Source organism: Nomascus leucogenys, chromosome 13 (assembly GCF_006542625.1).
Source record: "Nomascus leucogenys isolate Asia chromosome 13, Asia_NLE_v1, whole genome shotgun sequence".
Taxonomy (NCBI): domain Eukaryota; kingdom Metazoa; phylum Chordata; class Mammalia; order Primates; family Hylobatidae; genus Nomascus; species Nomascus leucogenys.
In genome coordinates, this window is record NC_044393.1 from 62,120,556 (window position 1) to 62,192,644 (window position 72,089).

At 36.9% G+C, this 72,089-nt stretch overlaps 4 protein-coding genes across 6 annotated transcripts; all 4 read right to left on the reverse strand.

Moving 5' to 3' along the window:
• Positions 1–23,382: 23,382 nt before the first annotated feature.
• GPR85 (G protein-coupled receptor 85) lies at positions 23,383–31,305 on the reverse strand. Of its 3 annotated transcripts, none has more exons than XM_003261208.3 (3): positions 31,130–31,305; positions 30,826–30,943; positions 23,383–29,724 (listed from the first exon to the last, which is right to left on the reverse strand). In XM_003261208.3, the coding sequence occupies exon 3, from the start codon at positions 29,552–29,554 to the stop codon at positions 28,442–28,444; it is 1,113 nt and encodes a 370-aa protein (XP_003261256.1). In that variant the 5' UTR covers positions 29,555–29,724; positions 30,826–30,943; positions 31,130–31,305; the 3' UTR covers positions 23,383–28,441. The 3 variants fall into 3 exon arrangements, with proteins under 3 accessions (XP_003261256.1, XP_012367753.1, XP_004090245.1); XM_012512299.2 differs by having other exon boundaries at positions 30,826–30,940; positions 31,130–31,222; XM_004090197.3 differs by lacking the exon at positions 30,826–30,943 and having other exon boundaries at positions 31,130–31,217.
• Positions 31,238–35,056, reverse strand: LOC105740730 (probable methyltransferase PMT11). Its single transcript, XM_012512035.2, is given in 3 exon segments — positions 31,238–31,567; positions 31,570–31,726; positions 34,973–35,056. Coding segments are annotated over 3 exon segments (543 nt in total). The 3' UTR covers positions 31,238–31,265.
• A 14,967-nt stretch (positions 35,057–50,023) lies between these two features.
• Positions 50,024–51,079, reverse strand: LOC100591180 (histone H3.3-like). The gene has a single exon (XM_012512300.2). The coding sequence runs from the start codon at positions 50,958–50,960 to the stop codon at positions 50,550–50,552; it is 411 nt and encodes a 136-aa protein (XP_012367754.1). The 5' UTR covers positions 50,961–51,079; the 3' UTR covers positions 50,024–50,549.
• Positions 51,080–61,787: 10,708 nt separating this feature from the next.
• SMIM30 (small integral membrane protein 30) lies at positions 61,788–63,649 on the reverse strand. The gene is made up of 3 exons (XM_030825831.1): positions 63,607–63,649; positions 63,146–63,239; positions 61,788–62,688 (listed from the first exon to the last, which is right to left on the reverse strand). Exon 3 carries the CDS (start codon positions 62,657–62,659, stop codon positions 62,480–62,482), a length of 180 nt encoding a protein of 59 aa, XP_030681691.1. The 5' UTR covers positions 62,660–62,688; positions 63,146–63,239; positions 63,607–63,649; the 3' UTR covers positions 61,788–62,479.
• Between the last annotated feature and the right edge of the window lie 8,440 nt (positions 63,650–72,089).

Sequence of the window (72,089 nt, forward strand, 5' to 3'; positions counted from 1 at the left end):
TACAAAATGGGGAAATTTGGACACACACACACACACACACACAGAGAGAGAACACCATGTGAAGATGAAGGCAGAGGCAGAGATGGGGTAATGCTTTTACAGGACAAAGAATGCCAAAGATTGCCAATAGACCACCAGAAGCTAGGCAAGAAGTGTGGAACAGCTTTTCCTTCACAGTTTTTAGAAGGAACCAACCTGGCCAACACCTTGATCTCTCAGACTTATATGCTCTAGACCAATGAGATAATACCTTGCTTTTATTTAAGCCACTCAGTTTGTGATCCTTTGTTATATGACCTAATTTCAATGACCCCCACTTCAGTTGGTCCACCAGGACTAATCAAGTCTCCAAACCTCTTAATTAAGAAAAATTCACCCACATAACAGCTCCCTGATTGGAATTTTCAGCTTCTCTCTTGCCTGTGACACTCAGTACCTCCTCCTCCTCTTATGGTACCTGTATTTATTCCACTTCAGCTCTTTCCACACCTGCTCTATCCTACTACTTCTCCTTCTTGTCCTCTGCAGGTTTCTACATTATGCTTTGCAAAAGCCCTTCAGTCTTCTCTGAGTATTTCTTCTGCTTTTTCCGCTTTAAATAAATACTGATGTTTTTATCCTCACTATTGGAATACATATATTTTGAAATCCATTAGCATGAAATAATGTTCTGTGGGTCTGGAGGGTCTTTCTCCACTTTCTTCTTTTCCCTCATGCCTACTGCTTCTGTTCCTCCCTTTCATGATCTCCAAGTCATAGACCCCACTATTCTTTAGGCCATCCATGTGACTTGTGGAATGTGACTTTGTGCATTCACTTGCATTCTTAACCATGCCAGACTTCTTGGTATGTCTCCTCAATATTTTTTGTGGCATCCTAAAATTCTTTGCAGTCTTGACTTTGTGACATGTTTTAATTAATGATAACTTTAATCACATTGCCTATTTCTCTGTTCCAACTTTGTTAAATAAAGTGACAAAATGGCACCCTTGGGTCCCATATCCTCTCATGTTATCAATCTCAGTTGGGCCCTTGATATTGCAGAGCTGTTATGGTATTTCTATTCAGTTCTATTTTCCTGTCTACCAAATATGACTTAGGTCCTGGTAGATTATTTTTTCTTCTGGACTGGTGAAGTTGAGCCTACATGACATATTACCCTTAGTGTCTAAAGATGGAAATCATTGCATTCCTTCCACAACAACAACAACAATAAACCCCACCTCTACTCTTTGTATTCCTCATAATTATCTATGCAGTCAGCCCTTGCAAGCATTCAAATTTGAACCCAAATTTACTTTTCTGAGAATAGTTTCAACATACATATTGGACTACAATTTAAGTAGAATATACACCATACCCCAAATATGCTTTAAATTTTCCCAGCTTCATGCCTCTACTATTTCATTCTTCTGAATGCTGCTATTTTTTACTCCAAATTTTGCCTATGTCAAATAATTTCCTAGACCCAACTCAAATGCTACTTTTCCATCAAGCTACCCCAATCTCCCGGCTGGTTGTAATTTTTTTTCCCATTTATGACATAATTCCTATAAGTACTATAACAATTATATTATTATTATAATGTACACATTCACCTTTGCTATGTTAATTGATTCTAAGCTTCTTTGTGGAAGGCATACAATCTTATTATTCTTTCCATCTCCTATTCTTCTATGTTCCCTACATATAATAATATAAAATAAATGGGCTAAATAAATAAATAATTTAGAATGACTTTTGAGTAATTATAGCCAAGTAAGTATGTGCATACTTAATTTTTCATTCAGATATCTGGAGATATTTAAGCATAGTAATCTCAGCATTGAAATGTCATTTTTTTAAAAAAGAGATGATAGAATAATCTTTTAAAACAAAGCAAAACCCAAACGCAAACCAAGTAAACACAAAAACACGATGGAATCTAACACATGCAGCTCAACATTTTGTAACTATTGTGCTTTAGTTTTCCATACTGTAAAGGATTTCCTAATTCAAAGGAAAATTTTGAGGATAAATGAGAAAACAGGTCTGTGTCTTTCTCTGTATGTAGGTGAGTAAAGGTGCACAAATCTGCCGAAAGTGTGTACTCTTTTGGTGTGTTTTTCTAGGATACATTTTGTAGATTTACTCTGAATACTATTTATTGTTTCCCAGATGATTTTCAGTGTAGGCATTCTTTGCCTTTATTCTGTCTGTATCTAGATGCACTGCCATAATTCTGAAAAATGCAAATACAAAGCCAGGAGTATAAATTCTGTACTTCTCTGTTCTGTAAGCTCAAAAAAGCAACAATGCATAAAATGCTGTCACTTGGGAACACAAAAAGAGATTCATGCTTAGCGTTCTGTTCTACTTTTTTTTTTTAAAACACAGCAATGGCTGCTGTATCTAGTGCTTTATATATCTTTTCTGAGGTAGGCCTGAGAATTGCTAGTGTACCTCTCTCCACTTCATCCTAGCTCTCTTTATGTCTTTTAATCCTTCTGCTTATAACTTCTCTCTTATTCTTGCTGCCTAATTGGGTTGAAAGATGGAATTAGAGGACCTATGAAGAAGTTTGTTTGGGTTGTAATACTTTTTATTTTTTTGTAATCTTCGAGCTATACATTGTTGACATGATAAAGACTTCTGTTGTTAATGAATACAGCATGTGCTTTTTGAATTCCAGAAACCTAAATTTGAATTCCAGTTCCACCATTTATCCCCAGTGACTTTGAGCAAATTGATTAACCTCTCTCAACTTCAATTTTCTTATCTTTAAAAAGGAGACAGTAACATTTGTTTTACAGGGGTGTTGTTGGGAGTTTTAGATAAAATTGTGTATGTAAAGCACACAGCACAGTGCCTGGAACATAGTTGGTGCTTAATAATTGGTGGATATTATTCTGCTTCTATGTAGGGAACATATGATAACAATTTTCATTTAAATACTGCAATTTTAATTGACCATAAAGTCTGTTTTCATAATAGCAATGGTTCATAACTATGAACCAAGCTTACCCCTTGTCTCCTCCACCACTTTGCCCTCCAACTCCAACTTACTTTTGGAAGATGCTTTCTTTGGGAAGATGGGGACATGCTTTTGAGTTTCACAGCCACTGCAAGTAGAGTGGGGAGGGGACAAAAATCTTTCTGTTCTAAGCAGTTCTTACACAACTTGCCAATTTTCCACTGTCTTTTTGTCTGCTATCTGCCCAGGATATTACTGCTGAGAAAAAACTAACTTTAGTGCCACACACAGAAACAGCATCAACTATAAAGTTCTGGACAAAGAAAAATGTAATTTCTCCCACACCAAAGCCTTGGTTCCACTCAGGATTGGGCATCATCATAGATTTACCTCCTTGGAGGAGGAGTAGAGCTACTTAGTAACTCTCTTGAGAAAAATCTCAGGTACCCCAATCTGTTTTATGAGGGGATTGACTCTATAAAATTTTCAGGAGAAGATTTTCTTTTTCATTTGTTAGAAATAATGTTTTTGCAGGACAACTGTGCTTCAAATCACTTAAGGGGGCACTATAGAGTTTTATACAGATTAAAAGTCAGAATCTGAAGGCCAAAAGAAGTCTCAGCCTGGTAAAAGTTTTTGTGATTCAAGACACAGAGGAATTGAGAATAAAATTTGAAGGATTTGGGGGTAAGGGGTATAGTTTCAAACTACCCAGCATGGGGGTAAACCAAATTAAAAATACCTTTGTTCTCTTCTGGGCCTTCTAGTCACACCTGCTGTACCTGCCATGGTTTGAACATATCTCAAGTAGATATGATTTTGGAACGGAATTTCAAAAACCCAGCTTTCCAGTAGAACTTCCCATCACATTTTATAGGAGTAACATGTGGCCACCAAACCTCAACTCATTATCCAAGGAATGTGACAAGCAAGGTTGGGCTCCAAGTCCTTACCAAGCACTGGATAAATATTATAAAATACATTAAAATTATCAGATTGTTGTGTTATGTTAATTTAAATGGCAGATCTTTTTAAAAATCACTGTTTCAATCTATGTATAATTAATTACTTAAAAAATACTATCCATATATATTCTTATATATGTACAGAAAATATTTGAAAGGTAACCAAGAAACTGTTAAGAATGATTTCCATTGGGGTTTGGCTAAAAAAGATAATTTTATTTTTTATTTTATACTCTTGTATTGTTTGAATTCTTACTCTGTCCCTGAATATATACACATACACGTATACATTAGTTTATGAAAATTATGTACGTAATTTGGTCTGTAGTATGAATAAATTCAAAGCAAACATCATATATATTATGTTTATATTCAAAGTTATATTCCCTGTTATTCGAAGTCTTCACTTACCCTACCCTGTGGGATATTTCAGACTATATAATGCTTTTGCTGCACATGTCACTCTGGTTTCTTTCTCTCTCTCTTTCTTTGTGGCTCATTCACTTTTGTTTACAAAATTTCTTTTTTGCCCCTTAATGTAGAGCAGTTTACCTTTCTCTCTCTCCCTTTCTCTGTTTGAGTAGGATTGACCCAACTTCAGATCTCATCTTCTTTAAGTGGCTTATTAAGTATTTTCTTAAACAATAGATAAGTATTACCTCTAATAGTAAAAATATATTTTTAAATAGAAAGGTTATGAATAGTTTTGTGGAAAGTGAAGCATAAGAAGAGGCTTCTGGGCAGGATGCAGTGGCTCACGCCTGTAATCCTGGCACATTGGGAGGCTGAGGTGGGTAGATTACCTGAAGTAGGGAGTTTGAGACCAGCCTGACCAACACGGTGAAACCTCATCTCTACTAAAAAATACCAAAAGTTAGCCAGATGTGGTGGTGGGGGCCTGTAATCCCAACTACTCAGGAGGCTGAGGCAGGAGAATCACTTTAACACGGGAGGCAGAGGTTGCAGTGAGCCCAGATCACACCATTGCACTCCAGCCTGGGCAACAAGAGTGAAACTCCATCTCAAAAAAAAAAAAAAAAAAAAAAAAGAAAGAAAGAAAAAAAGGCTTCTGGAATATCAGAAGTTTTGTTGCAGCTGTGTTGGAGTCCAGGTTTGATGGTGCTAACTAGAGAAGAGAAGAACCTCATCTTAGAAGAGCTGCGTTACTGGACAGAATATTAAAACAGGAACTCTAGCCCACAGGATAAGGCATACAACTAGTTACTGCAGCTAGAGTACAAGTGGGTACAATTAGTCTTTAGAAATTTTCAGAAACCCAGTTACTGATGCAAATATAAATTTGCAAATTATCAGGGTAAAAATTTTGTGATCAGAATCAGGAGCTAGCTCCTGTGTTTCCCAATCTTGGATGCAAATTGGAATCACGTGGGAAGCTTTGACACCCATGAGTTCAGATTCCCACCCCAGATTCAGATTTAATCTGTCTGGGGTGTAAGCTGGGTGTGGGGCTTACCTAGAAGTCTCTATTATTCAGCCAACATTTAGAACCACTGTGCTGGGATGAATTGTGCCAAATCACCTAAGTGAGATGAATCTCAGAAGCTGAGACTGCAGATGAGTGTCCAGTGAGCTCAGCAGTGAGGAGGAGAGAGCTGGGGAGGTGAATGGGTAAGAGAGCCAGATACATTATTGAAACTGGGGGTAAGAGGGTCCAAATGTCTTCAACAGATTTTGAGCCTCATTAGAGGTGAACTGGAGTTAAGGCTAGAACCCAGACCACATGTTCTCCCTCATTTTACCTCATCCTCTGTCAGTGCATCATACCATTTAGTTTCAACAATCTCAACTCTCTCCAAATCTCTATCACGTTCTTATAGCTACTGGTTGATCATCCTTTCTCCTGTTTTGCTGTATTACCCTCATTTAGTTATATAAAGTGCTTCAAGAGTTCATATGTAACAGAGTGGAAATTAAGCTCAAGCAAGTGGTCAGAGTGAAGTATGGTAACACTTTTTCTTGGCTTTGACAGTTCTTACAAGATTAGGAAGAATAAATGCAAAAATTGCCATTAAAGCGTCTTGTCCTTGGCTAAGGAATATGACACACCTTTATGGTCTTTGCATAATTATGTATCCTAAAATGATAATGTACATAAACTAGAAAGAAAAACAGCAGAAGACCAGAATTTACTTTTGTCCAATTGGCCAACTCTTCAGTTTTTACCTTTATATATTTATAACTTAGGCATCAAAAGATTTAGTGACTTATTTCACTTTTACTTTCCAGCAAAATATTATGGAAAAGAGCCAAAATGGATATTTGATATTTTCATAACAAGCAGAAGTTTCATTAGACCGTTAGGTTGATTATGCATATGAGATGTCTTCACAAAGTTCATAGAAAATGCATGTTATGAAAAAACAAGGCACATATTTCATTTTCTTGCATCAAAATAAACTCTTATAATGTATTATAGCATATATGAACAGAATCGAGTTTGAGGCACTAAGATAAAAAAGACATCAGTTTGAAAAGAGCCCCTATCAGAGCAACATTATTCTGCTAAAATTGAGGCAAGAACAAACATTACATTTATGGTGAAGCTTGGATGTAAAAATGGCAAAATCATTGATACTTTACAAAAATTTTGTGAGAGCAATGCCCCAATGAAGTCAGCAGTTTACAAATGGATAACTTATTTTAGGAAGAGATGAGATGACGTTAAAGATGGAGCCCGTAGTGGCTGATCATCCACATCAATTTGGGAAGAGAAAATGAATCTAATTTGTGTCCAGTTTGAAGCAGACTGATGATTAACAGCACAAACAACAGTCAACACCGTAGACATCTCATTTGGTTCAGCTTACACAATCCTGACTGCAAAATTACAGTTGAGCAAACTTTCCATTTGATGGGTGCCAAGGCCATGGTGCCTAGATCAGCTGCAGACAAGAGCAGAGCTTTCCAGGGAAATTTCAAACAAGTGGCATCAAGAGCCTGAAGCCTTTCTTCAAAGAATTGTAACAGGAAATGAAACATGGCTTTACCAGTATGATTCTGAAGACAGAGCACAATCAAAGCAATGGCTACCAAGAGGTGAACGTGGTCCAGGAAAAGCAAAAGCAGGCTGGTCAAGAGCAAAGGTAATGACAACAGTTTTTTGGGGGATACTCAAGGCATTTTGCTGGTTGACTTTCTGGAGGGATAAAGAATGATATTATCTGCTTATTATGAGAATGTGTGACAAAGCTAAAATTTTAGCAGATAAATACCCAGTAAAGCTTTGCTAGGAAGTTTCCACCTCCAACAATGCTCCTGCTCATTCTTCTCATCAAATAAGGACAATTTCACAAGAGTTTCAATCGTTAGCATCCACCTTACCATCCTGATATGGCTCCTTCTGACTTCCTTTTGTTTTCTAATACTAAAAAATCTTTAAAGGACACCCATTTTTTTCAGTTAATAATGTAAAAAAGACTTTATTGACATGATTAACTTCCCAGGACCCACAGTTCTTTCAAAATGGACTACATGGCTGATATCATCACTTATAAGGTCTTAAACATGATGGAGCTTATGTTGAGAAGTAAAGCTTATATTCTTATTTTTGTGTTTTAATTCAATTTTTCCACAAACTTTTTGAAGTCCCCTCATACTTATGGTACTATTTTTATTGGAATGAATGTGCAGTGTTTTCCTGTTTCCTTATTGCCTCTTTAATTGCAAACTTTCCCAAGGTTGTGTAAATAGCTCAGTCAGTTTTTATTTTAAAAAGATTAATAGCCATTATTTTATAGAATTCTATTTATGTGCATCCAATTAAATGATAATTTCCATTTTTGTTATTGAATACTTATCTATTATTTTCTGTCATTTAATGTGACCTTAGATTTCAAATTATTGGTTATTTTAAAATAAACTCTATGCACTGTTGGAATTGTCTTATCTTCTCCAAAAATTTAAATTGCTTTCTTAAATCTGTTTTGAAGCACATAGAGCAAAACTGGTTACATGAAATTTGTGGTTTGCTTATTGGAATTAAATGCAGCTAACTAGTTATAGCACAATCTGCTGATTCCGTTCATGCTGGGTCTATGAATAGGAAGTATAAAATTTGTATTAGGTAAGAGTCAGTGGATTTAGTACCCATGAATGAAGCCAGGTTGGCAACCTTTGAATGATGCCAGATGGACATAGGAGATTTTATTTTTTATTTTAATGGACAGAATAGAGAAGCAGGTGCTACAGGACTACTCTCAGGGTGCTGCAGGGAATTTGGCTCCCGTTTCCATTCTAGACTTATTTTTTTGTTTGGAAACAGCTAAGGACTAGGGGTTGAAGGAAGAGGGGTGAATGACCACCAGATGGGAATTCCTGTGATATGAATTACTACTATTAACTGTTACTGTCATGTTGCTAGGCTCACCATCAGGATTTTAATACTCAGCTACTTAAACTACTAGAGCTGTTAGAATCAATTCACTTAGCATCACTATATCTTAGAATAGAAAGGGATCTTAACAACCCTGTATCCCAATACCTTGTTTTTACAAATGAGACAAAAGAAGCCTACAGAAGGGAAATTTGCCTAAAGCTGTGAGGCTAATTAGTGGGACATGTACAACCTGACTCCAGATTCTTGACTTTATCACTGGTGCCATCACAATGTATTGTCAGACTCTTAACAAATATCATCTGTTAACATATCATTTGTTAACTACCCACCACCTCCATGTATGAACTTGTAAAACAAACAAACAAAGAAATTCGCTGCTGTTGGCACTTTTGCATCTAAAGCAGCTCTTCCTTATTTGGTAGATCCTCTACTTGGGTTTCTACATAGACTTTCTTCTTTGGCAATTAGCATATTAGAAAGGAAAAATATTTGCAGCCTAATTTAAATATTCTAATTAACAGTCATTATTATTTTTAATATAATTCAATTGCATTACAAACGTTGGAGAAACCAATTAAGGCAAACTGAGAGAAAGAAAAAAATCTGTCACAGTTATCACACTGCTGATCTTTTCTAGATCACTCCATATTGTGGCTACTTGCCTGGACTGAAAAAAGACATTCCTCTAGTTTCCTCATTTAGGTGGTATGGTAGCATATACAGCAGTGTCTCTATAACCTAAAAGAAATGCTCTATATTAAATGATTAGAGCAGTGAAAATTCTGTCTCATCACAACATTGCAGAATAACCAAACTATAGGATGTAAAATGAACAGAAAGGGAAATATGCATAAGTATGGAAATGTGTCTTGGTTTATAACCAGAGCTTTTGCTAAACAAATTTTAAGTGGTTAATATAAGTTTGTTATCCCTGCTTTCCCCTGAATTATTTCTATCAACAGCCACTTTCTTGGCTTGATATCTTAGCCAGACTTGTTCTCAATTCTGCGTTGTTGGAACCATTTGGTCCTCTGGACAGGCTCTGTCCAGATTGCCTCAACTTCCTGTCCTTTCTCTTCCTAGGCCTCTCCCTCATGCCTTCATCACTTATCCCAACCTGACTGGGTTATATTAAGATCCATCATGGTCAGAGCTGTCTCCAGGCAGGATTCAAGTCCTTTTCTTCTATCTCAGTATTGGCAGACTCTAGCCCCAGTTGACCCTGACTAATCATGTGGCCCTAACCAAAGACCCCTCTTTAAATAAAAATTAATTTTTCAAAACAGAGGTAACAATCCAGAGGATATGCATTTGGGTTTTGGAGACAGGCAGATCTAGGTTTAAAATCCAGCTTCAATTCTTATTATCTACCTGACAGGAGGCAAAATACTTTTCCTTTCTAAGTCTCAGTTTATGTATCTTAGAGTAGGGAGTGGATAAATTAGGTAATTAATGCAACTAATTTGGCAGAGAGTAAGCACCAAGATATGATGTTTATTATGGGGTGAGGCAGGACAGCACGGTGAGCAGGAGCTTGGGCTTATCAGGCAGGCAGACATAGATTTGAATCCTGACACCATCTATCATTAATGAGTTATTTTCTTCTCAGAGCCTTGATGTCTTCCTCTGCAAAATGAGATTAATAATAGTGTTTTCTTCACAGAGGATTTAGTGAGATAATAGCTTTAACTCACTTGGAACTTTTTGGTATATCTGGAAAGAGGAAGGAAGAAGGCAAGTTCACACTGTACTATATTGCCTCCCTCTGGATTCTTCACTGCCATGGTTGGCTCTTCCAGCAGAACTTGTGAACCTCCCAGAAGCCAAGTGCGCTATTGGAGAATTGGAGGAAATCTACACTCATTCATCCATCAACTTATTTATTATATATAAAATAAATATATATTTTTATATAATAAATAATAAAGAAATATTTTATATATAATAATATATTTTTATATATAATTCTGCACTCATTCATCCATCAACTATTATATATTATTATGTATAATAAATTATTTATTATATATTATTATATATAATAAATTATTTATTATATATTATTATATATAATAAATTATTATATATTATTATCTATAATAAGCTCATGATTAGCTCATAATAAGCTCATGTTATATAATAACAAGCTCAGGAGCTCAGTGGCCTTAGGATATGACACCAGTAACCATAACAGGACAGGGAAGACTGAAAATTTCTGGGACTTTAAGCTTGCTCAATGAGAGCCAGGAGTCTTTGAAGACAGGCTTGACTGTCAGCTCTGAGAATCCAACACACCAAAGTCAAGGAAAGGATGACAACAGCTAACTACATATGTGTGTGTGTGTGTGTGTGTGTGTGTGTATAGCTATATATATATATGTCTGCACTCATTCATCCATCAACTTATTTATTATATATGAAATAAATATATATTATTATATATAATAAATTATTTATTATATATATTATTTATTATATATAATAAATTATTATATATTATTTATTATATATTATTATATATAATAAATTATTTATTATATATAATAATATGTATTTATTTCATATATAATAAATAAGTTGATGGATGAATGAGTGCAGATATATATATATCTAACCATATACATATATATATCTAGCTATACACACACACACACACACACACACACATATGTAGTTAGCTGTTGTCATCCTTTCCTTGACTTCGGTGTGTTGGATTCTCAGAGCTGACAGTCAAGCCTGTCTTCAAAGACTCCTGGCTCTCATTGAGCAAGCTTAAAGTTCCAGAAATTTTCAGTCTTCCCTGTCCTGTTATGGTTACTGGTGTCATATCCTAAGGCCACTGAGCTCCTGAGTTTGTCCTCTCCACTTGTACCTAATTCACTAATTTTAGTGCAGAACATTTTGCCTTTAAACTAACACTCAACCCCATCTTCCAAACCTATTTCTCCCCTATTTTCTTCTTTCAAGTCCAAGTTCCTATGCCAACCAACATGACAATGAAAGTGTTCTAAATGGATGGGAAAATGCTAGAGAATATTTATCCAACCAGTGTATTCTGAGGACCTACCAGTTGCCAGGCACTGTAACAGGTTTTGTGAAAATCAGTGATGAATGAGATGGATGCGGCATTTGTCTCCAGAGGCCTTACAGTGAAGAGGAGAAGATGTAGACTAACGAAGTACTATATGTTAATAATTTCTATGGCAGGGAAAGAACACAGGATGTGCACCAGAATCCAGAATTGAGGGGTTAGGAATGGCTTCCTGGAAGAGCTATGTCTTAACCTAGAGAAACAGGTGGTTGGAAGTCAGTCTTCCAGACCAAAGCAAGTACAAAAGCTCTCAGTGAGGGAAGGGCATCACTTGTTCATGGTAATGGGAAACATTTAGCATGGCTGGAGAATGGAGTACAAACAGGGATTGAAAATAGATTAGGTGACAGAGGTACACAGCGCCCAGGTTACAAGTAGTTTTATAAGCAATATCAAGGAGTTTAGATTTTATCCTAAGAACATTAGAAAGCCATTCAACTTTTTTTTGTTTTGTTTTGTTTTGTTTTTGAGACTGAGTCTCACTCTGTTGCCCAGGCTGGAGTACAGTGGAGCGATCTTGGCTCACTGCAACCTCTGCCTCCTGAGTTCAAGCAATTCTCATGCCTCAGCCTTCCAAGTAACTGGGATTACAGGTGCCTGCTACCACGCCCAGCTAATTTTTCATATTTTTAGTAGAGATGGGGTTTCACCATGTTGGCCAGCCTGGTCTCGAACTCCTGACCTTAGTTGATCCACCCACCTTGGCCTCCCAAAGTGCTGGGATTACAGGCATGAGGCACTGCACCCAGCCAATTCAAGGGTTTTTAATTGGGCAGAAACATCAAGTTCGGTTTCAGAAAGCTCATTTGGAGGAAGTACAGAAAACAGTTTGGAAGGAGGGCAATAGCAGACACAGTCCTTCCAGTTAGAAGGCTTCTTCAGTGATTCAAGTGAGCAATGAAATGGCATGAGCCAGAGAAGGGGAGGAAATCTGCAATCATTCGTGTATTCATTTATTCATTTGTTCAACAAATACGAATGGACTCTGTGCCAGGCACTGTGCTGGATTTTAGGGATTATATGGTGAATGGCAAAGACAGGGCCCAGCCTATCCCCCAGATTAGAAGGATATATTTTTTTCAAGTGCTTATGGGTAAAAGTATACATTAAATTCTTATATTAGTAAAGAAGAAAGGTCACAATCAGTTATGTAAACCTCTACCTAAAGAAAATTTAGAAAAGAAGAACAAATTAAACCCAAAGTAAGCAGAAGTAATGAACTAATAAAGATAGGAGTAGGAATCAATGAAGTAGGAAACGGAAGAACAATAAAGAAAGCCAATGAAACTGAAAGCTGGTTCTTTGAAAAGACCAGTATCATTGATAAACCTCTAATCAAACTGAACACAGAGAGACAGGGAGGGAGAAAGGAAGAAAGTGAGCACACAAATTCACATTTTCAGGAAAGAAAGGAGGAGGCCTGGCACAGTGGCTCACACCTGTAATCCCGGCACTTTGGGAGGTCAATGTGGGTGGATCATCTGACGTCAGGAGTTCAAGACTAGTCTGGCCAACATGGTGAAACCCCATCTCTACTAAAAATATGAAAAATTAGTTGGGTGTGGTAGTGGGTGCCTGTAATCCCAGCTACTCGGGAAGCTGAAGCAGGAGAATCGCTTGAATCCAGGAGGTGGAGGTTGCCGTGAGCCGACATCGTGCCATTGCACTCCAGCCTGGGCAACAAGAGTGAAACTCCATCTCAAAAAAGAGAAGTGTCATTAGATTTACCAGCCCTGATATTCTTGGTGACCTTAGGAATAGAAGTGGTGAAGGAAACAGGGCTTCCATGGATGGAAGAGTGACTAGAAGATGATGCTTGATTGGGAAGAGGTGAGAAGGCCTTACAGCTGGAGGGAGATGTAGGATTGAGGAGTTTTTCATCGTTTATTTGAGGCAAGAGAATCATGAACATGTTCAAATGCCAAATACAAGAAAGCAAAAGCCAGCAGAAGAGGAGAGGTTCAACTTCCAGGAGTGGGGTGGGGACAATTGATAGGACAAGGTCTCTTTGTAGTTTGAAAGAGGATGAGTTGGGAAGTGGGACCTTCTCAAATCGGTGATGTTACACATATACGATTTCACAGTGTCCTTCTGGAGGTTACTTCTCTTGCTGGACAGGAATTTCAGGCCATATAGGAGGTAATATATATTTTAGGAGAAAGAATTTTGTGGTCCCTGAAGTAATACACTCAGGTGGTCATCTACTCTTTTTAAGGTTAGCCTTAACTAGCAGTTGTCCATATTACAAGCTGACCCCTTACCTGTAATGGTTCTACTTTCTATGCCTAGATCAAGAATATACCTTTTTGCTAGAGATGGTAGGTTTTGAGGTGCAAGTCTTATAAAGCTGTAATTATTTCTATATTATCAAAGTTTTCCCTGCTTTTATTGTATGCTGTTAGCTTTTAGTTTCCGTCTCTATAGGTATTTGGTTCCTATAACCAGAAATAAAACAATACGTGGCTTCTTCTTCCGAAGTCCCCATTGGATCTGAATCTGGAAGCACCACATGTTCCATCCATCTAATTTGTTATTTCAGTCATTCTTTACCTCTCTTAAAATAATTACATGATTCATTATTTTTCTTCCCAATTAAAAAAATTTCTCTTTAATCATTTTATGGCTTGTATAGCTTTCAGGATATATGAACACATATAAATACACACACACACACACACACACACTTGTTTAAAGTCGCTTCCCATACAATGAAGGCTTTCTGTGCATAAAGTAGGTCCTTTATACACATTTAGAACCTCTGTAACTTTATTCAGACCATTTTTTCAAACTATTAATGGAAGCAGGGATTATTGTTATTATATGGGTCCATTAAAAATCTAGTTAAAAGAAATTGTGCAGTGAATATAAATGAAAATTTCATTATATTAATCTTAGATTTAAAAGGCGTAGTTGAAACAATGAAGGCTGAGGATGAGAGCAGAGTTTTTCTCAGAGGTTGTTTTGGGAATAATGAAACTGAGGTCCCAAAAGATTAGCTGACATTGGCAGGGTCACTCAGTGAGTTAGCAGCAGCATCAGAATTAGAATTCAGGTCTTCTGGCTCTTGGATAGAACTGTATTCTTTGTCCTGTTATGATATGTGAAAAGACATATTTCTAAAATATGCCAGTTGTATTAGTCCGTTTTCATGCTGCTGCTAAGATATACCTGAGACTGGGTAATTTATAAAGGAAAGAGGTTAATTGTACTTACAGTTCCACATGGCTGGAGAAGCCTCACAATCATGGTGGAAGGCAAGGAGGAGCAAGCAAGTCCTGTCTTACATGGATGGCAGCAGGAAAAGAGAGAGAGCTTGTGCACGGGAACTCCTCTTTATAAAACCATCAGACCTCAGGAGACTTATTTGCTATCACGAGAACAGCACAGGAAAGACCTGCCCCTATGATTCAATTACGTCTCACTAGGTCCCTCCCACAGTATGTGGGCATTCAAAATGAGATTTGTATGGGGACACAGCCAAACCATATCACTGGTGTAATCCATTTAAAAGTAAAAATATAAATAATACACATACATTTTTGGACACACAAAACCTATGAAGAGTTTAAATAACATTTTTTTCCTCATGGAACTTATTTGTTCCATGCTAATAAACAAACCAAAGTGACCCACTAATTAGCAACATATTGAAACTGGGTGACGTAAATACTTTCAGAGAAGGCTTTCAGGATGGCCAGGAAAACAATACTTGTGTGCTCCTGAAATTTCACTCTATGTAATGACTTTGTAATTCCTTTTATTTTACTGAACCAATGTGATGTTCTATATTAAGAATTCAATCTGTTGTGATATTATTGCATAGGAATATTCATCAGATTCATAAGCTTAGACACGATTAAGTCCATTCTCTTCAAAGCCTTTCAGACTCCATTTTCCTATTAACTCATCCCTATTGTGGCATTTATACCTTAGAAATTACTTTTTATTTTGATAGACTTAAAAGAGCTGTTTTTATTATTCTTCCCATGGTGCCATTTATTTCATCAACAAGAATCATAGCCTTCGTTTTGTGTTTTCTCTTCTGTTACTTTGGTTGATGTGTGAGACCTAGTCATTGAGTTCCTGAGGGCCATGTGGGGTGGGTGGCCTTGCTTTTGTGGCCACTGATGTGACCTTCTGTGGGCTTCCATTCACACATGGATTTATCTAAATCCCTTATGCCACAGTAGCCTGGAAAAATCTTAATTTTATGGTAAATTCTTTACCAAGAAGAGGCACCTAACAATTTCAAGTCTGTATAATGGTGACAAAGAAAAAGAAATGGGAAATTGTATTTTTTCAAGGTGCCTTCTTCAAAAGTGAATGCAGTGTAATTGGATCTGAATTTCTTAAAAAAAGATATTCATGGAAAGTTTTGAAATACAGAAATTCAAAGTAAAAGCAGTATCAATTTGTGCAAAACAGAAGAATAAAGTAAATTCAGTAGAGAAATGGTTATATTGGCAGTGTCCATTCAAAACAGCCATTTGAATCTCTTGACCTAAAAAACAATTGCTGATATGTTTGGCAGTGACATGATGGAGGTAGGCTGATATTAGCCTTTAGCCCTTTTATAGAAGGAAGGCAGGTGAATTGCGGTCTGGAGAGATAGAAGTAGCCCCAGAGAAATAAAAGGTGTTCATAAATTTCTTCTGCTTTCTAATGAGCCCAATCTGTCTCTCATCTTACCTCTACTTCAGTGTCAGCTTGTTAAAGTTGCAAAACTTAAAAGTTACTTGACTATTGAAGGGGATTGATGCTACCAGTGGGTCACTCTCAGTCCTCCTGGATCCACCGTGTTGTACTATGCTCAGTGACCAGCACAAGAATCCAGTCCAGCCACAAGTCTGCTCTTCTCATATGCTTCTCCAGCACTGACTCTATTTATTGAAAATGTGGCTTTGGCTTCAGGGTAGGTATCCCTAAGCTAAAAAATAAATCCCTGCTGTCCATTTTTTGGCACCTTTCCTTGTGATTTAAAAACCAATGCAAATCAAATCAATAATAATTCATTTTCTTTTTACCAAATTTGGAATATACCAAATAACACAATCCTAATAGATGAATATTCTTGCTATGTTGCTGAAACTTGACTTCTATCTGGAAGCTTGGGGAGCTGGCCAGCCAAATCACTTCATTGCATCACTGTGCAAAACCACATCCCCATGTGGTTGGGAACCGCTGTAGGCTTAGAAGCCAAAAGTCTTGTTCCCCTATTTACATTTTTCTGTAAAATGCACTTTTATGATATAACTGGTCTTTTGCTTAAGTTAAGATGCCCAGAATCCAATCATTTTTAATAGAATAGAGCACTTGCTTTCCTGATTTGAGAAACAAGGTATTTCAGGTATGAATATGTAGGATGATTTTTATCTTCTTTAATGATTAAAATCTAAAAGTGAGAGTTGGAACATTAGTTACAAAAATACTTTTTAAAAAGGTAAAATTGTTTTTGGAGTTGAGATGATCAGCTGTCCAGATTAATATGTATAATATAAGATACATATGTAGGTGGTGCATAAATATTTGTTGAATGAATGAATGAAAAGTGATTTACAACAATTGAAAAATCTTCTTTATGATCCCTTCTTCAGTATTCCAAACCACAGCCAAGTTCAGCTAACTGAATAGAGAAAGACATTGAGTTTATAACCCTTTAACAAAATAAAAGGTTATAATTATTTGTCCCTGGCTCTAACAAATATTTAATTCTCTGAAGAAATTTTAAACTGAAGGTTTTAGTATAAAAAAGGCATTAGCTTTAAAAATGGGCGTATGTTCACCTAGAACTTAGAACATTTGCTTTTAAAAAAAATAATTGTGAAATCAAGAAACCCAAATATCCAGTTTTATCACTGATAAATACCCAGGGTGTTCATGTCTCAGATAAACTAAGATTATAAGCCTTTCTTACTCTTATGTCCAACTGACACCCAAATTGTCCCCATTTATTATGACTTAAAATAACTATGATCATGATACCAATAATTCAATAAAAATAACAAGTGCCATTATACACCAAACTCAGCAGCATTTATGTTAACAGCCTGTAATCTATTTGAAATGAAACAAAATTATTCTAAAGTATGCTTAGATACATATTAAAAATTCAGTTGCTATTAGGTTAATATTCTTAGCACATGAAATGGAATATGAAATTATGGGCTCATATTCTTAATGATGTTTCAGAGGGATTTTTCAATCACTCTATTTGAAACATCTGATAAAAATTGGGTTATTCTATAATACATTTTACAAATTTATTTCAATTATTGGGAACATACGTGGATCTTAAGGCAGTATTTTATACTTGATAAGCATTAACTCTTGTTCTTGATCTTGTTCTCAGTAATCTAAATGTGCTAGTGTGGTTTAAAAAATTCTACTACAGCTTGACTGATTTCTAAATGATGACATTTTTGAAGTTGCAATGAATTATCTATTAAACAGAGTCTAATTTAGGTCCTTATTGAAGCATAGATTAAAAGATATCCTTGATTAATAAAATGTGCCCCATCTGTGAGTATCATTCAATGTGAAAAATGTTCTAAAATAAAAATACGTCTTTTAAAAGTTGAACATATTGCTTCAATATTGCTTAGTGTGTTTATATGAAAATTGTAGCTATAAAGAAAATGTCACGTAGCCTTTCTGATTCTGTAGGCCATTTGTCTGAAACCAGTCATAAGGGAGTGAGGTGACAAAGTATGAATAGTTCAGAATTCATCATCATTAAGGAAAACTTTAAAGTTAATTTTTCCTTAAAATATTATAGTATATTCATTTATAAAGGGGAGAGGGGAGGCTTATGTAGATTGTAATTACAGATTTTTTCTCTTTCTCTCTCCTCCCTTACTGACCTCACCTGTTCTGGACATAATATTTGAATTAGCATCCCAACTGGGACAAGGACAAAGACAGTGCTAGTAAAAGAGATAGAAAGATAGGACAGTTTTTTGAATTAATATTTTTTTCTCTTCTATCATATGTAAATAATATTTCTCCTTATTAAACATGTACTTATTGGTTAGTATTAAGCTAGTATACTTTGTGGGAATAGAAAATAGGTAGAAGACAAGGCCCATGAGCTTGCAATCTTACTAGAGAAATCTGAAGCAATTAGAGAACTCCATCTCATCATGTAAAACCACATACAGATTACATATAATTTTGGCATGCAAAAAATTGAGAAATTGATTTGTGGGTCAAAGTGATTAAAGAAGAATGGGCCTATAGATTGAGTTGGATAGCTTGGGAGAGAAGGAGAAGTGTGTATTTGTGTGCTGGTAGAGGGGTATGTGTGTGTGTGTGTGTGTGTGTAATTATGGAATGGTGATAAAGAATGGAAAACAGAAAAGAATGAGAGAATGATCTGGATAGATGAAAATAAAGCTGTATCATAAAGGATCTTACTAATGGGCCTTGAATTTGGTCCCAGATATATAATAGATATTGAAGGTTCTTAAACAGTGGGGTCAAATTCTAAACCACTTAAAAAATTGGCCTCATCCTTTGTTAAAAATTGCTTTCAAACTTTTCAAACTCTCCTACTCATAATTTTTTTTCAAGTGTCACTGGTTCCTACCATTCTCTTATTTCTTTATGTAGCTTCTCTTTGGTGATTATGTATGTGGTACATCCTGGTTTCTGCTGCTAATGGTGAAATATGTTTAACTATGTTTTTCTGCCTTCTGCCATGGAGAAGCATCTAAGGCAAGAAGCTGGGTCTCCTATTTCCTTTATTATATTTCTCCTCATCCTTATGATGAACAAATTATAATTGATCATGATTATCAATATAAGTATAGTTTTAGTTGGTTTAAAATAGAATGTTTCTCAGCTGAATATTTATGAGAATCTATTTTTTCATGTACATACAATTTAAATTGGTTTTAAAATTAGGGAGAAAATCTTTCTCAAGTAAGACTCAATACAGTAGAAAATGTGTTTTTCTCTTCTTTTTTTTTTCTTTCTGAAAAATGACAGTTTTTTATGCCCATGATGGAAACACAAAGCACTGGAGCTCATGCACTACAGAAAATGCTCAAGACCTTCCAGGCGTAACAAATAATAGCATCACAGAGAAGAATACAAGTTCTTTCTGCATTGAGAAACTCGGTTGCATTTTATCTAGAAGCATTGATGGCAATAATTGTTCCAAATTTCCAGTGTTCTGTGGGTGTATCAGGACCATCTAAAAATAGGAACACTTGTTTCTTTGAATTATAAATTCTAGGATGCATGACTATTTTCTCTACTATATTACCAACTTCCTTATTTTTAATAGTAGCTAAAAAGTTACTACCATGATAAGACTATCTTTTCTAGTTAAAAGTCAACAAGCCACTAGATTCAAAATATAAAAAGAATGTTTCATAATAAATCATTTTTAAATATAAATCAGAAAGTATCAATAAAAATGTACCATTAATTATAGACATTTAAATCTAAACCTTGTGTGTAATTAAAAATAGTATACACTTTTGCACTGGGTTAAATTTAAAAGCCATTTTTAATGTATGTTAGGCATAGCAAAAAAATCTATAAAAATAAAACTAGATTTATGTTCAGTTTGCAAGTCTCTAAGAGTAAAACCCAAGCCAGTAGCAGGTTTGATCAAATGATTTATTAACAACCCTGTAGAACTCCTTGTATATAGTAGGTGCTTAGTGAGTATCCATTCAAAAATAGGTCCTTCTGTAATCGAAAACTGTGGTGATATTAAAACATATTCCTAAATTTTATGGTTTGTGTGTTTGAAACAGAATCTTGAAACAGGTCTGATACCCTCTAAAAGAAATCCATGAACTATTTATAACATATTTATAATTGGAGATAGAACGTAAAAAATACAAGGAATAGAATACAAAGAAATAATGGGGCACAAATATCCATAATTTAGTCATCTGAAATGGAAGCAGAGCATCAAGTCTGTCTTATTAAAATTAAAAGCTCTATTATGAAGTTGGCACATGAATAAAGCAGAGTACCAGTGAAAGAATATTTTAATGTGCTGCAGATATTCTCCAGTGCTGATATCAACAAGCAGGGATCACTTTGGGCCTACAACTGCTTGGGTAGAAACCTAGTTAGCTGGAGTACTATGCATAGGAAGTGGCTTTCAGTGGACGAGTGTCAGCTGTGGGAAGCTATGTTGATTCAGAATAGCCATGTCACTTATAACCGGGGAATATCAGTGACCCAGATGGGCAAATCATAGATTTTTTTCAAGCCAGTGGAATTTTAGAGCTCAACCCCTTCATTATACAGTTGAAGGGACTAAGAGGTCAAGTGAATTGACCTTGCCCTGTAGCTGATCAGCAGCTCACTGCCTAACATCCGGGCTGACATGCTTTTCTTGACTGCGTAAGGTAATTAAATAGAAGCCATGTTTACTGAGACCACAGACAGCACCAAGCTGGCATAGGAGGAAGATAGTAGCTATTATGTTAGAAGTTGGAACTACCTTGACACAAGAGTTCCTTTAAGACTTATCTCACATATCTTCTTTATAGCACTTATCACATTGTCTCATAATTTATGTCTCTGTTGCTAGATGGTGAACTGTGAGAGGGCCAACCCACATACACAGTAAAAAATAAAATTTATTTAAGATGCCAGCAAGAGGTAAAGCAAGAGGTCAAATAAAAAGAAGGAAGTCCAGCCCAAGTGGAATGAGAGCAAGAGGTTCAAATGGCCAAAACAACAGCCTACAAAAATGCGGTGACGAATGACCAGGTGTGTTAACAGCTGACCACGAGTCAAGAGTTAGAAAAGTGGGGAGACCATGTGATGTGCAAATACCAAGCAAACAGTACTTATGGGGTAATTCTGCCATTGTATTATCCATGAATTATCCCTTTACTATGTATAGCTACAAACACTAGTATTATAGGAGGCTGTAGAGCAATTTCAGAGTAGGGAAAGAAGTGTAATTAGTTGGGACATGGACTGGGAATAACGGTCCTGGAAGGTTGGATCTTTAAAGGGAGACTTGACAGACCTCAAGAAAAGACTGTACCCAGCCTGTGATAATCATCAACTTTAAATTTCCACTTTACATAGAACGTGAGAAAATGGATTTAGTACTGCAGAATATGAGCCAGATGTAGGTAAAACTCCCCTCCTGGTGTGAACTGTGTAACCCATTTTTAAAATCTAAGCAATGTTCTTCTAAAAAGTTATTTGAAAAATCAAATAGATTCTCCTGTTTCTGCAGTAATACAATCCTATATGAAAGCAGAGAGGGATATTAGAACTACTATTCTTTGCTTCCTTCAGATTCTCCGTGGGAAAGGAGAGAGAGAGCAGCAAGGTGGGGCTGAATTCTGAAGGCTGGGAGCTCTGTTTCTGCTCAGTCACTTCTGCTCCCATTAGTCTCTAACCTTGGTCAGCTATTTAAAAAGAACAAAAGAAAACAAAACAAAAAAACAAAACAAAACCAGCAGTAGCAGCAGTAATAACAATAACAATAGCCAGAATTTACTGAAGTTCACAACGTGCTGGTTACCGTACTAAGTGATTTACAGCTATTCTTTGCCAACTTGTGCAAGTTACTTAACTTCTCTGTGCTTTAGTTTCTTCATTTGCGAAGTATAGATAATAATAGCATCTAATTACTGTGATAATCAACTGAGTTGATATATGAAAAGTGTTCAGAACAGAGCTCGATACATAGTAAGTACTTAATAATAGTTATATTTTTATCTCATTTAATCTTCGAAGCAAATCTTAAAATGTCGCTACTACTTATTCCTCAATTTACAGATAAGCAAATTGAGACTCAAAGAGTTTAACTGATTTGTTTAAGACCACAGGGCTAGTAAGGGCCAGAATAAGGACTTAAACCTCCAAATGTCCTGCTTTTTAACCTCTGCACCATGCCGGCCTTCCCAGTTCAGTACCTAAATCCCAGCCACACCACATAAACTTCTCTGATTAGTGAATCCCTATGTTGAACACATCATGAGCCTTCAAATCTCTTTGCCTTTTGCTCACCTTGTTATTCCCTCTATCTGAAATGACGTTCTCAACTTTGTCAAACAGATTAAATTAAAATTATCCTTCAAAACTGAGTTCAAGTGTCACCTTTTCTATCTCACCTTCCTGCTCCCACTTTCACAGAATTACTTGCTTGTTTGTGTTCCTTTAACACTTATCTCACATATCTTCTTTACAGCACTTATCACATCATCTCATAATTTGTTGATGTCTCTGCCGCTAGACGGTGAACTATTAGAGGGCCAGCCCCTCATACGCAGTAAAAAATAAAATTTATTTAAGATGTCAGACTCTGCTAAGGGCTTCACAAGGATGCACACTCCCTGAATCCTCTCAAATACCCTAGGACATATGTACCATTGCAGTCCACTTTTTATTGATGAGGAATAGAAAGGTTAAATAACTTGCCCAAAATCACACATGCAGTAGATGCACAATAAATGATTGTTGTACTGAATTATGTCTAAGTAAAAATGCTTAAGAAAAATGTTCAATAATTCCCTTTTTCACAGAAGAAAATGATCTCTTAACTTTTAAATTTTGGGATGAAAAAGAACAAACTCTTTTTTCATCTATTTAGTCAGATTTTTCCCCCTGAAAGCTATGAAAAGAAACAGCTAGTTCAAGCTCAAGTGTCAATTCAGCTTTAAAAATTATAATCACTTTTCCTTATATTGTAGGATTATAGTCATCTTCCTTATATTGTGGGATAATGAATGACTTGCTTCCTTATCCCATAATCTTGAATACCCTTATAAGTTAAATGTTACTTTATTGTCTGTCAAAACCACACAAACCAGGAAATGCATTACAGTATCAGTTTTAATATTTGTGTCAATAATCTATTATTTTCCAAACACAGAAGAAAAAGGAATTACTTTCTGCCTCCAAGCTGAACTTGGAACCTAGGTCTTTCTGACCACGATGTTGTCCTATGTCCCCAGAAGGAGCCAAGGAGGCAGCTGTGAATGTCAGGTGTGAATAATTCCAAACCCCAAACCACCTGTGGCTTTGAGGCCTTTTTTTTTTTTTTTTTTTTTTTTTCATTTACTCAGAGGGAAACAGTCTCCTTGCTTTCCTCTGGGGACCTTTCAGGGAGCCAGCCCTCGTAATAACTGCCTGTTATGGTGAGAGGAAAACTGGCTTTAAAAGCCTTTTAACCCAAAGGGATTGAGCAGCTAATGGACATCATCCCTTTGGCAAAAAGGGATGATGTAAAACTCCTGCCCCATTTTAAAAACCAGGACTTGTTTATATAATCTTTTCATACAGTTAAAGCCTTTTGGTTTTAATATATTATTTAGAGCCTGTTACATTGCAGCATAAGGCAAAAACAGTTATAAAAAAAAAACAAACAACAACAAAAACTTCTCTCTACATTGCTCCAATTCAAATATGCCTTTAACTTATTTGACTGTTTTGACTGATGGCCAAAAAAGAAATTCCAGTCATTTGCAAATGTTATTTTCATTTTAACCACTATACAGACTAATTATGAATTTTTGCCTCAAAACTGAGCAATTCTACCATTTTAAAGTGGTGTAAAAAAAGTTTCTGAGGGAATTAGAAAACTCACAGAACGCTGACATGCCCACAGTTGACAATAACAACAAAAAATTTCAGCAGTAAACAGTTCTTAGTATATCCTGCAATTTCCATTTAAAACATTTATAAGAGAATATTAACAAACATGAAAATGATATATTTTTGCATAGAAAAATAAACTCACAAGGTTTTAGAACCATAAATAACCCACAATTCTGGTTACCATCTACATTGATTAACATCTTTAGCCAGTATTTGAAACATCACCATTTATCATCTTAGCTTCTTTCTTTTCTTTTTAATATGAAATTAATGCAAACTGCTTTTGTTTTAATAATAATACAGTCTATGCTACACATGGCATGAAATAATGAAACCCAGTAAATTTATCCAATAGTGAATACACAGAAGTGAAGAGTTTTGGCTCTGTTTGCAACTGTCCTACAGTAATTCCAGGTGCAATCCAACTAATTATGACACAGTTTAGCTGAAAAATGTAATCTGTATGGTTATAAATCAGTTTCATCGTACTTACAATAGAAGTAAATTTTGGAGGCCAAGCCAACTTTTCAGCTGATAGGCGATTAGGGAGTTTTATTGTGTTCCAATTAAGGAGCAATAAAAACATTGAAGGGGTGGCATGTTTTAATAATAAAAGATATGCACCCTGTTTCACAAGTTACTTGGGAGGACCCCCGCAAGTCATCGTAAGATGCACACAAATAAGTCATTCATTTGATTGCCTTTTACCCACGCATTTTCATCCTATCTTGCAGGAAGATATGAGTATGTCAGAAAAGACACCTCCATGTCTCTCAAAGCAATTGAAATATCTCTGTTTTGGAAGTGGATAGTTGGGATATGAAGGGAACTTTGGAAGGGAAAATAGATTTTGCTGCTATCATGCAGATATAATTAACTACATGGGAGCTGGTTCTAAAATACAACACGCTGATTTGTCTAAGTGTGGGTGAAAGGTTCCTGGTGCTTTGAATAGAATGAGGGGGTTCCCTCTCAGTTGAGGGAGTATATATAATATATACGAGATCCCAAATAACACTGGGCAAAGATAGGTGATAAGGCACTGAAGTGAAAATGGAGAACAGTCCATTTATGGCCATTATGACCAAGTTCTTCTTAGGGAATTTTTACCATATTAACACTCACAACTCATTGCTACTATGTATTTATTGTTTCTTTCCCACTAGATTAAGAAATCTAAATGAGACTGTTCTGCTTTGTTTTCCACTATGCACTCAGCACCAAGCCCAGCACCCAGCACATATTTGTTGAATAAGTAAATAAATGAACAAACAATTCAGGTAGCATCCATGGAAGTTGAGGCAAAGGGATAAGTGGCCGTATTTGTGTGTTAACAATCATAAATCAGTTAACTTCTATAGACAATCCTGGTGATGAAATCCAACCAGCTGATATCTGCAAAAGATGATTCAGTCAATAGGTTATCCTATCTACAAATAATTTTTTCATCTAAATCACTATGGTTAATTTTGTGTTATTTAAATGGGGTCTCTGTGGAGAAATGGGCAATTTACTCACCTCTTTCTGCCTTGGTTAATACCTGCATAGGATTCCACAGTCACAGACTTAATGCCTAGCTTCAGCCAGGCATCTCACAGATAAATCTATTACGTGCAAAATGAACCAGATGAAATAGTACAGACGTATCCATGCAAACATATCACCACTATTATGAAAAACAGTTTAAAGGCCGTTCAGCTCAGATTTGTGCTCAGTCCAAGAGGAGGACACATTATTATTGATAATCAGTCTCACAGGGAATTTGGACACCCCCTGCCCCGCTACAGTGGGAATGTATTTTTATGGATTAAAGATTAATTACATTAAATACTGAATTTTGGAATGAGTGCTAAAATAGGTAATGTGATTTGGTCATTAAGACACTGAAGTAGGCTTTTATTTTTTATGATTACTACTGTTACCAGTTGAGTTACAAATGGCATTGATTCACTGAGGATGTGTCTTGTCAACTGCTTCCTGCTTGACCTGCAAATGCCAAGTTAGTCAGGAGTAGGCTTAAATAAAAGTCACTGCAGTTCAGCCTGACTCACTGATTACTGGGGCTGGTTGCTTACCAAAACTGTGGGAATCGGTTATTCCAAATAGCTAGGTGGAGTCAGGCAGCTTCACATGGCCCTTGCTCTTGACTCCTCAATCCCCAACTCTTAACTCATATCTGTTTTCTTGGCTATGCAATGGTGAACCTGTCCTCTCTGGCCTTAAGATTATTGCTGAATTTTCTACTGATTGCTGGTGATATTTGAACCTCTAAGCAAACTTAGTCATTATCATCATTGCAATTATGTTTCTACTGTAAATTTTTTTGAGTTGCAATCACAATGTTATCAGAACATCTTTTGATAACATTTCCTTTGTTTTAGATAATGATTTCAGTACCAAAGAGACTTTATTGCTAGATCCAACTCACTGTTGTGCATTAAATTTTGTCTCAGATCTAATCAACTTTGGTGTAAAGTAAAAATGAGGTCAGAATGCTCACTAATTCATGGCTTGAGCTGTCCTTATATGAGCAAAACTGAATAGTTGCATATATCATTGAAACATTTCATTGATTTATTTTCCTTATTTATATTGATATTCTCTTTACAGAAGTACTATAGCAATACGGAATTCTGTTCTATTAGATTCCTAATCTTAATTATCAAATACCAAAAAAAAATAAACTTCACAAAAACAAACCAATAAACAAAACAACAGAAAGCAAGCAAAAATAATTTTTCCTAGTTTCGTCATAGTGTTAGTGTAAACCATCCTTCTTACAAGTTGTATATTTAGAACCCCAAATTTCTATGGTACTAGGCTCCAAATTAAAGTGTGATGTTTATATTAAAATTCCGAGCCAATTAACTAAGCAGGTACACATCTCTAAATACTACTGGCATTTAAGAATAATAGAGGGATGATTATAATAAACTACCAAATAATGCTTTTACAGATAATATTATATCAGTTTATCAGCATTATGTTGATTATCATTCATGTATTTCCAGTCTGGAATATAGTAGCTACAAGAATCAAAAAGCAAAACCATAATAAAGCTAGTCTTCCTAGTTTGTGCTTGCCTCCCAGATCAAAAAAAAGTTGTTGTGTGCCAAAATGTAAAACTTATTTCAAGAAAATTAACAGGCTACACGGGTAAATTTTGGCAAATGCAACTTTATATTGAAGTTCACACATCTGTATCTTAAAGAATGAGACTCACAGACTCTAATGTATTTCTAAAATACCAGAAATCATATTATAAGAGCTTTCACAAGTTAAAACTGAAATAATTTAAACTACCAATACACTGAATGTGCAGAAAGTATAAACAAGACTGTGCCTTCAGTAGAATAAATGCTTCACAAATTGTGCAGGATGTCATACTAAGGCTGTGGTCTCCCCTTAACAGCTGACTTAAAATATAAACATACATCAACTGCCTGCTTCTTAGAACACTTTAGAAAGGGTAGCACACCTCAGAAGAAAATCTCATTATTTCAGTGATGTGCACTTTAAGTTTCAAACCATGTGAGAAAAAAGGAAAAAGTACTAAATGATCTTTCATGCACTTTCAGATGCATGATCATGACCGGTTACTGATTTGATTTCCCTTGGCTATTTGCTCCAATGCTAAATAAGATGAAGGATACTAGATAACCCTTTAAGGCAACATGTGTTTATTCTGCATTATTAGAACTGCTCCGTTGTGACAGGTTGCTACCATTAATGTTGCCTCCCAGACCAATATCTAGCATTTGTAAAATATAAATGAATTGGAAAAACTTTATACCAAATCAACGAAAACCACATAATACAGTTCAATGCTAGCAATCTTACTAGTAGATAAGGAAATTGGTATTTAGAAATAGCAATGTATTAATACAAAAAAAGTAAACTCTAATTGGAACCAATATACTGCTTTGGAATGCTCCCTAGAACTTACAAGGCGGTTTTTAAAGTGTGATATTCCAATAATTCATTGGCACGTCTTTAGTGGATTACAGTACTTTAAGTCCCCAAATATTTTAGTCTTTGCAAAACAATAATAGTATGAAATGTTTTAAAGTCTTCAAACTTCTAAAATTAGTTTTTATCAACACATTTACCTCATGTCAAGTTAATTTATTAAGATGTCCAATGCTAATTGTTTTTTGATGTTTTTTCATATGTAGTGACATACAGAGCATTTAGCACTGATACTTAGCACCTGCTACTTTCATTATCTAGTTTTTGACCACATAAAGAAACTTAGGGCAGTGGTTCAGTCCTTTCTTAATTACAAACCTTCGCTGGCAGTCAGCAGGATCACTCTGAGATTTAAAATAGGATTATAGGTGAACTATTGCAAAGACTGCAGAATGTTGCCCAAATCCTTAAAACTGCTGATTCCATTCTTGAATTTCTTCTCAAAATATGGCTATGGGCCACAATTGCTCAGCAGAGAAGGTTAGTTTTCACAAGGCTAAAGATTTACAGATGCTCCCTCATATAACACAGTAAGGTTCCCTTGGTAACCTGGATTTTCTGCAGTAAAGAAGGGTTGTGCTGAAACAGCGCCTCAGCTCCCTGTTGGAGAAAATGCAGACAAAAGGATTGATTCCTGCTTGGGCAAAACTCATCCAGACAGCAGCTGTTAGAAATCCCCCTGGTACTACAGGCCCTCTTGCAAAAACTCTCCAATAACAGGCCACCAGGTAGGGGCCCCACAAGGTTAGAAACAGAAAAGTCATTATATAGAACATTCTGCTGATTCTTTTCTCCATTTTGAACTCGTCTAAGACCAATAGCCTTCTTCTGCCTGTGGTGTTTGCATTTTGCCTGATGCCCAGCAAGGTGGGTGGTGTGGGACCCCTTCCAAATCCTGCTAGCCAATTGGCAGCTGCCTGGCCACTGGCTCCAGGACCATGAAAAGTCCAGTTCTGGCTGACTGCTGCTACAAACTGGACTGGCTTCATTTTCCTTCGATCGTGGACGAAAAATATCAGCTTGAGGTAGACAAGCTGTGTGGCTAGGAGGATAAGAGCAAGAAGCAGCATAAATCCTAAGGAATCATTAGCCCTGAAGGAGCGGTGTTGGAAGGTGCATTGATCTTCCTCCCTAATGAATGAGTAAGTGCCCACGTCTAAAACCGGGGGAAATGCCATGGCTACAGACAGAGTCCACACCATACAGATCACAGCCAGACACGTCCAAAAGGTCAGCCTCTTTGTATAGAAGCGGTGATGGGCGATAGCTAAGTATCTGGTGACACTGATGCAGAAGAGCATGAAAGCAGTGTGGAAACAGGACAAAACCCCCAGAAAGGCAATCACTTTGCAAGTCAGAGTCCCATAAGTCCAGGTAGAGCCATTTTTGACAGAGTTGAATACAAATGGGAAACAAATTGCAGATCTGAGGATATCTGAACAGCAAAGATCCAACAGGAAGTAGTAAGGTGCTCTATGCAAGGTCTTATCTTTCACTAGCAAAATGGAGATCAGGAGGTTGCCCACCACGCTGACTCCTATTATGAAACCCAAGGAAGTCAGTTTCAGAAAGGCTGTTAGCGGCGAGAGATTTTGCAAAATGTTGTCAGCTGCATGGCTATAGTTCGCCATAGATGGATGGAGGATAAGGATACAGCCTCAGTCAAGTCTCATGATCTAGATATAAGAACAAGGAAAAGATAGATCCATACATTTTACTGAAAATATAATCCACAAACAGAACTGATCTGATCTGCAGTCATGCTTCCTCTTTTCTTCCACTTGTTTTGCCATCAGAATATCTGGAAAAAAAAAAAAAAAAGAGCTATCAGTTCTTAAGTTAACAAGCAATGATGTCAGACAGTGCTAACAAAGCTGTTCACTTATGGGGAAGCAAATAAAGTTTTAATTTTGAATACTAATATTTGCTTTACTAAATATTTTTGCTCGAGATTTCAGAGAATTGGTTTGTTTAGTATTCCAAGCTAAGTGAATTTTAAAATGTCCCTATTTTGGACAATATACATTTGATAGGGTACCTTTAGGAGAGAAGGAATAAAATGTCCCATTCTTGTAAAATATGCCAGCCCAGGAATTAACCACTAGAATTGCAATGGAATCTACAAGATTGCTATTAGGAGGCAGAGACACTACCTACATTTATTTGAGATCTGTTAGTATCTGTCAGTGTTTCACAGGCAGCTTCTCTGTTTGATGTGGGTCCAAAGAACCCGTGCAAAATATATCTTAAGTGCCACTATTCATGCTGCATAAGAGTATTTGTTGATTCATCTTAAAGCAAAATTTCAAAATTAGACTTCAAAATTAATAGGAACTTACTTGTCCCAAGATTTGATGTGATTTAATCATTTGTCTTTCCCTCTCCACCCTACCCCCCATTTCTGGCAAATCTTTTAAGCCCACATGATTATTAAAATGGTTAATGTAAATATTGGACAGGGAAACACACCCAGAGGAATAATGCACTTCCATTTGTAAACCTTGGCTGCCTGGATTCAAATGAATATAACATGAACCTGTATTTCTTGGGCAATTAAGCCTTTCCCATTTACACTGATAACCTTTGTTGCAAATCACAATTGGCTTCTTTTTAAAACAAAATGCACATTGTCTCGTAGGTGCCTGGACCACACCAGGGAAATCGGCTTCCTCTGTTATTCCCACCAAGCGTGTTTCCTCTGCCACTTCTCACTGGCCCGGAATATGCTGATGGAAGCCCAGGCAAAACTGCGTTCGATGATTTTAATTTCCCCACCGGTACATCCTCGGGTAAATACCGATCGCATCATGCAACATTACGAAACCTGAAATCCGCCACCCCTGGATTTATAATGGGGGGAGGGTGGAGGAGGGGGAGAGAGAGAGAGACATGCATTACATACGCGAAGATGGGGAGAGAGATTGCTTCTGTGCTGCAAAGGAACCGTTCCCGGTGATTCGCAGTCTGATAGTCCTCAGTCTTGAAAGGCTTTCCAGAAATGGAGCTCTCAGTAAGCCCTACTGAAGATGCATTGTCTGAATGTACTTCCATTATGCAGTTTATTGTCACAAAACACACACACGCACGCACACACACACACACACACACAACCTGAGGGAGGGCTCTTTCTCGGTGAACCTGCAGTTTCATCAACACTGTGCATTCCCCCACATCCCCCAAACTTAACCAAGAGTATATCCTCCTACCTGTTGGTGTTGGATATCCCGACAGACTATAGCTTCTTCTTTCTATAAATTGCTGATTTTTTTTTTCTTTTTTTCTTTTTCTTTTTTTTTTTTGTTTTTTGTTTTTTTTTCTTTTTTTTTTTTTTTTTTTTTTGCCTTAGTGCCTTGACTGAGCATCCAGGCAGGGCTCGGCGGCGCCTGCGCGCTGGAGCCTCCTTGAGCTCCAGCCGCGTCCTCCCCTGTCGCAGCGGCACCGTCTCCCCCAGTAACGCAGGGGCCGCGGCGGCGGCGGCGGCGGCTGCGGTGGCGAGGGCGGCGGCGGGGCTGCTTCAGCCTCTGTGGAACCAACAGGAGCCCCTACCTGTCTCCAGAGCTGGCTGGGTTTATTGACTGCCCTGTCCAGTTCAACTGGCAGCATTAAGCTTTTGTCCCTTCGCGGCTGCTTCTGAACTTTTCCCTCCCCGCATTTGTAGTGGGGGACTGGAAAGGCCCTTTCAGGACCTCAGGCCCATCCTCTTCCCAAAGGCAGCGCAAGAGGAAGTCACAGTGCCTGGGACGCCCGCCCCCTCCCTCAGCTTCCCGGAACCCTAACCTTCCCCAAACACTTTCTTCCTTTTTCTTTTAGGATGGTCCAAACCACCGGAGGCTTGTTTTAGATTTTTTTTTTTTTTAAATGATGTCTCCAGCTAACCTTTAAATTTGCAGGTTAGCTGGAAAAAGACAAGAAAAGAATGGGAAAAAATAAAAAAAGTTATTTATTTATTGATTGATTGATTTATTTTTTCCCACAGTTAAAAATCTTGTCAATGGGGAAGAAGGGAGGCACGTTAGGGCAGCTCTTTGTTATTCATCTTCTATTCTCCAATGCACGCAAATATGCGTAAAAGTAGGGAGAAAGCTAAGTTCAGAGGACAACTACAATATGATTTACCTTCAGTCTACCTTAAAGGAGGTCACTAAAGAATCAGGCTTATAAAATGTTTAAATGGCTATTCCTGGCATTCCACCCACCAAGCAACAGTATTCCTTTTCCCCTCTTGCAAGTTCGGCTGACCGTTGATGGGTGATGTCAAAGCAGTTATGTGTACGAGTTTCCTTTTTTCCCCTTTGTTATTACAGATGAAAAATACTAGAAATATAGCAAATACATAAAACTTACACCAGTCCAAAAGGTCGGATGACACCACAGACACCACAAAGCCTGACACGTGGGTGCTTAGGAATGCCTCAGAATCATGAATTTTCTTATTTTACCATTTCGGAAGAGTTTTGTTTGTGGAGGTGATATAAAATTTTAAGCAACAACTTCCCAGTTCTCCTACCCAAAACTAGCAGACACGCTTTCATTAATTCCCAATGTAAAACATCTGCTTCTTTTTCTGTATGCTTTTTGCTTTATTATAATCTGTTAATGAAACAAAAAATAAAAATCTTCTCTACAGTAATAATCTGATCTCGAGACAGCAGTAAAATACCTCATTGCTGGGTGGTGAGATTGTGACATTCAGGGGAACTCAGGCCAATCAGCATACAGATAATATGGGTTAATTTACATACTGTATTTCTATTGGACGAGCCGAGGTAAAGCCTTATCTGTTTAAAGCTTGATGTCACAGTCGTTACACAAAGCCCTATGTTGGTAATACTGAAATGATGTTAAATTTCCCTGATTTGTTCTTGAATTTCCTACATCCATTTAAATACATGGATGATAGTTTGTTTCTTTAGAAAATAATACACACAAGGCACTAAACTTTGGCATTCCCTTAACCTAGAAAAATCAATCCTATAGCCATGCTAGCAGTAACTTGAGGGCATTTCCATTCAAGTAAAACATTCCACTTTTTGCAAAGCAAATGAATTCAAAACTCAAAACCGTGTGGTGGTTTGCAACTTCTAAGTAAAATGTCAAATTCATTTTTATGAAACTACAAATCACTTCAACTTGTGCTTTTTTGCTTCCCAATAAGTGCTTCAATGTACTTTGCAAAGAGTTATTTCCTGAATTTTACAGTTTTTAAAAAAATGTATAGAATAAGAGACTTAAGTTTGCTGAAAATTCATAATTGGTCAGATGTTAGGTTGTACAGATTAGGGAAAAGCTATTTAAAAGTAAATGAAAAGAGTCACTGCACTGCCAGGCCATGAAGCAATAATATACTCTGCCAGAAGTTATAGGGCCAAGATCCAAGGGTTTTAACTAGTCTTATTCTTTAAGCAGATATTGATTCCTTAAAAATAAGGGAGAGGGTATGTGTGTATGCAATATTCTTTCATATCCACATCTCAGCGTATAGAAAAGCTATTTTTTTCCTTTGCAGTTGAGCACAGTTACATCCACTAATTCTTCAGCTTTTCCAGCTGTTAGATAAGAATGTCATTTTCTTGCCTCACAAGGGGACTCAAGAAATTAATGAGATATTTTCCATCTAGCTCATTAACTCTACTGGAGAAAACATTGGAAGCTACATCTTTCATTAGCAGGGCTTTAAAAAACATGTTTAATAGCTGACAAAAGTTTCATATCATCTACAAGTTCTCAAATGTAAAGTTGTTGCTTCAAATTGTTTAGATCATAGGCTTAATTGGTCTTAACTAATTTCTTTTTTTTATTGCCTACATCACCAAACCCAGAAAATTTGATTTTCAGGTTAAGAGTAAAAGAACAAAGCAAATACAACAAAACTACATGCCCTAATCCTTGGGTTCGAAGGATTCTGAAGATTTACAAACTGTTGGAATATTGCATGTACTATATTGATCAGTGTATTAGGAAAATGGATATAATTTGCTTAATTTGGTTCTTTATTTTAAAAACCAATGACCTTGCTTTCAAAAGTAATCTATTTCAGATTTTTGCCAACTGATGCATAGTATCATGATCAGCAAAAACAGCGTTTTTTTCCTGTGCATTGTTTACATGAAAGTGTGTGTCAGGAAATAACACTTGGTAATTACAGAGAATAATAGACTAGAATAAACATTCTAAATAAAAGATTTTTAGTAATTCATTTCAAATGACATGTCTTCTGCTTAAAGCATAAAACACGTGTCTTTGGTGCTCTCAACTGTTACCAAAATTTAAAGTTGTATATGAAAAAGAGCCTTTTTAAAGTTTTCTTTAAAACTTTAGCTATCTTGGTAAGAAAGGCTCTCATTGGGGGTTTTTGAACAGAAACACTTTCTGATTGATTATTTAAAAAAAAATCACTAACCTGGAATAAGTGACTCATAGAAAGGGAGATTATACATCTCCCTTTTTTGATAATGGTTTTCATGTCTTAGTTGATAATGGTTTTGATAATGGCTTTCACATCTTAGTTGATAATGGTTTTCACATCTTAGTTGCTGCAAAAGGTGACCTTTTTCACAGTGCCATCTAAGTAACTGAAAGTTTTTAGGGCATTATATTCATCTATTTGAGGAGCAGAATGGTGAAATAATATGCTAGACAAATCATGACTTGGGAGTTGGGAATAACCATAATTGTGAACATCCCGAACAGTGAAATTTTTTCAGAATGTTAATGAGTTTTTAAAAGATTAAAAATCTGGCATTCTTCTTTCCAAAATGCTAAAAGCTTCATTTGTTAGACTTTTCTCTCTGCTCTGCCCCATAACAGGTTCCAAAGTGTTAATATAATTCATTTTTAATTTTAAAGTTAACTGCCAGGCTTTTGAAAACTCAGCAGTTTACCTTTTCTTCTTCCCTTTATGTTGACAATTTCCTTCTCTCAGAAAACTTTAAAACTTGTTCCTTTATTCAATTTTTTTAACAAACATTTCTTGAGCTCCTCCAACTCTGTATAAGGCACTGTGCTAGATCTTGCAAGAAATAAGAAATCGGGAGGTAGGACCAGTTTACAGGTGGACACATCACAGTAGGGAAAGCCTGAACTGATGGAAGTGGAGCAGGAAAAATGAAAAGAAGCAAAGTAAGAGGAGCCATATTTCTTGTGGAGTAATTGGCTCAGGGAAGCAAAGGAGATCAAAGGGTAAGAACAGACTCTCAGGTTTGGAACTTGGAGAAGAACTGGGAGGCAGAAGACACCGTTAACCAGAGGAAACAAAAGTTAAAAAAGAAGGAGCTGGTTTGGTAAGGAAAAGAGTGAGTTAATTTTAGACATGCTGAATGTGAAATGCTGGTGGAATATTCAAATGTTGATGTGTTATACTCAGTTGGAAGTGAAGAGCCCAAATTCGGAAAGTACTTATAGAGAAACTATTGGGCGGCATTGCCAAGGGAGAGATTGTTGAGAGAGAAGAAGGTTGAGGTTAAACAAATAAACAAGTATGCCCATTCCCCTCCATCTGAACAAACCGAAAAACAAAGAGAATGCCTACATATAAGAAACAGGAAGATTATGAAGAACCAGACATAAAACAAACCAAAAGAGGACGATCATCTATGTTATAGACCCTGAGGGAGGAGAGAATTTCAAAGAAGGAGTGATCATCAGTGTCAGTTGTGACTCGGAGATTTAGAAGAACAACACGTAAGAAGATATCCTTGGATCTGGGGATGAGGAAAATCATTAGCAATCTTTGAGAAAGCAGTTTCAGAAGAGAAAGTCGGACTATAAGGGATTAACAAGTGAGGGACACAGGCTTAAAGGCTTATGAGGTCAGGCTAAGAAACTGTTTTGTCGTTAATGACAGCACTGTCTCAGTGATAAAGGTTTGAGTGAATTCTCTTGATGTTTTATGAACAAAGTGATGGTTATTTGAATAAATACAGCATGGTTTCTTCTTCTGGAAGTCTTTAAGCTCTTTTTAAACTACACATTACTGAAATGTGACCTTGTGAATGAGAAGAGCAAATCCAAGTTTTCCTACTAGTGCCTGGTAAAACTTTAGAGCTTAGAGGAAAAGCCCTTTGTCTGTTAAAATTTTCTAAGTTGTCTCATTCACCTTTGCCTTTTTTTTTTTTTAAGATGCAGTTAGCCTCAACCATGTAAAACAAAAAAGTGAGCCCCACATGGATATGTCATGGGTGTGAATGTGTGTGCATGTGAATGTATTGGATGGGTAGGTGGGAAGAAGAAGCAAGTGTTGGTAAAATAATTAAGAAATAGGAAGTTAATTTAATATTCAGGTTAATGGAGAGTCACACGTATCTTACATGCATTGTAAATTTTCATGAAATAAAAATGCAATATAATTTTTAAAACTCTAGAAGTATGAGGTATTTTTTCTTTGACTATTCAGAGGTTATCTCAGTCATGCAGTGCATTAGGACCATTATGAGCAGATTATGGTTATTTAAGCTTTTGTGGTGTTCAGCTTTTTGACAAATGAACATAATTAAAACACGGCTGAAAGTAAGGACTCTAAGATAAGTAAAGTTACCTTAGACTATAATTAAAGAGCTTCTCATATTGACTAACCAAACTTGCATTCTGTTTAGTCCTTCCACTTTCATTTCTCTTATTTTTTTAAACTTTACAACTTAACCCTATAAAATAAAAACAAAGACAAAACTAAAATTCCCACCCCTCATAAATATGGTTACTACTTTAATTTGGTTAACATTTGATTAAAACAGAAGAGTGCTATCATATGTCTAATTTCACATTAAAAAGGACTATATTAAGAATAAGTCCTGGGGTAGCATTATTTCATTCATTTAATGAATGTTCTAGACTCCATGAGAATATGAGCTCTATTATTTTGTCACTATTCATCCCTGGCATATCAAAGATACTGGATACATTTTTGTTCAATGGGAATTTATGACCCTACTACATAAAAAATGCTGTACTAGGCACTGTTTGGGAGGATATAAAAGAAGAAGAAAGACAATGGCACAGGCTCCAACTGGACTCCATGTTTTTAATTTCGTAAGGTTGGGATAATTATTTGTATGATGGGCAGAAAGTTTTTTTGGCCAAAGATTTACTCTGGATTTGGGGAAATTTTGTTTGCTTTTTAGCCTTATTACATTAGCATTTACATAATTCTTTATTTGCTTTACTACTCAGTAATTTTAAACCATTTTCTAATAAGTTAATGTCTGTCATGCAGATTATGAGCCAAGAGCAGATATTTTATGCCTTGAGTTCATAACCTGGTGCTCAAATAGATGACAAAATATCTGCAGCTTTTATCTGGCTTTGGACTTGCAATCATTAATTTTTTAATAGCCAAAAGGGTGGTGCATCCTGAAAAAAGGACCTTAATTTATCAGTACAGAAGTAAAAAGCTCAACAATATAAAAATAAACTTTTAAATGATGGATACTTTCTGCTCTAATTTTGCCTGTGGATTATTAATAATTACCCATAGGACAGAAAGCAAAGGGGTTGAAACAGAAACTGGTTGTTTCTCAGAAAAAGACTGCAAGATGATATTAATCTTGGGTAAAAATCAGGATTATAGTTTATTGCATTTTATTTGTCCTCCTTTTAAAAAATATTCCTTCCCCTTCTTTACCAGGCACAAATTAGAGCTGAATATAAGAAGTTCTCATATAAAATAGTGCCTATTCATCTTACTAATTGAATATAATAAAAAAAAAGCTACCAGCCAAATCACTCTTTAAGTCCTCTGAGCTTGAACACAGTTCAGAGCTGATAATAAGATTTTCTAATCTCTGGAACAAGGAAGCACAGAACGAAACCTCCAACAATTCAAAACAGGGTAGCAGCAGCTCACTTTCAGAAGGTAGTAATGACTAGGGCTGGGTGCATACAATTTCAGCACATAGAATTTGGTTGGGATTGCCTTTCTCCTTTATCTGATCTAGAATCACAGCATCCTGTATTGGCAGTTGGTATGTGATTTATAGCAGTTGTTTTCTGGCACGGCTATAGTTAATGGGCCGTTAATCATTTCTATGGGATATAAAGAATACTGTTGCGTGCATGTATTATGAAAAATGTGTCTTGTTTATAGAGATTTAAAATACCAAATGCCTTACATCTACAAACCCTATAATCTGTGCTTCTAGCTGTTACCCATCATCTCTCTGAATGGCACTATACTGCATAGCGGTGGGCATGTGAACAAGCTTAGGAGGTGGAGGTAGGAATGGTCCCATGCCCAGGGTTCCAATATTTTTTGACTTGTGCATTTCATATCACTTAATCCCAATTATGATTGTAGAATAAAGCTATGATTCTAACATTTTCAGAATTAGTTTCTGGTTGTTTTGGCAAACAGTTGTCTAGGTAAACTGAAAGGCAGTAGTCCAGGTAAAAAACTGGAAGGCATCCGGGTAAATGACCTGTCCTCTTGTGAGAATTCTGAATGTGGAAATTTCTGGCAATTTTAATTAGTCTGGTGCCTCCTCTAGTTACTATGGGGGTGTGGTGTGCAGCTCCAGGACTGCTATTATTTCATTTTTACTTGTATTAAATCTTTCAACAACCACAGGTCTTTGTAAGCTCCAACTTTTTTCTAGCAGGTTTCTTCTAAGGGAGCCATGGGTCTTTTGCATTTCTTTCATAGTAGATCTGATCAGTTAATTAAAAACAACAATTCCATCACATAAAATTTAAAATTTCAGGCATTCACCAGTTCAGGAATGTTCTGTATACAGGTACAGTTGTATATGCTGCATAGCATTATATAAAATACTTTCACATACATTGGCTCTTCTACATCTAAAACATGTATGCTTGAGTCAGGGACTAAGACCCAGTTGGTCTGCAGACTCGGGCCAGAGAGTGTTTTCCACTACACCAGGCAGCTCTTCAGCAGTCAGCCTCCAATAAGCAAAGTCAGAACATTGTGTGATCTGCTCTCCACTTACAATCTAAACAGTTCTAAAATTTGATTTTAAAAGGCCCTTAGAATGGCTATTAACAACAAGATGAATGATAACTAGTATTGGCAAGGATGTGGAGAAAAGGGAGGCCCTGTATACTGTTAGTGGGGATGTAAAGTGGTACAGCCATTTTGGAAAATAATATGGAGCTTCCTTAAAAAACTAAAAATAGAATTTCCATATCATCCAGCAATCCCACTTCTGGGTGTATATCCAAAGGAATTGAAATCAGTATGTCCAAGAAATATCTGTACTCCCATGTTCATTTCAACATTATTCACAATAGCCAACCTATCCATCATTGTGGATGAATAGACAAAGCTATTACTTCCTTTGATGGAAGCAACGTATCCATCACTGTGGATAAATATATGAAGAAAATGTGGTATATACACACCATGTAGTAATACACAATCTTAAAAAATAAAGAAATTCTGTCTTTTGTAACAACATAGATGGAATTGGAGGATATTATGCTAAGTGAAATTAACTAGGCACAGAAAAATAAATACTGTGATCTATTTGTGGAGTCTAAAAAAGTCAATCTCACAGAAACAGAGAGTAGAACAGTGGTTACCAGAGGCAATAGACGGCAGGGAGAAGGATGGAGAAAGGGAATATGTTAATCAACGGGTACAAAGTTTCAGTTAGACTGGAGGAAAATGTTTTACTGACCTATTGCACTTCAGGTGACCACAGTTAATAATAATGTATTGCATATTTCAAAATTGATAAAATAGATTTTTTATGTTCTTTCACAACAAAAGATAAATTAGTGAGGTGACTAATATGTTAATTAGCTTGATAGACTCTTTCTATAATGTGGACATAGATCAAAACATCCCGTTATACCCCATAAATATAGATGATTATTATTTGTCAATTAAAAAATCCTTATCAAAAACATATAAAAGGCACGCTTTTATCTTGGGGATCTTCAAGACTTCATTTTCCAGTTAAGGATTGTTTATTCCATTCATGCGCTGTTGATTTCTGTAAATTCTAATGGGAGTTAAAGCACATAAATCCTTGGCACTTAGTTGAAAGACTAGGAATCATGCAGCAGCAGTACTTTTGTGTATAGTCTACTTGTTCTCCACTCTATAAATGGTTTGTTTTTTGTGCCATCTGGCATCAAATAGGTGAGATTCTTGCTGGAGTTTCATGAGTCTTACTACTACAGAAGAACATACATAACTTGACATTTGGTGAAGAGATGGACTGAATTTTTGATCCTACTCACAAACTATGTTCAAAATAGTGTTTTAGTAAAAAGTCAAGGAAGTTGGATTGATGCATGCCAACGTCACCCTTGAAGTTGTGTATGTATATACACATATGCTTGATATTTAACCTGCTGTCTCTGTAATTTTGATACTGCATAGCTCCAAGAAGACAAGATCTGAGTCTGGGTTGACTGTCTTTGTGTCCCTGTTCCTATAGTAGTGCCTGTCACAAGGTAGGCATTCAGCAATTATTAGTGGAATAAATTAATGAATGTTTCCATTTAAAAAAATTATCACAGGGCCGGGGGTGGTGGCTCATTCTTGTAATCCCAGCACAAGGTAGGAGTGTAGCTTGAGGCCAGTAGTTCAAGACCAGCCTGGGAAACATAGTAAGACCTCGTTTCTACTGAATAAAAATAAAATAAATAAAATTAAAAAATTAGCTGGGCATAGTGTCACACAGCTGTAATCCTAACTTTACTCCACAGGCTGAGGTGGGAGGATCCCTTGAACCCAGGAGTTCAAGGTTGCAGTGAGCTATGATTGTGCCACTGTATTCCAGCCTAGGCTTTAGAGTGATACCCTGTATCATTAAAAAAATTATCACAATTAAAAATTAAATGACTCCTTTGAACCTATTTCTCCTAATAAATCTTCAAGCACTTATGAATCTTTGAAAAAAAATTAAAAAATAATCTCTTCCTTCCCTTCAGGAGCTGTACCATATATGATGATTGAAATCTTTTTTCTCACAGTATGTCCACATACTTCTAAAGGACAATATGTTATAGAAAGCCTCAAGTCAACCTAGTAACTATGCAGTATCAAAATTATTGAGAAAGCAAGTTAAATGCCCAGCATATGTGTATATACACAAGTATCGGGTGAGGTTAACATCAATCCTAAGCTTTTTTGACTTTTTACTAAAACTTCACTTTGAACACAGTCTGTAATAGAATAAAAAATTATGAATAGTAGACCAACCTCCTGATACACTAGAGTGAAAAGATGTGAAAGCTGAACTTATATCTACTTTGGCAGGACTTGAACTTGGTAAAGACCATCAAGCATTGCCTAGATTTGTTGACTTTTAGAGCTGAACCGTTACTCATATGCGCCTAGTTGTAATGATTTATAAATTAATTTTAAATATATTATTTCATTGGATTATAACCTCATCCTTTAAAGTATCATTCTCCTTTCAATATAATGAAAACCAAGTTGAGAGATATGAATAATTAATAGTTATATGGTACTATTAATATGACAGGTTTTGTTCTTCACAGTTATTATTTCATTTTCACAAAACCTTATAAGGTAGGTTTTATGATTCCATTTTACTGAAGAGAAAATTCATTTTATGTGAGGCACACAGAGATGTAATAACTTGCTAAGGTCAATGGAAAAGTTAGCGTTTATGCTAAGTGACCTACCTAAAGAAGTAATAAGACCAGAAACTTGATTTAGGTTTTTCTGACACTAAATATTATGTGCTTTCAGTATGCCACAGTGCCTCTAGGGTGTAGATCAGCGCTGTCCACAGATATTTAATGTGAGCCATGTATGTAATTTTAAATTTTCAAGCAGCCAAAATAAAAAAGTAAAATGAAACAGGTAAAACTAATTTTAATAATATATTTTATTTAAACCAATATATCCAAATATTATGCCAAGATATAATTAATACAAAATTATTAAACAGATATTTTATATATTCTTTTCTCAGTAAGTCTTCAAAAGTCAGTGTGTATTATACAACATTTACAGGACATCTTAATTCAGATTAGATACATTTCCAAAGCTCCAACCAGCTTTAACTCATCAGGCATAAAGTCTTTGTGTATAGATAAGGATAATAATGCCTAGATGAATTCCTATAGTCCCAGAGTTAATCAGGTGCAGAAAAGTCAGGTTGGTGACCAGAGTTGAAGAGAAAAATCACTTTCCAAGACTTGAGCCCTGGTGAAGTCTCAGCTGCCCTACTATGTGAGTGAGGTAAGGCTTTGAGGCACTCTGCCTATAAGGTTTCTCTCAGCAACTGGTCACATAGAAACCTAACTAACCAGAACCCGTTGAACTGCATTCCATCTCCCAAACCATGAAGGCCAGAGAAGCTGTTTAGGCATGTTAAATGGTATTTATTTATTTACTTTTGCAAAGTTGCATGAAACAAAGAAAAAGCCAAAAAAAGTTCAAATATCTATGGGACATATGAATCTGGAAATTCCCACTCATCATATCTTGCCTCTGTTTAAACACAGATGGACTATGGAAAACACTTTATCAGAATGTGATTCAGTTTGGCAAGAAGGTTGAGCTCTTCCGGACTTCGGAAAGTGTGTTGTGTTAGAAGTGTTCGCCAACTTCATTACAAATATTCTGGGCTTTTATAGGTTTATTACACTGTACTGTTGACTGCTGGAAACCCAGAATGGTTTCTGTATTTTACCCTAAACTCATTCAGACTTTTCAAGCTGTCAGAGCCGTAACTGATCTAAAAATGCATGTAATAAGTAGAAGTCTAAACTAGACATTTCTTTTCTCTAATACTGTTATTATATTACTGGAGTCCAAAGGATTAAAAATTTAGAGCTAATGAGGACCTTAAAAAGTCACCTAACAATGGTTTTTGAACTTTTTTCTTAGGGTAGTCGTACAAATTTTCAGATGTGATCATACTTGGAACTCACATATAAAACAGATAATGAAAGAGCTGCTGTGAGTTAAGCAGGGTTGGAGCTGGGGACTGGAGCCACAGCCTGAAGGTCTCTTACTGCTTGATTCTGGCAGCTATCCAGGCAGCTCTGTGGAACCTGCGTGTCTGATTAACACAGATGAAAACCACTGATTTAGATTTAATCCACCCCCCTTCCTTCATTTTTTTCTCCTTGCCAGGCTGATGATAGCCAGAGACTTTACAATTCTGAAGTATTTGAGCTATGAAAAATTGTCCAAGCATGAGTACTATGGTGATAGAAGAGTCAGTGGAGGAAACGCAATGAGAAAGAACCAAAGTAGGTCAAAATTATAGCTGAGGATGGGCGTAGAACAAGTTCAAGCTTGGCTGGCTAGGAGATTGATGGACACACACACACATACACATGCACACACAGACACACATACAATCAGACAAGGCATTCAGTTTGACAGGAAGATGAGTTAAATTTTAGCAAATGAATATGAGGTGACAGCCATGCAGTCACATGGCATCATTTATTAGCACTAGTTTGTCTTAAAACTTGAACACAGAGAGTCAGGGCCAGCCAAATGGAAATTATCTGCTCATAGGAGAAGCCCTGGGGCCATACTCTGAAAGAGGAAGCTTGGAGACAGACAAATTTTCTAAGAGAGACAGTATGGGGAGAAGAGAAGGCAAAGGTCCAAGACTCAAAAAATGAATGAATGTTAAAACATCAGAAGAGCAAGATAAACAAGTTAAGAAGATGGCACAGGAGCCGCAGAGAGTTAGGAGGAAAACAATCCTCAGCCCCTCCCTGTTGGCTCCCTTGACAAAATGACCATCTTCTTTTCCTAAAGCCGTTGCAACAGCCTCCAAGTTGGTCTCTCTCTGGTACCTTTTCCAATGTGGAGTTTATTCTCCTAAGAGCAAAAGTGATTTGCTTAGAACATTAGAGTGTATTTCTTGTCTGCCAGAAACCCTCAGTCCCTGCCATGACCTACACGATCTGGTAACCCTCTGGTCTCATTTACACTTGATATCTTCCTCACTTTTTGCTGTTCTTTGAACACACTAAGCATGCTTTCATCTCAGGACCTGCCGTTCTCTCTGTGTGTGGAAACTTCCTTCAGCCAGCCACATGGCTCTATCTTTCACTTCCTTCAGCTCTCTCCTGATATATCGCCTTCTCAGAGATACCCTCCCTGCCTAACCTCTGTGAAACAGCATCCCTCCCCACCGATTCCTTTCTATTTTTCTTATTGTGCTTTATTTTTCTTTGTATTTCTATCACCAACTGACGTGTGTGTGTGTGTGTGTGTGTGTGTGTGTGTGTGTGTATAAAATGTTTTTGGCTGGGTATGATGGTGCACGCCTGTAGTCCCAGCTACTCAGAAGGCTGAGGTGCGAGGATCCCTTAAGCCCAGGAGGCAGAGGTTGCAGTGAGCCAAGATCACACCATTGCACTCTGGCCTGAGCTATAGAGCAAGACCTTATTTAAAAAAAAGAAAAAGAAAAAGAAAAAAAAGGTGCACTCCCAATGCCTAGAATAGTGTCTGACATTGAATAGGTGCTCAGTAAATACTCATTATATAAACAAATGGGTAAGACAATGCAATACTACAGAAGACAAAAGAAGCAGGTAGTTCTAAGAAGATAATCAACAGAGTCAAGTCCATGAGGAGGCCACAAAATAAATGAATTAGGGAAAGGCCATTTCAATGGTCCTATCACCTGTGCTTCTTCTAACAGAGAAAGTCAAGTAGTGCTTCATCTTTATTCAGTTAACTGTTTGCTTCTCAGTACTTCCATAACTGTGTTTATATATATCTTTTAGGGCATGCAATGTATCATACCTTGTAGTAATTGTAAAGGTCTTTCTCTTCCTTCTACATTGTAAGTACCTTGAAAATAGGTACTATGGCTTTTCTATCCTTGTATATCCAGCAGCTGATATATTAACACAGCTAAATGAATGAATAACAAGATGACTGAATTAAAAGGAAAGAGAAGAAGGAACAAGTAGTCAATGTATAAACAGTTGGTGTAGACTGGTTGAAGGAAAGAAAATTGGAAAATAGCTTAATTGGATGGTAGGATCAGGCAAAGATTTCCTTCCCTCTCCCCAAGCTTATGCATATGGGAAGGAGAAAAATCCACAAGCTCTGGAGACAGCCTTGTTTCAAACTTTACCACTTGCTAGCTGTGTGATGTTGGGGAGATTATATCCTTTTTGTGCCTGAGTTTTCCATGGGTAATATTGAGCTAAAGTAGTGTAACTGAGTACCCCTATTTTTCTAAGAAAAACCAGAATGAGTTATTATTTTTAATTATTTTTCTCTTATTTTCTCCTTTCCCCATTTTCCCCTGCTCCCTACTTCCCACTTAGCTCTTTAGAAATACAATTATAACCTTTTACCTCCCCTTCACCAGACACTCCTTACAGGGCAACTGCGTCTGTATGCTTAGAAGCTCCAGAGCAGAACTCTCACCTACCACAAAGTTGCCTCAAGAGATAACAGTTAATTTACAACCCAAAGTATGCCCACGATGAAACTCTCTCCCACCTGGAGAGTTCTGGACACTTTTACAACCTAGTTCTGCCCATGAAGATGCCAACTCACTGCCTGGTAGATAAAGCACCGAAGAGAGTTAAGTGGACTCCCATCTGTTTGCTTCTTCTCCTGCATGCCATTCATGCCACATCCCCTTTTAAAAGCACTAACTTTCTGCTCCAAAAACAAAGCAGTATATTAAGGCAGAAAGCCTGTACTTCTTCCACTAAACTAGATTTGGAATTAAAAAGTCACTTTTTAAATACCAGACCTTGCTCTTGTTAATTGGACTCCACAAGTGGCGAGGGACTGAACCTGCATTTCAGTTACAGTAGTACTTAACTTGAGGTTTATGGTGAGGATTGAAGGGGACAATTAGGTTTGTAAAACACTTAGTACAATACTTGCACATTAAATGCTCAGTAAATGTTTGACACCATTATTATTACTAAATCAGAAAAGTGTGTGTGTGTGTGAGCATGTGTGTGTTTTGGAGTGGCAGAGTCAGAGGGAGCTAGATGGGCTGCTATAACAGAATACCACAGATGGGGTGGCTAAACAACAGAAATTTATTTCTCACAGTTCTGTAGCCTGGGAAGTCCAAGACCTAGATGCTGGCGGATTCAATGTGTGGTGAGGGCCCTCTCCCTGGTTGTAGAGGTGGTCTTCTCATTGTGTCCTCACATGGTAGAGAGGAGAGAGAGAGAAAGAGAGAGAGATCCCTTGTTTCCTCTTTTTATAAGGGCGCTAATCCTATTCATGAGGGTTAGGCACTCCCTAATCATCTCTCAAAGTCTCCACCTGCTAATAAAATCACATTAAGAGTTAGAATTTCAACATACGAATTTTGGAGGATGCAAACGTGGTTCAAAGACAGGGGAGGCAATAGCCTGCTGGGAAGAGTGGGACAACAGGAGTGTTGAACCAAGTGTAGAGATGGAGAGCAGGAAAGTGCAGGCAGCCCTTCTGTCTTTTCAAGTGAACAGGAATATGAAGTTGTCTTTACCCTTGCACTTTTTTCCCTCCCCAGTCCAACTCTCTATTTTCTTTCCAAGAGCCCCTTTGTTGGTGAGTTAATTTCAGTGAAACCATATCTTGTTCAACAAATACCTATCCAAATGAATTAATTTACTGGGGATGGGAGTTCAGACAATAAAGAGTGGGGGGGGGAAGTTTTAGTCTCAGAGAGGATGTGCCAGATAAATAAACAATGATTATGTACAGCTGGAAAACTTCAATTAAAGCAGCATGAATTTCAACTGGAAAAATGTATTTTTTTTCCTTGCTTTAACCACAAAAGCATAAGTGAAAATTCATTTTATCTATAAAATTTTTTATTGTAGTAAGAGATCTTTAAAATAACCAGATTCCTTCAATAGAATAATTTCCTCTCTTCCTCCCTCTCCCCTTCCTTCCTTTAATTTTTGAGTCAGGTCATTCGAGTATACTGAAGCCCAAACAGGGAGGGGCATCTTTTCTTTGGAGTGGGAGTTCTGTCATTTACAAAAAAAAAAAAAAAAAAAAACTATAGAGATTGTACTAATTTACATTACCACCAACAGTGTAAAAAGCGGTGGCTCATGCCTGTAATCCCAGCACTTTAGGAGGCCGAGGTGGGCAGATCACAAGGTCAGGAGTTCAAGACCAGCCCAGCCAAAATAGTGAAACCGTGTCTCTACTAAAGATACAAAAAAAAAAAAAAAAAAAAATCAGCCGGGCGTGGTGGTGCATGCCTGTAATCCCAGCTACTCAGGAGGCTGAAGCAGGAGAACTGCTTGAACCCGGGAGGCAGAGGTTGCAGTGAGCCGAGATCACACCATTGCACTCCAACCTGAGCGACAGGGCGAGACTCTGTCTCAAAAAAAAAAAAAAAAAATCATTTCTTTTTCTCCTCATCATCAACATTTGTTATTTTTTGGCTTTTTAATAATAGCCATCCTGACTGGTGTAAGGTGGTATCTCATTGTGTATCTCATTGTGGTTTTAATTTGCATTTCTTTGATGATTAGTGATGTTGGGAATTTTTTCATACACTTGTTGGCCATTTGTATGTTCTTTTGGAAAACGTCTACTCGTGTCCTTTGACCACTTTTTAATGAGGTTGTTTTTTTTTGTTGTTGTTGCTATTGAGTTGAGTTCCTTGTACAGTCTCCAAGGAAAACAGTATGGAGATTTCTCAAATAACTAAAAATAGAACTACCATTCAATCCAGCAATCCCACTACTGAGTATCTACCCAAAGGAAAATAAATTATATAAAAAAGACATCTGCACTCATATCGATGGCAGCACTATCCGCAATAGCAAGTCATGGGATCAACGAAAGTGTCCATTAAAAGATGATTGGATAAAGAAAATGTGGTGTGTGTGCGTGCATGTAATATGTGTGTATATATATATAAATACAAGATATCCTCCATGTTGGAATAAGGTGTGCGTGTGTATATATATGTGTGTGTGTATGCGTGTGTGTGTATGTGTGTGTGTGTATATATATATATATATATATACATATAAAAAATGGAATTCTACTCAGCTATAGAAAAGAAAGAAATGTCTTTTGCAACAGCATGGGTGGAACTCGAGGCCATTATCTTAAGTGAAATGACCCAGAAACAGGAAGCCAAATACCTCATGTTCTCACTTGTAAGTGGGAGCTACACATGAACATACAGAGTGGAATCAAAGCCACTGGAGACTCTAGAAGTTGGGAGGATGAGAGGGAGTTGAGGGATGAGAAATTATCTATTTGGTACAATTTACACCGTTCAGGTATTGGTAACACTAAAAGCCTGGGGCTCACCACCATACAAATTATCAATTTAACAAAACTGCACTTGTGCGCCTTAAATTTATACAAATAAAACAACTGCTATAGAAACCACTTTATGCCAGCGTTATCTGGAAAAAACAAAAATATAAACAAACTGGAGATGTCCATCTTTGTACAAAAGCATGAGTGCTCTTTCCTTGCTTTCATTTTATATTTTTATGGTAATGCTTCTAATCTGAATTTTATTTTAATTCTACTTAATTTTTGTCAGGCTGCCGAAATACATTATATTTTTTCCTATGACATCTTTTGTTTTGTCATCTAAATCATTTGGGCTTTTTCTGTGGATGGAGTTCTTAAGTCAGACCAGAAATGTTTATTGAATGTGTATTGTATTAAATGCTTTATCTTGGGTGTTCAAGAATAATGCAAAGCAAGAAAGACAAGTTTTCTATTTTTAAGAATATTGCTATTATGCTGGCATGATTAATTTAATGGACTATAAAGCAAAACTTTCACCTTCTTTTAGGTAGGACCAACTTTTGCTCACATGGTATAATTTCCCATGTATTTTTGGTGCATTGACCATCCACATCCCTTCTCCCCACTTCTGGAAATTTTATCCTTCATTCCTCTATCAGGTGTTTAATCCCACTTTGGAGTTCCATTTGGAGGTTTTTATTTTTAGTTTAATGTGTAGACCCCAGAGTCATATTAGCATTCAGTATCAAGAGCCAGAAGACCTCTAGGCCTGCAAGACCCAGAAGAGGCATCATTAATCAAGTATCACAAAAATACTGGAGAGTGTATAGAACTTAGGCATTTGTGTTTACGATGTTTCCTGATGGCTTTCCTTAAGTCACGTCATCTATCAGGAAACTGTTTCTGTAGCTTTTCAAGGCTGGTCCCACTTCTGGGTATTCTGTTTGCCTAAGCCTTCCTTCACCTTGCTCATCTTCCTTCAAAGGGGAATTCTAGTTTTAAGTGCTCAGCAGTGAAGGTGTTTTGGTTAGACAGTTTTTACTTATTTATATTTTTCCTTAAGAAAATGAGTCCCCAAATAACTTGTGAGTGATTCTCCTGGTGCCCTACAGCCTGTTTGCAGCATAGCCAGAACTAGGATTCTTATGGTTTTGACTCCTTGTTTAGTGCTCTTTTAATTATGTCACAGACTTTCATAGCCATAAACTTCTGTCACTTTGCAACACCACTGAGGAAAGAAACACTTGTTTGTGTGGTTTGGTACTTATTATTGTATTAATGTTTAATTAATAATATTTCTTGATAGCTATCATTAGTATGGACTACTAATAAAAAATGTAGAGATCACTGGACAAATAATGTTTTAATTTTAATTATGAAAACAATAAGAATAATCTTGAAAATGAATATTCAAGACCATATAATGATACTTCTTTCACTTAATATGCTGAGTCTTTTTTTGATCCCTCTTATGAACTGCTTATTATAAAAGTGCACAGTGACTCTAAACTTTTTCTCTAACAGGAGATTTGCTACTTTCTCTCCTAGGATAGAAACTTTTCTTCCCACACCTACAATTCAGAGTGTCTTTTATAAACCCAGACCTCTAGCATTTCTGGTACAGTAGTATGTAGTTACCTCAGTTATCCTCCATGTTGGAAAACTTGCTTCTTTAGAAGATCAGGACAACAGACACATTAGATATATTTTTATGTATATATTTGCAACTGATGAATTATAATGTAAGAATTAATATATAAAAGTCAATTTCTAGGCTGAAACCACAGGTTCAAAGGATATGAATATATTTTTGGTACTTGGTAAAAATTATCTATTTTGCTTATTATAGTATTATAATAAGCTTATTATAGTGTTATCAATAGTGACAAGATGTTAAATACCATTGGCACGTCCAGCATTATTTTTTTATTTTTTATTTTTTTATAGTTTAATGTATTTTAATAGCAAACTTACAGGAACAGCACAGAAGACAGACAACATTAAAAACATGTACTTGCATGTAGGACAACTCAGTTAGAAAAGTATAGTGAATGGATGGAATCTACTGTGTGATAAAAACGCTACAAACACCATTTAGTTGCCGTCAATAAGAAATTTACTTGTTTTAAAAAAATCCAAATGCTGGCATTGTCCAGAAAAATTTAACAGGTTTATTTATAATTATTATAAAGTTGAACCGCTGAAACTTGTTCACTGAAACGTTTTAACTTGCATTAATGCTTTACGTCTCCGCATTTATATTAAAAATTCACACACAAATGAAAATGGAAAAACTGCCAATACCTGATTTCTGTCCCCTATTTTTCCACTCTCAATCATATGCTTAGGTACCTTTTGACCCCACGGAAAAAAAATATCTAACGTTCAGAACTACCAATAACAGGAAGAAGAGAATTTTTTTTTTTTTTTGAGAATGAAATGTTTCCCATCATAGTGGATTCTTAAGCACGTTCTCCACGTATGCGGCGTGCTAGCTGGATGTCTTTTGGCATAATTGTTACACGTTTGGCATGGATAGCACACAGGTTGGTGTCTTCAAAAAGGCCAACCAGATAGGCCTCACTTGCCTCCTGCAAAGCACCGATAGCTGAGCTCTGGAAGCGCAGATCTGTTTTAAAGTCCTGAGCAATTTTTCGCACCAGACGCTGGAAGGGAAGTTTGCGAATCAGAAGTTCAGTGGACTTCTGATAACGTCTAATTTCACGGAGCGCCACAGTACCAGGCCTGTAACGATGAGGTTTCTTCACCCCTCCAGTAGAGGGCGCACTCTTGCGAGCGGCTTTTGTAGCCAGTTGCTTCCTGGGTGCTTTACCACCGGTGGATTTGCGGGCAGTCTGCTTTGTACGAGCCATGGTACAGAGACCTCCTTACTTAGCCCCCTTCTCCTTCGGCTGGAGCTCGGCGAGCGAGAGGCGGCGCTGGCGTTGGAGAGCGACGGCGGCGAGGCGGCGGCTGCGAACACCACGTCCAGCATTATTAAAGGAATTGTTTTGGAGTAAGTAATGGTAAATATAAGGGGTAGAATATTACCTGATTGTTAAAATATCCGTGAAACACTTACATGTTAAACAGACAAACAAAACTAGAAGACAAAATGGTATGCAAGTTCCAATCCAATTTCATTAAATTTATGCATGTGGAAGGTGGCTTGGAAGAGTGAAAACAGTTTTGCTGAGGACAGGTAAGGTATGGGTCATTCTGATATTATCTAATGTTATCTACATATCATTACCATATATACCATATCATTATCTAATGTCATCTATATATCATTACCATATATACTAATTATCTAATGTTATGATTTTTTAGTTAAAAAGCAATACATTAGATAGTGTAATAACCATTTAATTTGGTTTCTAAGTTACAGAAAAAAATTGTTTTTGTCACTTTGAAGTCATCATTTATTTCATCAAATGATGTAATTTTACCTCTCCAAGTAATTTAACCTCCCCAGTCCTTAGTATCTAGGTATAAATGAAGCTCAGAGCTCTCTTTCAATTGGATAATTAGCTCACAAGTGGTTGCTCTATTTCTCACTCACCTCATTCACATACAGGGCTCAGCTCTGAATTACTTCTGGCTCATTCCAAAAGCCAAGTGCTCAAACATGAAGACTTCTTTTTATTGGAAGTATTTGAAGGGCATGCCATAGTGCAAATATGAATTCCAAATATGCTTTAAATAATGGCAGCATCAATAAAGTCCACTTTTCTCTAAGAGGACTATTTTTTAAGAGGCCAAAACATTTGAATGAACCAGTTGATTTCTTTTTATTTTATTTTATTTATTTTTTAATTTTTAAATTATTTTATTTTATTTTATTTTGTATTATTATTATACTTCAAGTTTTAGGGCACATGTGCACAATGTGCAGGTTTGTTACATACATATCCATGTGCCATGTTGGTGTGCTGCACCCATTAACTTGTCATTTAGCATTAGGTATATCTCCTAATGCTGTCCCTCCCCCCTCCCCCCACCCCACAACAGTCCCCGGAGTGTGATGTTCCCCTTCCTGTGTCCATGTGTTCTCATTGTTCAATTCCCACCTATGAGTGAGAACATGCGGTGTTTGGTTTTTTGTCCTTGCGATAGTTTACTGAGAATGATGGTTTCCAGTTTCATCCATGTCCCTACAAAGGACATGAACTCATCATTTTTTATGGCTGCATAGTATTCCATGGTGTATATGTGCCACATTTTCTTAATCCAGTCTATCGTTGTTGGACATTTGGGTTGGTTCCAAGTCTTTGCTATTGTGAATAGTGCCGCAATAAACATACGTGTGCATGTGTCTTTATAGCAGCATGATTTATAGTCCTTTGGGTATATACCCAGTAATGGGATGGCTGGGTCAAATGGCATTTCTAGTTCTAGATCCCTGAGGAATCGCCACACTGACTTCCACAATAGTTGAACTAGTTTACAGTCCCACCAACAGTGTAAAAGTGTTCCTATTTCTCCACATCCTCTCCAGCACCTGTTGTTTCCTGACTTTTTAATGATCGCCATTCTAACTGGTGTGAGATGGTATCTCATTGTGGTTTTGATTTGCATTTCTCTGATGGCCAGTAATGATGAGCATTTTTTCATGTGTGTTTTGGCTGCATAAATGTCTTCTTTTGAGAAGTGTCTGTTCATGTCCTTTGCCCACTTTTTGATGGGGTTGTTTTTTTCTTGTAAATTTGTTTGAGTTCATTGTAGATTCTGGATATTAGCCCTTTGTCAGATGAGTAGGTTGCGAAAATTTTCTCCCATTTTGTAGGTTGCCTGTTCACTCTGATGGTATTTTCTTTTGCTGTGTAGAAGCTCTTTAGTTTAATTAGATCCCATTTGTCAATTTTGGCTTTTGTTGTCATTGCTTTCGATGTTTTACACATGAAGTCCTTGCCCATGCCTATGTCCTGAATGGTATTGCCTAGGTTTTCTTCTAGGGTTTTTATAGGTTTTAGGTCTAACATGTAAGTCTTTAATCCATCTTGAATTAATTTTTGTATAAGGTGTAAGGAAGGGATCCAGTTTCAGCTTTCTACATATGGCTAGCCAGTTTTCCGAGCACCATTTATTAAATAGGGAATTCTTTCCCCATTGCTTGTTTTTGTCAGGTTTGTCAAAGATCAGATACTTGTAGCTATGTGGCATTATTTATGAGGGCTCTGTTCTGTTCCATTGATCTATGTCTCTGTTTTGGTACCAGTACCATGCTGTTTTGGTTACTGTAGCCTTGTAGTATAGTTTGAAGTCAGGTAGCGTTATGCCTCCAGCTTTGTTCTTTTGGCTTAGGATTGACTTGGCAATGCGGGCTCTTTTTTGTGAACCAGTTGATTTCTAAAATGTGACTTTTAATGTTTCTTGTACCTTCAATCATACCTGGACACTGAATTGATTTCAGAAAGTCACAGGGCCTGGGTGAAAGCCCCAACACAACAGCAGAGTGGAATCATGGATTGGCTATTCTATAGTCCATTTGCCATGACTGAGGGTGAGAAGTGGAATTCTATTTGAGGCTATATTTGAGAGGGCCATCTTTGAAAATGAAGAAGTAGTTTGGGCTCTGGGTATCTTTTCTTTCCTTTTTTTTCCCTTTTTTTCTGATACAGCCTTCACCTGAATGAAATGTGGGCTTTGAGATCACCTGTGATAGCATTCTGTAAGACTACAATATGTTGAAAACTGTCTTGTGATTACTTCATAATGGATATTTTCCAATGGATAACACTTAGAGTAAATCTGAGTTGCCAACAGCTTTCAGAAAGGCAGAGGTAACACTGTATGTAAAATGGAAGCTCCAAACCTGCAGTGTTATTAAAAAGCAATAATATTAGCTTTAATATTATACCTCTGTCAGCATATGGACTTGTTTATTCAATGCTACTCTATTAATCTGTTCTTCAGGATGTTTCAGGAACTAAATTTAATGCACAAATAAACAAATATTTATTGAAACCTCTTTTAGCTGACTGTGTGAGTACTTGCAATGATAAAAAGACACAATTTGATTTTAACACATTTAAGATATAGGCAACAGATATGGGGGTGAATGGGAAGGGAGGGGACAGTAGGGCTAGTGGTGAAAAAGGGTTGAATGAAATACAGCAAAACAGGTAAAAACAATGCACTGTGAACTCTGGAGGATGGATATCATTAACTCCTTTTTGAAAAGGTTTCATGAAGAAAACAACATTTGTAAATGTTCCATGAGCATGAAAGACATTTGATTTTGCCAATGCAGGCAGTCTGTTGTTGCTGGAGTATAGTATGAGTAAGAGAATGAGAGAGGGCAAAGGAGAAGATCATCCTATGGTTCATCATTCAAAATGATGAGTCATTTCTGAACTAAATGTTATACAGAGCATTAAATATGTCCATACAATGCAAGCTTTTATAAATAGTATATATAATCATTTAACTCAACTAAGTAGCCTATATCTTAATATTTATTAAAATCATGTTTTATAAATATAATTTAATGTCCAAGAAAATGATACATATCACGAAGCATCTCAGGCCTGTCCCATGCAACGTCTGAAAGGTTGGGAGACCTGTACTGATGACAGTGTGGGCACAGCCAGGCTCACTGGGAGTATGTCATGATACACTGTGGATCCTGGGCTACGTTAACTTTATATCACAAATTATTCTATAAGAATTGGGTGAGCAAATTCTACATGCCAGGAGTTATGCTGGAAGCTGAAATACAATGAATTAGAGACTCAGTGTGTGCACTCACAGAGCTTAGAATCCTGAGACGGGGTGAGGGTGTTTAGAGATAAAGATAAGTAACAGAAATTCCAATACAGCGTGATATGTACCTGTTAAGAGAGGTGAAGAATGCTATGTGAGCATACAGTGGGGTATGTGACTCAGACAGGGTCAGGGAAGTTGTCCTAAAAAAGTGTTGTTCAAGCCTAAAGAGATAGGAATAAGCTAAGTGAACTGGAAAAACTACTCCAGGCAGAGAAAGAACCATGCAGACACAGAGTGGGGGGAGAAGTGAGGAGAATAACAGACAGTGAGAGGAGGAAGGAGAAGGAAGAAGTAGAAGGTAAAAGGAAGAAGAGAGGAAGACAGAGAACTCACCTGGTGCTTTCTAGAAAGAGAAAAAAGTTTAATGCAAGGTAGGTTAGGGAATCACAGACATAGATGAGACTGGAGAAATAAGGGGAGGGAATATGGGCAGATCAAACAGTGCTTTCTTAAGGTTAAAAAATTCATAAAAACAGGAAATCCCTTAAACAGTTTTGAGATGGTATCAGGTTTGTTTCATGAAGTTTACCACAGTTGTGTTTAGAAAAGATTGCAGAGGGGTAAGATGGGAGGTGATATGGTTTGGCTTTGTGCCCCCAGTCAAATCTCATGTTGAATTGTAATTCCCAGTTGGGGGAGGGACTTGGTGGCAGGTGATTGGATCATGGGGGCGGATTTCCCTCTTGCTGTTCTCATGATAGTGAGTTCTCATGAGATCTGGTCATTTAAAAGTGTGTAGCACTTCCCCATTTACTATTTTTCTCTCTCCTGCTCCACCATGGTAAGCCATGCTTGCTTCCCGGTCATCTTCTGCCTTGACTGTAAGTTTCCTGAGGCCTCCCATCCATGCTTCTGGTACAGCCTACAGAACTGTCAGTTAAACCTCTTTTCTTCATGAATTACCCAGTCTCAGGTAGTTCTTTATAGCAGTGCAAGAACAGACTAATACAGGAAGCTGGAAGACCAGCTGGGGGGTGCTGTGGATGTCATCCATGTCCTCATGATGGTCTACATGGGTAGGAGCCACAGGGATGGACAGAAGTGGGTGAATCGTAGGCATAATTTGGAGGTGCATTCCATAGGACTTAAGAGATACATTAGACGGGGAGTGTGATGTGTGCCACCCATCCTCTCAAGTGTCTGTCTTGGTCACTGGGAAGACGGTATCTATGACCTGAGTCTCACTGGTGGTGCCAGAAAAGACCAAGCCTATGAAACCAAAAGGTTTATTCCTGAATAGAGCCGGGTCAACATCAATTAGCAGATGGGCTGTTTGCTGTGAGTGAGAGTGGCAGGGCTATGGTTTGTTTTCATTCTTCCTTCTTGAGACAATCCCTAATCACACTTGTTCAGTACAGAAAATGAGCTGCCCCTCCCTGCTTCACCGAATTGAAATCCAAAATGTACCAAATGACTAGACTACTGTTACTGAGGAGTTCAAAGAAAAAATCAGCTCCTCATTGCTGCCAACTGAAAATGGGTAATTACAATATTTTTAACACATTATACCTTATTATTTTTGAAATTAGGAAAATTCTTATGAAGCCACAAAATTCTATCAATAGGAAACCTCTTAGAAATTACTGACAAAAAATTGTCCAGATGAAAAAGTTGTGGAGGTTAAATTATTGGCTCAAGATCACTTGCCTGATAGTTGATAAATATTTTTATTTCTAAAGAGTACTGGTTATGTCTCGAAAACTGTTGAGTAAACAAGTTAAAGTTAGCACATGCCATCTCAGGGACCATAAAACTGTTTCATGTTGGTATTGAAATGCCCTGGTAATTTTTGTGGCAGAATGAAAAGGTTGTTGTGACAAATCATCTGAAATAGAAAATGGTATAGTTTCTGTTCTTGGTGCTCATGCCTGCTTCTAAATTCTTTTGTTAAGTGATTTATGCACATTTATCCAGAGCATAATTACCTTGATTAATATTGAGAAATACAGTATTTATAATCCCTGTGTTTAACAAAGTGCTACATGATTAGCCCTTTAAAAATAATTAACCCTCTTGTATATAAAATTTCATAATTTCATTTCATATTATGAAGTGCCAACTAATATTTTCAAAATTTTAATCACCCATATAAAATGGATCCAGTGGAAATATGTGAGAAGAGTACTTTAGCTCTGATACAAATCAATGAGAAATTAGACAACATTATCTTTTTTTTGCAGCAATCATATATTTTTCTGGTCTTCTGCGTTTTGCATTTAGATGTTAGATGTATATTAGTCAGTTATACAAAGTATTTAGAAAAATGAAGTTACTTAAAATTAGAAAAAAAATAAACATGCTATTCTGCAAATTTATTTATTGATTTGGCCCTATTTTCACCTATGAGTGAAAATCATGTCTGGGATTAGTAAATCAAGATAAGGGCTTCCTCTCTACTCCCCACCAGAGGAAACAAACATTAAACACATTATATGTAGTTTATAATTTCATGACTTCTAATGAGATGAGATTTGTCAGTATTTTCTTGGTGGAATATGGACCAGATCTGCTATTTTCCTGAACAGGAGAAACCAAATTCCTTGCCTCTCCTTAAATGACCTGGGCAGTTGCTGCTAACCTTCTGTTATGCTACCTAGGAAGGAACCCATGGTTAACACATTAAGAATCATTAAAAAATAATCAATTATTTTCTTTCCTTTTTTTCCCCTTCGAGAGCATGAGGTACAAACAAGATTTAAAAAAATTTTAGGGTAGTCGAATTTTCTTTTCTTCACAGATGCCTTTGAGCTTTATCAGTTTGTAAGCTAGAACTGTGTGTATTGGGAAGGACTATACTAAGAAAAAACAAAGACTGAGTATCATCTTCAAGGGCCTGTTAGGACTTGGGAAAATGTCAAAATTAAAATTAAAGTTTGATATAGGATTTGTTCATATAACTTTTAAGATATCCTCTTTAAAAATTCAAAATTGATGCTTGTAAAGTTTCTTTCCCATTCCCTTTAGGAAATATCTCTAAATACTACTAAAAATAATAACATACAGCAAGCCAACCCTTCCACATACACTACCTTAGATATTTCTCATCTACCTAGGAGGTGGAGTGGAGAAATACTATTATTACATCCAATTAACAGACAGGAGATAGAAATTTAAGAGAAAATAAGTGACTTGCCCATTATGACATTTTAATTCTTTGAGGTCTGTTAAATTCCATAGCTTGGGCCCTTAGCCTCTATTACAGTACTACTGAAGAGACTGTTATGAGAGTCCCTGGCTAGGAGATGGGTCATATGCAGAAAATTCTCCTCCATTCATTATGTGCTGCAGGCTATATAGCTGCATTACCATTCCTATATCCAAGGTTGGAAATGGCATTTGATAAGCTAGTACAGAGCTAGAAAGCCCAGCAGGACACAGGTGCATGTGAGGTGTAGCTTCTGAGATTTCCTGGACCTGGCCAGTTGGCACAATTGGTATCACATCAGCTTTTCAAGAAGCTCCCACTTGCAGTCTCAATGCTGAGACAAAATATGAATACAGCCCATTTTCTCAAACTTCATCTACGTCCCTGCATTTCTTGATGGTTAGTCTCACTTCCTAGTTGAGACTATTGGGTTAAGGTAGGAATAAACAATATGCTGGATGGGTGAAGACGGGAAGGTGGATGTGGGAGATGATGGGACAAAAGTCTATGAGTAAAATACCTTGAAGTAATCACTTTCCTGGTGTTTTATCTCTCCATCTCTGGAGTATCTCAGAAAATTCACTCTTTAAATATGCACCAAGAGGACTTATACTTCTAGGAAGATGGAGTAGACATCTTTTTTCCTTTTCCTCCCACTAAATATAGCTAAAAACCCTGGACATTATGTATAAAACAAACATAGGATTCTGAAAGGCAGAAAGAAGGCACGACAGCTGGGTACCTCAAGAGCAAAGGAACAACAAAGTGGTGAGTTAGCTGGGTTTTTTTTTTTTCTTCCTGTTTCAGATTGAGAACTGGAGAAGTTGGTAGCGCAGAAAGGCCAATGGGCTTAGACCAGAAAAAAAAAAAAAAAGGGTGGGGGGGTGGGAAACCAAACAAGACTATTCTCTCTAGTATTTAAAGGTATAGGAAAGGTGCAGCTTAGTGAAACAGAAAACTTTTAGAATTGTAGCCCCACTTCCACCATCAGCAAAGGCTGAGTGGAGTGCCAAGACCTCCACTTTCACCAGGCTGTAGATGTTCCAGGCTCCCCACTGAGGTATCACAGAAGGCTGGGTGGGGAGCTGGCACTTTCATCCTCACCAGTTGATAGTAAGAACCTCTCTCTTCTACCCTGGTACCCATGAAGACCATGTGGGTAGCCTGGACTCCACTCCCACCCGGTGGTAACAAGGCAACCTATCACCAGTGTCAGTGGAGGGTATAGGAGGAACAGTCATGAGGCTTCCACCTGCATCTGGCAGGAAGAAGAAGGCATTCTCCCTTCCCACCAAGGAGTGATGTCAGAGGAATGTTAAATCACAAAATTTAAATAAGAGCCACAGCCTTTTAAATATAATACCCAAAATGTCCAAATGTCAATAGAAAAATCATCATCATACTAAGAACCGGGAAGATCTCAACCTGAATGAGAAGACAATCAACAGATGCTAAACACCGAGGTGACAGAGATGTTAGGATTATTAAGGATTTAAGCAGCCATGAAAAGGTGCTTCAGTGACAATCACAAACATGCTTGAGACAAATGAAAAAACAGGTCTCCACAAAGAAACACAAGATACAAAGAACAAAATGGAAAGTTTTGAACTAAAAATACAACAGCAGAAACGGTGAACTTAAGCATACAATACTAGAAATTACCCAATCTGAACAAGAGAAAAAAAAGACTGAAAAAATAAATAGAGCCTTAGGTATGCATCAGACTATAGCAAAAAGATCTAACATTGGGTCCCTGGAGTCCTAGAAGAAAAAGAGAATGAAAGTGGAGCGAAATTTCTGTAAAAAGAAATAATGGCTGAAAATTTCCTGAATTTGGGAAAAAAGCATAAAACTGTAAGTCTCAGATACCGAGTGAACCCCAAACAGGATAAACCCAAAGATATATCCATGCCGAGATATATCACGAACTTCTAAAAACTAATGACAAAGAAGAGTTATGAAAGCAGTTAAGAGAGAAATGATGCAGGAAATGTACTGATTTTTAGCATTAAGGAAATAAGCTGGTTACATTAAAACTACAGAGAATAGAAATATAAGTATTGGCAAGGACCTTAAATTCTTCACTTGATTTCAACTATTTTTAACTCAACTCAGTGAGCTAACATGCACAGAGCATTTACTAGATACCTACAAACTGTGCTGGGCAACAGAACATTTCCTAATGCCATTCTTGCTGTAACTGCTCCACAGCAGGTGTTATCCCTCATAGAAAATCAAGGAATTTTAGAATTGGAAAGATCCTGGATGGGCTTCAGCTCTGCAACTAATCTAAAAATGTCAGCATGCATGGGAATTTTCCTAGAGAAAAAGATGATAGCTTTCATCAGATTCTCAAAGGAACTGGTGGCCTAAAATGGTTAAGAGCCACCATAAGGGTTCTGTTCTTTTCAGGCAAAGCCATATAATCCAACCTAAACAGATGAGAAATGAGGCTATTTTTAGAGGAGGTGTTCCCCATCATATCCATCAAAATTCCTGCATGCCACCTCATGACAATTCTCTACTTTTAAGGGGAAAATAGGGAAATGGCAGTTTTCTAATTCTTTCTAGGCACTTTTGGAAATACACGTTGACTAAAGAATGTTTGCCTATAGTCTTATTTTGAACATTTTAAAAATAGTACCTGGAGGTGACTAAATGACTACTGCACTGTGATTTAAAATGTACTTTAGGTTTGATTTCTCCCATCCCAATGGAAAAGTTGACGTGCAAGGAAGCCGCAGCAGCCTTTCTATGTCAGCACCAATGGGCTGGTGTATAAGAGATGACAACTGTTCTATAACTTGCATCATTCCTTTTTCCTTCTTTAAAACACACAAAAAAATGCATGTACAATCAAGCTCTATTAATTATGTAATGTTTAACTGCCAATTAATTTGAATAAAGACTGTTAGTGCTTTCTCTAGCAAAAAATCGAAACAGCTGTGACAAAAACAAGTGCATTCAGTTCCTATGTTTTTATTCTGTGATCCTTCTTCACTCCTTGTACACTTTAACCAAAACTTTCATGCAAGCCAGGTCAGCTCACTCTAGAATTACGCCATAAACAGGACTTTAGGTTGCTGGTGCCTGTTTTCGGATAAAAAATGAGGCTCCCAATGTCATCTGGAGAGCTACAGATTGGAAAATGCATTTTAGGAAAAAATTTCACTACTTACCTCCAGTGTGACCCTAAAGTTTGATTTCCTTAGACTACTTTATGCTGGCTACAGCTTGAGAATCAAATGAATCACTGAGGACCCTTGTTAGACATGGAGTTCCAGGCCCCATCTCACAGCTGTACAACCAGGAGAAAGACCAGGGAATCGAAAAGTCTTATCAAGTGCCTGGAATGATTCTTGGGCTCAAGCAAGTTGGCAGTCTTCTTAAATCTGTAATGTGCATACAAATTAACTTGGGCTTTGGAAACAAATGCTGTTCCTGATCCAATTGGTCTGGGTGGGGCTTGAGATTCTGCATTTCTAACAAGCCTTAGGTGATGTTGCTGGCTTGAAGACACTTTAAGTAGCTAGGCCAGAGAGGATATTTCATTTGGCTGGCGTATAAATCAGTTTAAGCCATTTCATTTTCCTTCTATATTTCTAGATTTTCTATCAGAGGCTTCTCTGACCTTAATGCTGCCCAGTTCTCATTATGTCACTGATTCTGTCTCTTCAAGCTACCGCAATCAGTTAACACAAGGCATCCTGCCCTTCTCCACTTAGCTCATATAAAAATCCAAAATGGATACAAACAGCCCCAAATAAGAAACGGACACGACACATTAACTTATAACATAATGGGTTTATATTTAATATAGTACTTCTCATCAGGAGGATGTTACTCAGTTAATATAAAGTTTTTTTCAAAACATTAAATCTCTTTTCCATGTCAATGTCTATAGTTTTTTTTTAACATTAATTTTTTTTCTGCATTTCAGTATTAGATACACTGAATACATTTTTCTAAATGTTTTTTCCCCAGAGATAAAAGTTTTCCTTTTTGGCTGACTCTCTGATATCTAAATATAATATTAACTTGGGAGACAACAAAACAAAAATCTAATAAAAAAATGGAGAAAAGACTCCTCAGCGATTCAGGAGGCAGTGATCATAACCGAACAGTGGTGATTTCCTAAGATTCTGGGCAAGAACTTCTTTCTTCCTATTTCACATGCTTTGAGAGAATTCTAAGATTATGAAATATTACTTATGTAAATTTCACCCATCTTACTTCTTTGACTACCTTTCTAACTAGCAAATTATAGGCTGCATTTTTCTGTGCATTATTTGTTGTAAAGAAAACTTTTTTTTTTCAATTTATAAATGTATGTTTGTTGCCATTTCATGGAAACAATGAAAAATGTGAAACTCCCTCATTTACTGGTGTGGAACCTTTCACACACCAAAGCTCAGGTTTAGCCGCTATAGCACAAAGGTTTTCAGGGTGAGGTTTGACCCAGTAGGCCTTTCAAAGTCACATCTGTCCATTTCTTTTTCGTGCATATACCCCCAAGCAGGCACAAATGCCTGTAATGCTGAGAACCACACCTAACAAAAGAGCGATTGCATCACCGGCTTCTACTGCTTCCACAACAGGCAGCACCAAAAGCAGTGACATGAGGACTAAGGACAACTGTGTTGAAACTGAGGTCATGATGTTGGAATCTTGAGGGCTGAAGGTTCCTAGAAATTAAACATGGAAACAAAAAGGAACCATTAAAAATTCCTCCCTTTTCAAATGACAAAATGAACACATGACAAATAACAGGCCAGCCAATCTTTTGGATACTTTATGAATCATTTCCAATCCATCTCATCTTATAGGTGGAAAAACAGAGGAACGTTAATGACAGTAATTTGAGGCTCATCTCCCTATCTCATGATAACACTCTAAACCCAGGAATTTTCCACAATAATGCCAACACCTTGTGCATCAACCAAACAAAAATTGAACAGGAGTTCATAATTAAGAACAAACAGAAAAAATGCACGAGCCACTAACTTGGAAACTTAAAATATCCCAGTGGGTAAAAATTATACATTTTCTTAGGGTCTCTCCCATCCAGGAAATGCAGACAAATTTGGCAAAAGTCACACAACATATAACTCTGCGAAGTTGTGGGGAATTAATAAGACTTACCAAAGAAATGGTATATATAGAATTCTATCTGACTTGAAATTTTCCCTTCCTGGAGCTCCGGATGCTGAGGTTAAGAGGTTCCACGTGACACGACCTATTATTAGCATGGGGGGTGGGGAGGGGGCGGAGAGAAGGATTTAAAAATTAATTATTATTACTATTACTATTTTAAAGAGGCAGCTAGAGTCAGTGCAGAGCGTGGAGGCCATATGGACGGTAGAGGGATAGGTAATGAGGAGAGAAAAGTCTGTCCAACAGGGAACCAGACTTAAAAGTTGGTCAGTTCACCCACACAAGAAAAGGTAAAAAGAAACAGAACAGAGAGATAACTTCATTTCAGGACTTGATATTAAGATTTGAAAAAGAATTCCTACTTTGGCCTGGCAAAGTCCAAATTTGCTCCTGTTTTACAAATACACTGGTGCAACCTAAGTATCCTTTGGAGAGAGTTCGTACATTACCTTCCAGGAAGCAGCCATTACAGGAATGGCGAGGAGGGCGGAGTCTCCAAACTACATTTCCCACAATCCCTGCCGCCGCCGACTCCCATGATGCCCCGGCGCGATCCCCCTGTAAGTAGCAGAGGGCGTGACGGTCACGCTCTAGCGGAGGCGAAGAGTCGCGAACGGGCGGGTCTTCTTTTCACTGCCGAACGTTTTACTGTTAAATAGATGGTTTCGTGTGTTTATGTAAAAGCTCACTTCAAAATGAAAGAAATAATAGCAAGTGTTTTCTACCCGGTTGAGTCTGTAAGGCGCACATGTAATTCTGTCTTTTTCTTCGACTGAAATGACACAGCGCGGAGAGAGAACCCGAGTACCGCCGTCTGTTCCGGATGCTTTTAAACTAGCGGCTTCCAACGTTTCTGAAGCAGGAAATCTCTGTCACCATCTTCCTAATGAACCATATGCCATTTATTAATTTTTTAATCAATGGAGAAAAAGCGCGGTTAATAAGACATATCGTAAAAGGTTAAAAAACATTTGTAGTGCAAAACAAAGTTTAGGAAAAATGGGTTTAGCCCTGTTGCAGAAGATCTCTCAGGATTCAGGTCCTAAAGTGACAATCTATTCAAGAGTGCACTGCGGTGATTCCTTCCCAGCTATGTTTTTGTGAAACCTCAGCCCCAAATGTCCCTACATATTTATGAAAAATGTAAAAATACTGCTTTTAAATCATAAAACAAGAATTCGTTATTTGTATATGTAAGTCGTAACCTTTCTGAAAGGCGCTCTTTCAATAGTCTAGTAACTGTGAACTCCTTACTGAACCTTTCTAGTCATCTGATCTTCTGAACTCTTTCATATTTACTGATTTGAAAATTTATTTGCTATCCTCACATTATAAATTATTAATGATGAGGGTTGGGTGTGAAGCCACCTGCCTGGTCTGAAAGTCCCCTGGTTCAGTCTGTTAGATAATGCAGGTACGTTCAGTTCAATGCCAATAATTAGCATGTATTCTTGTGTTGTCGGTTACCCTTTTTCTTACACGTTCCTAGTCTCTCTAGCAAAGATTTATATTCTTGGCTCCTAACAGGCACCCAGCAGGTGCTCAGTAATGTTGCCTAATAATAATAATGATTTGACTAGATAAATGTGCCAACAAGATCTTACGAGAGACCGAGAGGTGCCAAATAAGCTAAACCAAGGTGACTAGAAAATTGGAAATCTGAGAATAACTGCACAATAACGTCAGCATTGTTTCTCTAACCTTGATTATTTTAACAAGGTTTTGTTCATTTCATCCTTTGTTTTGAGCTACTTTCGTGCCTTTGTAGTCAATTGTATTTGGAATAGGAGCTATATTTTTATAGCTTCCAAAATATTCTCTCATATCCTACTGTGAACATTTTGTTTTCCCCTACATGTTTATTTTTCCTTATGTGTTTATTTTAGTTAGCTAAAGTCAGCAGAGACTACTTTAAAGTTAGTATTGTTACAGACTTGTTTCTAGGCATGTCAACATTAAAGATAATGGTTTGGTTTTAAGTTTAAAGAGTCTGTAAGTGGCAAGAAACTTTCTCTTTAAATTATGATGGTTTTTATTAGTTTGTGATGTATATTGTATTTGGAAACGTCGATCTTGGGGGCAGGGTTCCAGTAATAGCTGATGTAGTTGCAAGGATTAATTTCTGGAGTACCATGAATATGATAATCTCCTTCACTTCTTTGACCTGCTCCTACTGTGTGATTTTTAACATGCCTTCACTCTGTCTTAGTGAACTGTTATTTCCTAGCTGTAAACCAGATTAGATATTTTGGCTAGATTGCTGACCAGGATAATAACTGCCATGTTGTACATGTGTGGTCTCTCTTCTAAAAAAGGTGATGATAGATGAGCAGCTGCTTCTGTGTCCGTCATCTGCCAACTACAAGTTCTTCCTGTGAACATCTCTGGTAGCAATGTGAACCACCAATTTTCTGAAGCAATGCTACACTCCCATTTTTCCCAAGCTGTATGAATGTTTCTACAGGCTTCTATGTAGTTGTTCTTTTGACATTAAGTGTCTAGGATTATAGAATCCATAATTTAGTCTTTCGATTCAAACAGATCTGCGCCTACACCATCCTTTACTGAAATAGAGATCAATGGCACCAATGGTACTTAAAGCACTTTACTTTAGTTACTTACCTGAGCAGTGGAGAGCAAAATCTTCCATCAGTTGTTACCCAGAAATGGTTTCAGAAAAAAAAAAAAGAACTGACTTCTGCTCATTTTTCTTTTAGAAGTGAGTCATTGGTAGGCCCTGAAGGAAGGCACCTCTGGGATCCATCAGAGGGTGCAGGACAGGCCAATTTCAGGATTTTGCAGTGACTGGTGTGTGTCAGGGAATTTATAAAACCCAGACTTCCTCAATAGCAATTGAGCCAAGCCAAGTGAGTCGAATCATTTTACTGGAGCTTCACAATTAAAAAAGACCAACCCAGACCTAGTCAGTATTTCCCATCATTAATAGGACTAATCACTGAGAATGTTAGAACTAACTACTCATTAGGTCAAAAGGATGGGATAAGCTACACTTTCCAGAGCTGTTCAACTACTGCAGAAAACGTCTTCTGAGGCTAAGTACCTCTTGTACCAGCATTTACCGAAGTGCATGGGAGAGGTGCAAAAGGTCATTTTGGGCACAGTTCCAGACACCACCTACAGCCCATTATGTATGTGGTCCTTACTCCCACTGGTGAATGTCAGTTGTCTGTGGGAATCAATCACACACATAAGCTTGTGGAGGATGGGGAAGTAGAGAAAGCCCACTCATGGGCATGACAGATTCCACTTTTACTTATATTGCTGACCTTCTTGGAGTAGGTTAAAAAGTACTGGATGTGACAAACTTCTAGTTTTGAAAAGTTGTGACATTATCTCTATAGCACTTTATCCATGGTAATGGACTGATTAAGACAGGGTTTGGAGATCATCAGAGGTTGATTCTAAATTTACCTCTGCCACTTTCTAACTCTGTAAACCTGTGCAAATTATCTAACTTCTTGAAACTTGAATTTTCTCATCTGTAATAAGGGGATCACCAATCTTCATAGGGTTGTTAATGCAGATTAAATGAGGTGACATTTAAAGTGGCTCAGTGTGGTCAGTGTAAGTGACACTATTATTGGCAACAGACTAGACCTTTCAGAGATGGAAGTCACTGATCAAATAATATTTATTAAGTGCTACACAAGGAAATTTAAAATCAGAATTAGTTTACATCATGAGAGGATGAACAAACATTTATTATGGAAAAAAAGATTTTCTTAGAAAACATGGTTTCATGCTGCATAGGGTCAGATTGATTGATTGACATTTATATTTAACAAACACTTAAAATAGTGACTAATATGCACCAGTAACTATTCCACACATTAACAAATATAAGCCCCTCTACTCCTTAAAATAATCCTGTGAACTGCATACTATTATTATTCTCTGATGAAGAAATTGAGGCATAGTTAAGTAATTTACACCAGGTCACATAACTTGTGAGTGGTATATATCCAGGAAATATGACAAACTCTATACTTTTAATCATTGTCCACATACTGCTATGTGGAAAATGTCCACAAGATCAAAAACCAGTTTAATTTTCTTTTTAATAAGGTGTTCTAATGTTGCTTAGGAAGCCTAACCATGTTGACTAATTGAGGGGTTACTGGTGTTTGTGTACTTCCCTCTAGGCCCTAGTTTGGTGAATGAGGGGATGCCAGTATTCACCTAATGTATCAGTGGATTTTGACTGAGATTTAATAAATATGTACAAAAAAAGTGTTTTTTAAAAAATTGAAGTATATCTGACCCAGGCTCAAAAGCACACATACTAACGAGCATAGATGTTCCCTGTCAACATAGATTGTGAAATGTTGGAAAATTTCAGTTATCATGAAATAACTGAAGTCCATATAATATACAAAATTCAAAAAGAAAGTTAAAGAGACCCTTTGAAAATCTTTGCAAGAAGAAAAGATAACTATTGGGTATTGAGCTTAATACCTGGGTGATAAAAGAATATGTACAACAAACCCCAATGACACGTGTTTACCTATGTAACAAACCTGCACATGTGCCCCCAAACCTCAAAAGTTAAAAAAAAAAGAAAATCTTTGCTAGGGGTCAACAGTTTAAACTAGTCCCTGCAAAAATGTAGGGAGGTTACTAACAATTCAGTATGTGCATTTCACAGGGAAATATTAATTCCCCTGTATAGACCAGGTGCTCATTATGATTAAGAACTGGTAACCATGGAAACAACAGCATGAAATTTATAAAATTAAAGACATGCTGGATAGAAAGTGCAAATAGCCCAGGAGAGTGAATCTTGCCCCGACCAGTCTTAGCTTGATTTCCCTTGAATTGAAAGACTTATGAAATTTCTGTCTGGCCATTTTTTGAGTAAAATCACTCAATTTGAGAAACTGAATTTACACTTTGGATATCTCACTTTGTTCATTTGATAATGCCTTTTCGAGTCAATTTAGACATGCTGCAGTGTATATAAAGCTAGAATTTATTGGTTAGCAGTATCTAGGAAGTGGTTACTTTTAAATTGATTCTGGAAGCTTGAATGAGTACTTGAACCTTTTATGTAGACTTTATTGTGAATTTCCAGTTGACATATTGTAAGTGATCAGTCACTTTTAGTTTCTAAATTTCTTTCTTTTGCTAAATCACATAGGTGGGCCAAGTAGAACACTTTATGGTATGAACATCAGTTTCTGTGTCACGGAATGATTTATTTAAGATTTTATCTATGAAACGGTGAGTCAGATGGCAATAGTAAAGTTTCTGTACTCTTGCTTGTAATATTTTGATTGTTTATAAATCTATTCCCTGAGACCATTAAGACAACAGACTACTTGTCTGTAAATACTCTAAAGTAATGTTGTTTGAATTAAAAATCTTTATAATTTTTAAAATGACAAAAGATCTTACTTTCTGCAAGAATAAGTTTACTCAAGGAGGTTGCCAGATTTTCCATTTACTTTAAAGATAATTTCTTTATTTTAAAGGTGGAATAGGTTATATTAAAAAGATTGCAACTGGTTCAGTTGTACAACACTATTTATAGTTTCATTTGATTTTGATTTGAACTCATTTTAATGCATTTTACGCTCTCGTTTCTCAGGAGAGTCAAAATAAGTAATTGACCTCAATCTGACAGCCAGAATGAAGCACTGCTTTTGTGAGCATGCCTATCAACACTCATGAATGTATTAAAGTGAATGTGGTGGCTATATAAGGGAAGGGACATAATCCTTTCATCTGCCCTGCTTCAATAACTCCTTAGTAGAATACCCTACGTATCTTTGGTGACCAGACATTAAACGGGACCTATACAGACAGTAAAGGATCCAGAGAAGGGTGACAGAGTTTATTCAAGTTATCCAAAATTGGTCCTGGAAGAGTGTTCTCAAAGTCTGTTCTGTGTTTCACTTGCATCCCAATTATATGGGGAATTTATTTTAAAATGCAAAACTTTAAAACAAGTTCTCCTAGTAGTTCTTAGGTTTATTTGATCTTAGAGCCTTTGCCATTTAATGGAGGCTGATTATTTGGGAAGAGGTGACATAGGGGCAACTGAATGACATTAACCTGACGTTAAGTTAATTATGCATTTAACAAGACCCAGTTAGAATTATTCATCTTGCTTTCATGGATCCCTTTTCAGTTATTGATGAAGTGGAAAATACAAATAGTTTTTACTATTTGTATATGTATCAAATGACATTTTTTCTTATCATTTCTTATAGCCTTTCATTTCTGTCTTTAAGTTGTTTTGTTTTGCTATTGTTGTTTTTTTGAGACGGAGTCTTGCTCTGTTGCCCAGGCTGGAGTGCAGTGACGCAATCTCGGCTCACTGCAAGCTCCACCTCCCGGGTTCACGCCATTCTCCTGCCTCAGCCTCCCGAGTAGCTGCGACTACAGGCGCCTGCCACCATACCTGGCTAATTTTTGTATTTTTAGGAGAGACGGGGTTTCACCGTGTTAGCCAGCATGGTCTCGATCTCCTGACCTCGTGATCTGCCCGTCTCGGTCTCCCAAAGTGCTGGGATTACAGGCATGAGCAACCACGCCCGGCCCTGTCTTTAAGATTTAATTTTTTAGATACGTAAAACCATTCTAATGATTTCCATCATTAAAAATCAGAACCATCTGATTCCTTGAAGAGAACAGAGCCTTTCCTAGCACTGAGAAGGACTCTGAGTAACAAAATGGACAGCATCTCAGTTATAAAAAATAGCAATGTGGATATGAATTTTATGTGGTTATTTCTCATAACAACCTCTGTCAAAGATTAGGACAAAGTAGTAAATGTGAGCCAATAAAACTGATCAGAAAGGTGTTGTGGGTTCCCAATATGTATGTTTCTGGTGACGACATTAACCAAAGATTGAATTTGTAAGGTCTTGGACCTATCTTCCCTGAACATTTCTTCTCTCAGTAGGTATTTGGATGAGAGCTGGATATCCTGGAGTGCTAGTATTCTAAATTGCTGGCTGAGGGCCCATCCATATGCTTTGGAACAGAGAGATAGTTATCCTATTATGAAAGTAGTGAGATAGTTATCCCATTATGAAAATTAAGTAGCTCTAACAAGTGTCCTTCCTACATAGATATAGCTGGATAAAGTGGGGCTTGGGCCCAGAATCCTACCTCTTTTGGTTATATCACACTGATTTCTCGTACTGTTCTTAGTATTATAATACCCACATAGTGACAATCCACAAATACTTATTGAATAAGTTAAAAGCTAAGACTTTAAGGTTTTGAGATTTTAGCCAACATAAAGCTCAGTTTGCAGCAACATGTATGACATAGCCACCAAAACAGTGATTATGATCTTCGGCTGCAGGAATTGATGTGAATTATCTAGAAGAGGGAGGGAAGCTTTGCTTTGCTATTTCCAGTGTGGGCTATGCCCAGCAGTTTGCTGTTCTCTTACGGGTTCCTATTTTAATAGAAACACTAACAAACTGGATATTAACAGTATAGTGATGAGATTAAACTCATTAGTTGAAGAACATAGTTGAAAAACCATGGGATGTAAATGAGAAGACTCAATGAGAATGTCTGCCATTTTCAGTGGCTCATCCCATAGGAAAGGCTATAAAAGAAAGAAATTGGACCTGTTCTAGATGGCCAGTGGGGGAAAGTAATGGGCATGTTTTTAGCTTGATAGAAAAAAAACTCTTCTAATGTTCTAAGAGGGAATTGGCTGCCTCAGTGAGCAGTGAACTCTTGATCAGTCGGAAAGGTGGCTTAATGAACACTTGGCTAGGATGTTGTAGAAAGGATTCAGACTTCAAAAAGATAGTCGTATTAGATGTCCTTGAAGCTTCCTTCTGAACCTGGCATTTTCTGATTCTCTTATCTCCTCCCCCATCCCACCCACAAATCCTGTGCCAGTTGTCTGGTACTCATTACAAGGGCTTGTTTTAAGAATCTCTGAAACACTGTTATTTATCTTTCCAAAGGCTTTATTTTTAGTATTTAAGAATTCTATATTTCTTTATTTGAAACTAGGAGAAAAATAGACTTTTTTCTACTTCTGAAAACTTTGGTTAATATTTTGTTAACATTTATATATACTTAAATATATATGATAGATTCTTAATATTGTTGTTAATATTTTAACGTCAGCCTGTGTAATTCATACTAATTTCATAAAATATCATGTAGGCTACAGTGAACAGATGAAAAATGGGTTTTGTATATTTTATGTATACCAGCAACAGTTTATAATCTGAGGATCAAGATATAAGGTTGATCAAGCTTTTGAATGTGATATGTCCTGAAAGTGGATTTCTAATGGAATACCTACAAAATGGTTTTTTGCCGTTGAGTCAGAATGATCTCAGCAGTCTTGTGTATATCAAGTCATTGGAGTATACATTTCTGGATGGTTCAATCTTAGGCCAGAGTAGGTTTTCCTATTTCTTCCTGTTCTAAACGAGTTCTGTTTTTCTGGGAGATGAGCTATTTTAATTTAATTTTTGAGTGAGTAAATCCCTTAAGCATTGAAAATCAAAGTATATTTGACTTTTCAGCATGTGGGTACCAAAATATGTATAGTGTAAGGATCTGAAAGCACGTTGACATTGCCTATCATATTCTTTAGATGCTCAGCTCTTCAGGGAAGCAAAAACCTGAAAAAGAAAAACAAAGTTAAAGATTAAATATATGATCAGTACTGGATTATATAAAATGTTTCTCATTTGTAAATTAAACAATAATCGGTAGACAGGAAAGATTGCCATGACTACAAAAGTTCAGAAGCGAGCAGGCTATTGTTGTGTTCCTCCCTTGTTGACGCACAACAGTGAGAGGAGGGCTACATTGACTTCTCAATCATTTTCTTTTATCCCCAAGTATCAAATATTTCTTTTACTTTCAGTTGGGATTAAAATAGTATATTCTAGCCACAGTCTTGGTGCTTCCATAAGAAACT

Coding starts and splice junctions, on each gene's coding strand:
- GPR85 (XM_003261208.3), bottom strand. CDS start 29,554: ATGGCGAACTATAGCCATGCAGCTGACAACATTTTGCAAAATCTCTCG.
- LOC100591180 (XM_012512300.2), bottom strand. CDS start 50,960: ATGGCTCGTACAAAGCAGACTGCCCGCAAATCCACCGGTGGTAAAGCA.
- SMIM30 (XM_030825831.1), bottom strand. CDS start 62,659: ATGACCTCAGTTTCAACACAGTTGTCCTTAGTCCTCATGTCACTGCTT.